This window comes from Hetaerina americana, unplaced genomic scaffold (assembly GCF_022747635.1).
Source record: "Hetaerina americana unplaced genomic scaffold, ioHetAmer1.1.p SCAF_5, whole genome shotgun sequence".
In the NCBI taxonomy this organism is placed as follows: Eukaryota; Metazoa; Arthropoda; class Insecta; order Odonata; family Calopterygidae; genus Hetaerina; species Hetaerina americana.
In genome coordinates, this window is record NW_027287095.1 from 71,495,692 (window position 1) to 71,567,780 (window position 72,089).

At 40.8% G+C, this 72,089-nt stretch overlaps 1 protein-coding gene across 2 annotated transcripts; it reads left to right on the forward strand.

Moving 5' to 3' along the window:
• Window positions 1-2,385: 2,385 nt before the first annotated feature.
• On the forward strand, window positions 2,386-46,509 carry LOC139693743 (uncharacterized). Of its 2 annotated transcripts, none has more exons than XM_071592011.1 (7): window positions 2,386-2,551; window positions 16,016-16,131; window positions 25,222-25,555; window positions 31,066-31,263; window positions 33,107-33,245; window positions 37,416-37,739; window positions 44,845-46,509. In XM_071592011.1, exons 2-7 carry the CDS (start codon window positions 16,020-16,022, stop codon window positions 45,877-45,879), a joined length of 2,142 nt encoding a protein of 713 aa, XP_071448112.1. In that variant the 5' UTR covers window positions 2,386-2,551; window positions 16,016-16,019; the 3' UTR covers window positions 45,880-46,509. The 2 variants fall into 2 exon arrangements, with proteins under 2 accessions (XP_071448112.1, XP_071448111.1); XM_071592010.1 differs by lacking the exon at window positions 2,386-2,551 and adding an exon at window positions 3,291-3,384.
• The last annotated feature ends 25,580 nt before the right edge of the window (window positions 46,510-72,089 follow it).

Sequence of the window (72,089 nt, forward strand, 5' to 3'; positions counted from 1 at the left end):
AGAATATTAAGAACTGCTGTTTCAATAAAATTTTTTATTAGTATCAGTTTAGGATTGTTTTTCATGGATCCTGACATAATACACTACGGTGCTCGCAAGCACTAACATGGCAAATAATCATTGAACCCCACAATAAATATTACAATGACTCATTCTTTAGCTCTGAACATTTTCTATCTCCCTTAATTCCACCAATATACCTATTCATTTTCCTCCATCTACCACGCTTTCCCAACATTCTCCCCTCCACTACTCCATTCAACATCCATCCCATTGACTCTCAGTATCTCCTGCTTCCAATTGCCCTGACTTCTTGGAATAATTTATCCCTGCAAAATTCTTTTCTCCAACCGTGCCTTTCATGCCGTCCCTGGTTTTCGTTTTCCTCCATTGTATTTCTCCATTATTCTTCACATCCACATGCTGATGGCCTCCAAATCTATGCTTATCCTCTTGATCCAACGACTAAGTTTACGAGCCATACAAAATACTGCGTTCTAAATTTAAACACACATTAGTCTCATCTTTGAATCTTTACTTAAGGTACCGGGAATCAAATCCCACCTCTTTGCAAACCCTCCCTTACCTAATGCAATTCGTACCTTAATGTTCTTATTAATATTAACCTCCCTCTACCAAAACACTTCCTAAATAACTGAACTTTTCCTGTTTATGGTCCCTGTATTCCACATCTACATAATAACCCATAAGCCGCCACAAGGGCGTGCGGCAGGCAAACGTGGTTAGGTCATCACCCAAAAGATGTCAACGAAGCATTCCTACTTCATGATACTTGATATTTCAGTGCCCTGCAAGCCACCTCCAGGGTATATGGCTGGGGATGAATACACACGCACACCAGACTAATTTTGACTCGAATTTGACCCTAACACAGTCGGAAAATGTTATTCCGATCCCTTATCGTTCGATATATCGTTGATAAATGAATTCTCTATTTTCTTATGAATAATTCGCATCCCACACCATTCAAAAAGCTGCAAAAAATACAATCATACTGGATGAATATTAAATGTTCATTTTTCTTGAGAAGTGGTACAAATACCACATTTTCTTTGTTAATAACAAAACACCTCGGGGCGAAATAGTTTGAGAATAAGACAGACAAATGCGTGAAATTGTGGGGAGGAAAATTAGAAATCACGATTTCCATTCAAAAACAGGAACAGGAATGTATGATATCTTTCTCCTCTCCGTAAACATTATCTCGTATTGAGATCTGGTCATCGCTTGACAGATGACCGCTCGACTCTGGAGCATGAAGATATGGATTGGTACACAACAGGTTATCATAGTTTGATGCGATGTGAAGCATTGAGCAAAGGTTTCACTAAAATGACCAATGGTCCCAGATACTCGCCAAAAACTCGCTGCACCCACAGAATCGGTGGCCGCCGAATAGCGATAGAGTAATGGGTTTGAATATCGGTTTATGCATTTTGTGACCAAAATAAATCGTTAGCCGAGTTTACAGTGAGGTAGGTCCCTCCTGTATGCAACCCTTTCTCCAATACCACTTTAGCATCAGCTCAAGTTACCGGGGAACCCTTGAAACAACATTCCGAGAGAGTACACGTCTGCCATGATGGGCTCGATTCAACGCCAAAGTTTTTACCTCCCCTGACAGCAGGAAGTCTTCTCGCCGGATAGAAGCGGCTATCAACTGCCCCCGCGAAGGTGTACGAGTACGTCCACCCGGCGAAGAAGGCTTAGACATATCCCTTAAAAGATTTAAGTCGCGAATTCCATTCAAATGGACAGCCTGTTCTAGACCATGTAATTTTCAAAATTCTATAGAGAATTGAGGAGAGGGAGCAGATGTGAAAACTTTTGTTATGTTGGTATTCATCGGCTGCGATAATTTCACGTCGCTCCGAGAGAGCGGAGTGCCGGCCGGCCATCGATTGCCAACATGACAAATACTTTTCGCCTCTCCCCAGTTCTCGAAGCGTCCGTGGCTGCCTGCAAACTTTTGGAAGAATAGTACATAAACACAAAATTGGGATCCGCCCTCCAACGTATCCCCACACAACCCTGCCCCGGGGACGAGCAGAAGCAGGCGATTCCGATTACCACTATCTCCAATGGCGATACCACCGCTGACCACCAACTGAGATCGGGCTCCGGTTTTCCTCGTGCTGGGCTCTTACGTTCTTCCCCGATTGCGGTCTGCCCTTTCTTATCTCCTTCCCCCCAACCCCCCACAAATGCCCCTCCGGCCGCCTCTCCCGCCCCTATTTCGTCCCCCTTCTCACACGCTCCAGCACTCCCTCCCCATCTCACGCTCCTCCCCGCTGCCCGGCATCCCTTGCGGCCAAATGACCCCCGGAGATATTTCGAAGCGAAAGAGCCGGAGCGATTCCTCTTCCTCGCACCGCCCTCCCGCCGCATGACAGACGCCAGAGGGAGATCGGGGACAGACACATACAACTGTCCAGTCTCGCCCCGCGACGGCGGCCGCGGACTACGCGGGAATCGCCCACGAGGACCCCCGAGGAGACGGCGAGGTCTCGGCTGGAGGCGGCGGAGCAAGGTACCCCACACGATGAGGAATGAGAAATCGGGGTGGGTGGATGGCGGAAGGGAGGGAGAGGAGGACGTGTGGGTGGGAGGGGGGAGTTAGGATTGCACCTTCGTGGGACGCAAGGTTAATTAATCGTCACTGGCGAGGTGGGTCATCCGAAGTTCTGTAATTCTTCGATCGATTGGAATGGAGACGCCATTGCCGTCGTATTCTTCCGGAGCACATCCTTCTGGGTCCCGTTTGTCAAGAGCCAAAAGCCGACTCACGAGTCTGCAACCAAAAAGTGCTGCACCAGTTATTTACCATCAACGGACTACCTTTGTGCAAATTCAATTAATTGTAAACTTGCTCGCAGCTTCGAGAAACGCTCTTCCTAGTTTTACGGGATTTTAAGATTAAAATCTGTCAGGTTTTGACGACAGGGTCGTGTATTTTTTTTTTCGGCCGAGCAGGCCAAAACTTTACAAAATCCTGTTGGCTATGTTCCGAAATCTATTAGTGACATCTCCCGTAGACATCGGTCTAGTAGATTGAAGTGTGTGACAGTATCTTTTCACGACAAAGATCCGAGTTCAAATCCTACTTGATTGCGGGGAGAATTTAATGTTGCAGAACTCTCAATCTTTTCTTTAAATAGCTAGCGAGTGAAATCCCTCCCGTCGCTATCAATTCATTTGTGGGTAAAGACTAATTTTCTCATTCTGTCAACATCCTTGAGTGGCGAAATTTTACAATGGACGCCTTTTCACTTCCAAGTATTCAGATAGAAAAGTTTTTCGTCTTTTATTTATTGTTCCCCCAAGCTACAAGCTGATGAACAAGTCATCTGAACACATTTTAAGGTAATATTAAGCTTTCAAATTTGTATACTATGTAAATTAGTTAGGTTAAAACTTTTCTTCTATTCAATACCATCAGAATGCTTCATGTGTACAAATTAAATGCACTTGCAAACTGACATGTAGCTCTGAGACCCCTACCGAGAGTCGTTCCCTCAAAGCGAGCCTTGAATAAGGCACATGCGAGAGCGAAGGAAGGGTTTCTGTACCGGAGTCGTAAGGCTCTCTTTTTCCAAGGGAGTCTACACTCAAGAAAGCAAAGGTAAACATAGGTTGGCCCAGGGTTCCATTCGTGTTGGAAGCTTAAACAAAGGAAGTATTCTAATGCGAAGGGGCTTTTTTTCCACTCTCGGTACGAAGCAGGCGCGATCACAGCATATTCTTGCGAAAGCAACTTTATATAGGCGACTCTCGATACGGACTCTATATATATATATATATATATATATATATATATATATATATATATATATATATAATATATATATACATACATATTTACATATATATATATATATATATATATATAATATATATATACATACATATTTACATATATATATATAAAGTCTCCCATATCCCGCTCGAACGCATCGTCCACATATGAGGTACCAACTTGACTAAATCTTACAGTGTTTAAATACGCAAAGTTTCCTTCTTTTACGGCGTGGCATGTACACGCAATCAAAACCATCGCGAACGTCCATGAGATCGCGGGGAAGTAACTGTCCTGAAAAACGGAATTTGAACCCGCGGCCTTGAGCTTAGTCGCCTGACTCTTCAAGTGCGTGTCGAAAAAAAACCCCGGCTTATGCCTTGCCGTGAAAGACCATTCGCTGATGCAATATCTACAATATAAATTAATTTTGCATTTTTGGAGTAATTTCGTGCCACTCAAGTGAGAGGAATTAATAAACATTTTTCCTTCAATATTTTCCGGGCCCTCGGTCAACCTGGTAAACCACAGGTGGCGTAGGGAAAGGAAGTGGCTCGCCTAGGCTGATATGTGGTTTTCACACGCCCGAGAAGAGCATAGTAGAAGGTATGAGCTCTACCCTCACCTATCAAACCACCCTCCCCCCGAGTTGATTGATTACTGAGGCTATCTTGGATGTTGCACAATTGCAATTGGGGGAGGGGGATCATAGGCGATATACGATCGAGGGTGACTGAGTGTACAGAACGAGAGGTGAGGTAAACTCACGAGGCAACATTAAAAGTAGCAATGGGACGATATGATTGAGAAAGAATTGTTCATTGAATTCCATGCGGTCACGATCAATATTTTTTTAAAGGATTTAAAATTTTCGCCAGCGAAATGCCATATCTAATTCATTTCTTTTTATAGCATTAGATTCCATGGGTAAATTTGACTCTCCGATTGTTTACGATGAGGTGGTCGTTTGAGAAGCGAGAGGAGGGATAGGAGTCGGATAAGAAAGCTTTTTCGTATTCTTTCTAAGTGATCTGCAAAGTGCGACTTGTTTGTAGTTCATACGAGTATTTCATTTCGGCCTTGATATTTGAGATGCTAAATCCTGTATAAAACATAATACTGGTTTGTTCTCTGCCAATCTGGTGTTAAGTGTGGTTGTATCACAAAAGGATGACCGAATAAGAATTCGGGAAGCTGATTAACTACTAGGATAACTCTTATCTTAATGAGTTCAACCGTGAGAACCGAAAGAGGCCTGGCAAGAGCTTGGTGAATCATCGGTTTGTGAATTGGAGCAGATTGAAACATTGAACGTACCATTTTCCTTTCCTTTTCATTAACCTAGGTATTTTCTCACTACGTGGAGAATCCTTTTTTTTTGAGACTGAGACTTTTCTCTTTTAACTCCGGACGAGTACTCTTTTAATAATATGCGATAAAAATTATTGCAAAAAACTTAATATTTTACATCATTTCATGTAATGTAATTACATGCCGCGGAGTTCTTGTCTCCACAAATTTGCTAAGGGTGACGAACTTTTGTGAAGGGGTTTTGGTGGATTTTAAACTGAACTCGTCTCAATAAAACTGACTTCAATAAACTCTACTTATAGAAAGTGCCAAGTTCAATCCAAGTGATGAAAAAAATGAGTATATTTTTATGTAAAAATTTGTATTTAGTATAAACGGAATCGATAATTTCAATAAGCGTTGAAATATTATACGTTCTTATTACTCTTATTCAATATTTGAAATTTACTCCGCGTTCCATAAGCTTATAGGTCTCCTATCATCTCGAACAACACGGCAATATATGTTATTTCATCACACTCCATCATCCTTTCGATAAAAGTCTTAATGTGGCGAGTAACGCTCAACGGATTAGTTCTTCATGCAACGTCAGTCCTGAACAGTAAATGCACAGTTATTGCGAAATGTTTAATACTTTTTGCCCGTGGCCCTGAAAGAAAAAACTTTTCTTTTTTTTACTTAGTGTAATTTTAAAATTTCCGCCATAAAAATGTAAGCGATCTCTACGAAATTTAAAGTCTGTTTTGAAAGGTTCGGGAGATTAACATGCTAATAATGTTAATATTCCGACCCCGTCTCATTCCATCACACTATCCTTTCCAGTTTAAAAGTCTCTAGTTTCTAGTTTGAAGTCCATTCTGCAATGACCATCCACAAGGTACGAGGACTCCATGGACATGGATATAAAGAATTTCTTTCTCTACTGTAGCCTATTTCAGAGTGAGCTTCCCTGATAGGTGCCCTGCCACACACCCTAGCGGTGGCTTGCAGGATATTAAAAAACATAGATTTGCTGTCCTGCAGGCCAAAGGACGAACGGACTTTGAAGGGAAAATTTCCTTCACTTAAAAATTACGACGCTCCACACATTCGTATTTTTGTCGGCTTGTTGTTAGTCTCCCTAGCTTTTGCAAATATTTCTTCAATATTTACTATTATCGTTTTTCAATTTCTTTGGAACTGACCCTTCGTGAGAGCTCGGAGTCGGTCGGACGTCTCCGTCGCTTGGAAGTGGTGGCGCGCTTCCGTGACTGACAGATCAAAATCAGAGTTGCCATGCGTACTTTGCTTCTTTTTTTATGAGAGGCGCCATTAGGGATGGATGGGAAGGGAAGGGTGGAGAGAAACCCGGCGTCGGCATCAGCCTACTCTTGTCGGAAGCCACCAAGGGGTCCGCAGGTTTAACGTCCCACCCGACGGACGTTGTACTCACTCGAAGTGCCCTCCACAGAGCACCTCAAGTAGAGATCGGGATAGGTGCATCGGGAATATGCATATTACCACTCCATTATATACCAGGTACATTTCAAGGAAAACCGTGGCCATATGAAGTCAGTCACCTGCCTACGATCGCTGGACCCTGACGCTGGGGTCGCAAAGTGATATGAAACGCTAAAGACCAAGTGATTTTTTTTACAAGGAGGAGGCTTATCTTCGCAAACAACAAGGGCAACTGTAGTCACGGGGTTGTCGGAAAACTATTTCCCTTGTAGACAAATCAAGCAAACTACGGAAACGGATGCTTTGCACCTTGCATGAAGATTCGCGAAGGGAACTAAGTGGAGAGCTGGAAGCACCATTTAATGCATAATTGGACCCTGCAAAATAATGTGCAAAGTATTTCATTTCCCCATAGAATTTGAGCCAGCCCCTCAGTCCTAAATATTTCTGATAACGGTAATAAATAAGGACCACACAGTCGCCGAAAGCTGAGATATTTTCTTAGCTAATTGCGAAGTGCCACTTTTGGAATTTGGCGTAATATTAGCCTGCCGCGGAGCTCTTGCCTCCACAAATTTGGAAATGGTGACGAACTTTTGTGAAGGGGTTTTAGGTGGATTTTAAACTGAACTCGTCTCAATAAAACTCACTTCAATAAACTCTACTTATAGAAAGTGCCAAGTTCAATCGAGTGTGATAAGATTGAAAAACAGTTGAAAAACAAAAAAAGAGTGCATTTAAAAAATAAAGGAATAGGGAAAATATTCCTGACCCAATTGGTACTGGTTATTTAATTTTTGTATTTGTTGTCCTGTCGATAATTGTAATTCGGTGCTTCGGATGGGTGATTCAACTTCAAGTCATAAATATACCCTTAATTGGGGTTTTCCATTAATTTAGTTTCGCCGTTAATTTCTTTCCCAATTGATCCTCGATCCAGGTATGAGGGCTTTGTCTTGAAATGTTTGCATAAATTAAATAACAGTTTTTTTTAGCAAATCGGGCTCCTCCTCTACGTTAACGATCGCGATTTTCCCAGTTACACTTACTCGGTCGAATCCTTCTCTACCAGCATACGAGGGATCGCCGGACCCTGGCGATTAGTACTTGCTCACCATCTTTAAAGAGGGAAATTTCCCCAATCCTCCTACTTTCCTCCTTCACGTTCGTCCCCCAAAGGAGCGCCAGTTACTCGTTATTGCCAGTTGGAGCTATTTTGATTAATTTCCCATCCAGGAGGAGAGGAAAATTGGCAACATCGTAACCTTGCTCCATAGTGGGGTTGGAGGGTTGGGACTTTGATGAATTTCAATCGTTTATTAGATTGTCCCTATATTTTACGCTTACGGATTTTCCAGGGTAAGGTGTTAGTATCTAATAAATAATATTCTAAGGTGATGTAAGACAGGCTTTATGGATTGACTCGGAAGATAATGTCGCGCCGACAACCAGCCGGCTTTGCCAACACTTTTATCTCGGAATGAGGGGGGTTGAGAGAGAGAGAGACAAGGGCCAGGGCCGGCGGGGAGGGTTATTGCCGTTATAATATTAACGAGCGCAGCAAGGAAATGTTTATGAACCGAAATTAGGAAGAGAATTCATTATGGCGCGCGGAGTGCCTCGTGATTTTTAATGACTCGAGATGGTGTAGACATCTGGTACACCGCACCGACGTCTTTCCCCTCACCACCCCCATACCCCCCTCACCTTCGCCCAGGGAGAAGACGGGATGAACCAGTGTGGTGAATGGATCGGGAATGTATTCCCTCCCTCCCTCCCATGCCTCCGCACGCCATCCGTAAACGGGGTGTGCGTGTTAATGCCATCTACGCTCGGTTAGCGCTCCGCGAGCAACTCTCTCCTCGCCGTCGAAACCGTCAAAATCCCGCCCTTTACGTCTTCCCCCCCCACCCCCGACCACGACCACTGCCTCATCTCCCACCCCCACACATTTAATAATTCCTACACCGGCTAATGCGTTTTGCGTCCCGTCTCCCTCCTTTACTCTCCCGCGAAGCAACGCTCTCATTTCCGCAGGGAAACGGCACGCTCGCCCCCGTTTGCTCCTCCCGGTAAACTCCTATACGGATGAACCTGGAAGAAATTTTACGGTGAACGAATTTGTAATATTTTCCAATATAATTCTAAAGCACGAGTTCTGCACTGCTCCCGGGGACAAAAAATACAAGGAAGAAAGTATGGTGAGTGTATAGAGGACAGCTACGGAAAACATATGAGAAGCAACACTAAAAATTTCGATACAAAATCGAATTTTTTTATCCTCAGAATTTATTTGAATTCCGTTTGTGTTGCATATAATTTACACGCCAATTTTTTATTTAACTCGAATGAATTTCCATTAACTAAAACTCGTACCAAGTCAAGAAATGTGAGTAACAAAAAATAATGCTCCACTCTTTAAAAGGTTAAATCTTGAAATGTTTAATTTATATCTCATTTTTTCGATGGCATATTATTTTGTTATCAAATGTTATTTCCGTTTCTTCATACGGACGTATTTTTTAAGCTTCCAGTTGCAACCATCTTTCCGCAAAAACCTTTGATAGACTCTTGAAAAATATATTAGCTTCATTATGCCAAATAATTTTGGAGATCTGTATTAATGTTTCCCATTTGTAATGATCCGATCGAAATACACGTGACCGAGCTGAAATTTTCCCCGACTCTAATCGTGTTCCTCTTTTCTTGGGACTTCGAATCGTCAAAGATGAACCGTCACTGGATATGCGAAATAGGCTGATCAAAAAATACGTGCCTTTGCGGGTGGGACATAGCTCGCAAAAACGTCCGAATATGACGGTTAAGTTTGTCCTAAACATTTAGATATATTACCCAGACTAAACATGGAAACATTTTTTTCAGGGAAATGCTTAATGAATCAACATTTTGGCTTTAAATTTCGCCACACCAAATCACGTGACGGTCCGCTGTAATAAAGAGTTCCCTAATCTCGATTTCCTTCCGTGTCCTTGCAAAGATTCAGGTATGGTAGGGAACTACTGCTCAACTAGTTTAGCGTCACTCCACGTCCTTTGAAGGTGTTATCTCTTAACCTAATCCCCACGCGGTTAGGAGCGTATCGGGGGACTCGGAATAGAGCTCTGAACCCGCTCGCTGCTAGAGGAAAGATTTTAAAGTTTAACCGCCCGAACGTGAAAGATTCATTCACACGCGCAGGTGCGATATAATGAAATTATTTTACCCATGGGCGTTTGAGGATGAAGCCAATTAAAATACAAAAAATATCATGACCATATTCGATATACATCTCAGTAATAACAACGTCAATAATTCGGACTTTATCCATAAAATAACAAAATGAGCATTTTCGAGGCTGCGTACAGATGATAGACAAAATCTCTTCAGACGAGCCATAAATAAAGTTTCACGAATAAATTCTTACTAACGTCCGATAGTCGAAACTCTCAGAGCACGGGAAATGAAATTAAGTTTCACAGCTGGTGTGAACTTTTTTTATTCATAGGGAAAATGTAAAAGAGCATAGCAACGATGACTCTTGAGGATGATAGATGTGGGATGACTAAATTCAAAAAATTTCGAATCAATAACTTCTTTCGGAATGATATCCTATTGGCAACGAGAAGCCATTACCCATGTTCTCTCGTAGCGAAATCAGTTCTTCATTATCTTTGATAGGAAATTCATCGCACACAACAGTTACGAAGTACGGACTCGTGATTGGTGCTTTGCACCCCCCCCCCCAGTCCTCTCTCCTTGGAGTCAAGTGTGCTTTTTATTAAAATTTTGGTGAAGAATGTTCCATATCAAATATGTAGGAAATAAGTCGGCATATCGGTATATTTAAAAAATGTTTGATATACCTTCTACATAAACAGATCAATGTCGTCATTTCGATATTGATTAAAGTCCAATATCGCTGCTTTGGTAAATTATGGATAACGCCATCAAAATTTGGACCCTTATAACCCCCTATCACCACGATTATTGCATGTATGCCCGGCTTGACTAAAGATGCCTCGGACAGTCTCTGACAACTAAAGCACATCGACCAGATGTCTCTTAGCCTGAACTCTTATTTGCCCGACATAATTTTCTTCATAATCAATCGGCCCAACACTTTATATCTCTAATTTGATTTACATGATAGTTCTTGTTTGTGATTTATTTGATACCCTCCAAGTCATTACTAGGGTGTGTGGCAGGAGGTGATTTCGTACCCGACTATCCTTGACCCAAAACACATATTACTCTGAGCGCGGTCGAACAAAAGTTATTTTATTCTGACCCCATATCGTTCGTGGGAAAAATTACATATTGAATCTCCTCCTTATTCCAATTTATGCAAGAGATTTAATCTGTAATTTAGCCTTCTCTCTATGAGTGATTCCCAAACTAGATGCTTTAATAATTTTGATACGCCAATAAGTTTATCATAACAACGTTTTACAAATCTAATTCCTGTACGCTGCGCGCGTTCCAATTCGACAATCAATCCAAGCCCATGAGGATCCCATAAAACGACAGTATATTCTACATGAGGTCTAACAAGCGAGAGATAACATTTCTACTTGACTTTTTCATCACATTTCCCCACGACCCTTCTCATAAATTATAATTTTTTTGCTAGTTTGTCCACGCACTCCCCGTGCATGTTTTACTCAGGAGAGGTTGTGAGTGAGAGTAACGCCTAAGCATTTAATCGAGTCCGCACTCTCTCTATTTCGGTATTCCTGATGCAGTGGGCGTTTGGGAAGGAACCACTCCTATTTCAAAAATTCATCTCTACGCACTTTTTTAAGTTTAATTCTAACTACCAACGTGCTTTTGTTTGGGCATGCTCATTCCTATAGTGAAAAATTGTTTTTATTACACGATGATATGTAGTTTTATGAGGTATTACTCAAAACGCACAGGTAATCCCAAAGCTATAAACATGTGCAAGGACTGTGAACTACTTGTTGGCGTAGTTATTGATTTATCATAGGTAAACTCAATATAAGTCATAAAACATTAACAGATAAGCGAAATTGTGGCAGACTTTTATGGTGATCCATTCTTTTATTGGCAAACTAAAACTGATATAGGAGTTTGATTTATTTAATTTTTTTCTGTTTGATTTTTATGCGGCAAAAGTCTGTTCGACAAATAGATCATAATTGTTAGCTGCAATTGATGGTGGTGCACCTGAGACGCTAATTATCAGTCGCAGATATCGCTGAGAAGGAACATTTATTTTGGTTTATTTGCAATGAAATGGACGTTTTTACGTAAACAAGCCTAAAACGGTCTTCCGCTGACAGTTGGGGGGAAGGAAAATTGCTGTGTTCCACTCGTAACAAGGGGAAAGGACGATTTGAAAAATAGGAATGGAAATGAATATTTCGAGGGGCTGGAAACACTGCCAATGTTCCAAAACCTTCGTCACCTCGGTGCCCGACGTTTATTTCTCCAAAAGTAATTTGATGTGCTCTTAACCTTTCAATGTGTTGTAAATTTTCGTAAAACGACTGATTTTCAAGCCTAAATCCTTAAAAAGCACGAATACAATTATCGTACTTCATGTTCACGTTCATTGGCGGCAGTATTTGCTCCAACGGAAACTGAATCACTTATTCCCAACAATCCAGAATTCCTCGGCGCAGAAAAAGTATTATAAAAATCATGATCAAACTCTTTTTCAAACTATAAATATTTTTGTAACATAATATTTATAAATAAAATATTAAGTATTTCCAGTTTTGATCCATCCATCATGACGCGTTACTCTGCAAGATGCGAAAGTGATATTTTGAAAGGGGATGTAAGCAATCAAGGTGTTGAGGAATAAGTGACATTTACTCGAGCAACTTCGAAAAATAAAATATATTAGTTTAGTTTTTCAGTAGTTTGAAGAGTTCGGTCGAATATTCTATCCTACTGTGATCGCGGATTTTGTTAAGAAAAAGGGATTCTGGTGCTCATTCTGCCAGCTGCTCTTTAACTTATCATGAGTCCTCGCGACTAAATGTGATGTGGTGTGAATATTATTACTTCAGGAACGGCATCGATTGCTTAAAATTGGAAAATTTGTGCTAACTGGCTACCATCCTCTGATTTTAAAAATAAATTTGAGAATATTTATGACTTTATACAGTAATTTTGAACGAATTTTGAAGATTTTATTTCGTAATTTCATTTAATTCAAAGAAAGAACTTTGCGGCAACAGCGAGTACGCATTCACAAGTCTCATCCCACGTGCCATGTATCAAGCATCAAATGACACATCTCCTTGACTTTTTCATGGTTCTTGTTTGAATGGCTCTTATGGAGCATGGACTACTATATGGATCAGAGACCTAGAAAATTGAAAAAGTGAACCAGCGAAGAATAAAAGCCTTTGAAACATGGTGCTGGAGGAGGATTCCGTAGATTAAATACACAGGCAAAGTAAGGAAGGAAGAAGTATATAGAAGAGGAAAAGGGACCGTATAAACGACTGATTTGCGGTGGGTTGATAGATAGATAAACATCTTTATTTTATAATCGCCTAAATGGATATAGCGTAGTGGGCGTAGAAAGATAGAGTAATTAATTATGGCTCAGGAGTAAAGAAAAAACAATGGAAAGACGGAAAGAAAATATTGGAGTTTTGCAGAATAAATGGTTTCATCATTACCGACAACTTGTTTATCCGCCCCATCAACGTACGTACATGAGAAAAATTCCGGAAGACTCGAGGAGAAATTAGTCTTTATCTCACGATATTGCATATATTTATGAATGGCGTCATCAATTTTCCAGCTCGTGGGAACGGATGCTGAGCCCTATCATAATCTAGCACTCAAGAAGCAAAGTCAAATTCAAGGGGATCAAATGGAAAGGTGGATAAGTAAATGGAATATAGAATCATGGACGGTCTTGCCGTCGAAACATCAAAACAACATATGTGAGAGTCCTTTCTTTGTGTTTCTATGGTTTAAAAATCTACATCTGTGTTTTTATACATTTCTGCGTCGCCGAAGAGCGTTCCATTTCGAAGATATTTGTACATATATATATATATATATATATATATATATATATATATATATATATATATATATATACTCATTTATATAGAAACAGATATAAGGAAAAGGGATAGGAACACACATAAAGGACGAACACAATAAAGGTGGTCCTTTCCTGCATGATGTTGTATGAATTCTAACCAACCCACTGTCCTTTCCTCTTGTGTCGTGTGTATTTCTACTTTGGTGGGTGAAACAGCCCCCTGACGCCATTTCTTGGCTAAAGAATCGGGGCGCTTGGCGACATATTAGACCCACGGATCTCAGGGTAAAGTATGTTTCCTCGATAGCTTAAGTGGTTAAGAGCATCCGCCCGGCAAGTGGAAAGATCCGGTGTTCGAATCCCGGTCAAGGAAATATTTTTACTCTTGTGATCCGTTCGATTCCGCCTTCCCCACCTTTATTGTGTTCGTCCTTTATGTGTGTTCCTATCCCTTTTCCTTATATCTGTTTCTATATAAATGAGTATATATGTATGTGTATATATATATATATGTATATATATATATATATGTATATGTATGTATATATATACATATATATATATACATATATATATATATATACATATATATATATATATATATATATATATATATATATATATATATACACATACATATATATGTATACATATATACACGAAGTGTTTACATATGTATACATATATGCATATACATGCACACATACAGTACATAAGGTAATATATCATATATATCAATCAATTGTCCCCTGAGCCTTGAGGTATGCAGCACTGTTTGCCTGCGGCTACATGAGATGCCTTCACCGCTTAAATGGCCTTACAGCATAAATGCACTCTCGCGTATCAATAATATTGATGTCTCTCACTTTTGAAAAGCAAAAAAAAAAATACTCACAGAAAAAGATACTCTATTCCAGACCTTCATATTTTTTATCAGAAAATTTAAGTTGTATAAATTCTCATCTAATAGTAACAGATCGTTCTAAAAAAAATAAATAACCATTTAGAACAATAAAGAATACATTTGTATGCATTAGAAATGAGACCAACAGTCTATCACAAGATAAATATAAAGTGAGAGTGTCCGAGAAAGTGAGTTGTAATTAATTGTAAATAAATAAAGATTTCAGTCCCATACTCGCAGCAATCAGGCCTACGCTCCAATTTGCTGGCCTCGTGACCCATATTGGTTACCGTTCGCCTTTTTCTCTCACCAGAGCACACGCTGACTTATTTTCAACAAAACGGTTGTCAAGGATTGTTGATATTATGTTGATTTCGCTCTAGATTGTGCACCTTTGAGCTGCCGTTCGATATAATGTTTGTCTGAGTAATTTCTGAGTAGTTCTAATTTTGTAGTAATACAACTATTGAGGTAACAAAAGCGAAATAATATTTTTTGAAAGCATTAATTGGTTAATAATTTTGTAAATGGATAATGAGTATCGTGGTAGAGTTTTGTGAATTGAGGAACATACTAAATGAAGTTCTTCTATGGAGACCCAAGCAAGATCCATTGAAGCTCGTTTTTGATTGACTGCAGATGGGTGTTTGATGATGAGAGCCTTCGAGAATGCATGTGTTTATTTACTGAATCCTCATAGATTTTCAGAGTGACAATTTAAATAAAATAATTATGAGCATTTTATTTTTACGCCCGAAGAATCATCAGGATCGACGAGGAACAAAAGTATGTTTTGCTCAAATTATACCATAACATATAACTTTTTGAGTAATGCATCAGCCATTTTCACTTTAGTTATGATGTTTAAAATGTATTATTAGCCAAGTTGTACATCGAAAGGAGAGATCTTGGCCAAAATATTAGAGGGGTAACGAGTAGAATCGAAAGATTTAAATATGTCATTTTTCTCACATTAGACAAGGGATCAGAATAACTGTAAGCGACCGTGCTAGGGGGAAAAAGATTTTCTTTTTTCAATCTACGCAGGCCATTGTACGAATTACTAGCGTATCTTATTACCTTAGTTTATTGACCTCTTTGTTAGTAGAAGCTCGTCTAGCATGAGTAGTGAGGAAGTTTTTCAACCCTGGCTAACTTTGTGCATTTACCTGCAATTATATTCACCTACACAATTTGAGTTACTGATCTATTGGCAACAACTAGCAATTGAGAAAAACTTAACTTTTGATGCAGCATTTCTAATTTTTAACCACACTCTGCCACATACCTTAGAATTGGCTTGCAGGGTACCATCTAAATTCAGAATAGTCTAAATCGTGTAGGACGACCTGGAGAAATGTTGTATGGTCAGTGTGCACTGCTTTTATGCAGTGTGCTCGTTGTTTTGGAGTCAAAATGACTTCCTGCTGTCTCAGTAAGGAAAAACTTTCACTCTATTTAAGCCTTGATTTTGAAGCATCTAAAGGAAATTATTGATTGTTTCCAGGACGATGCAGCATATACGACTGACGAGGAAGGTATGGCTCGTGGTGGCAGCGCTGTTACTAACTTGGGGTCTCTACTTTGCCAATATGAGGATACAGAAAATTCGCGTCATGAAAGGTGAGTGCTCAAGGCTCAGATATTGAACAATTAAATTATAATTTAGCTCACTGATCCGAGCGAATAGATCTCGGCGATTCCTGGGAAATGTTTGGATAAAAAAATATTGAAATCGGTAATATTGACTATCTGGAATAAAATGGGAAAACTGAAGGGAATTTCGTGTGTGGCGTTTAAAGCGCCAATCTATAATCTCTTCACCTTCCCGAGAACATTAATAAAAACCACCGTTGGTGTAATGTGGGTGTGCTGTAGGATGTGAAAACATTTTCCAGCGATAGATTTGTATGAAATAGTAAATGAGCCAAACGTAAGAGGTAGATAAGGGAGCTTGTATGAGGGACGCCATTTGTCCCTTCTATCGCTGTCTATTTCCGCAAGTTCGCTTATCTGTGAACCGTTGACGTGGTACGTACTACATAAGTTTCTACCATTTATCAGTGTGTGCGGCAAATTCGCACATTTAGAATTTGCTCAAACTAACCTCAAATCTCGACTTGGTATCTTAGGTTCTAATTGCCTAACTTGATTTGTAATTATAAACTTCAATATTTTTATTTACCTCAATTCATTCTCGATTTTCCGTATTCAGTATGAGCTCTTCGAATAAGGAGTGAATGTATTAATATAACCATGTAGATTAATAGTTACTTCCATGCGCAAACTGTGCGTCCAGGATTGAATATTATAATGAGATTCCACGGTGTAACAGTAATAACAATCCACGCTGACATTGCATTATTTTGTTTCTACTTGTGACCCTACTAATTATTTAAGTAGAAGATTCTCGAGGAGGAGAGACGGTATTTCCTTTTATGCCTTTCCCCTTGACGATCAATACGTGGTTGGACTGATGCCATTTGGCTGACACACGGCTGAGAAAAAATACCGTCCGTGTAATATATATATGAAAATGACATGTCGGGTACACCTACCTTTTAAAAATTAATACTGGGTTTGAAATCATGATTTTAGGAAAAAGGGATGCCTTATGGTGACCGAGTTGAATACTCGGGCACATAGATAGAAAAAACAAGGCTGAATGCAGAGAGAGGAAGGGAAAGAGAGAAACACTTTGGCCAAATGAAATGAGTCTGTTGGGGGAAATACGATGAAGGTACAGAGGGTGTAACGGAGGAGGAACTGACAGAGGGCGGGGTAATTGAAGGTTTTTGCGGAAGGTGGAATTGCGTGTAATCATTGAAAGGAGGAGGAATAATACAAGAATGTCGGCATGATGACGCCAGTCAGTTGGGAGATATAAAAGAGGCGAAAAAGACAGGTGAGCCATTATAATAGTCTTCAGAAATATTTTGGAAGTCACGTGAAAAGCGTACAACTTTTCAAATGTGGACCAAAATATACCTCCAGTAATAATTATGATGTTCTGGCGATGAAAACGCACTATACGAGTGCATCTCAGTTGCATCCATTTACCCAATGGCTCTGCTCCCGCTCGTGGGGAAGAGTAATCGGATAGAGTCGGTAAATATTCCGCTCAAATCACTACGCTGGTTTTGTCACGTACCGCTATGAGCATACATAAAATGAATACCAATAAGGATGTCACTCGGATGGGTGCTACTCAAAAGGATCGAAACGGCTAATTGGACCGCTGAGGGACATTTGGCTTTGAATGTTAGGTCACCCAGCCAATTATGAATAAATATGCACTTATGCACAAATATGAATCGGAATACATTTAAGCGTATGTCAAAACACACGTATGCTTGCACGCAAACACGCTCATCTACATAACGCAATAATAGAGGATGTGTTTGATTTAAGTCTTTCAACTTTCTAGTGAATTAATGGGCAAAAGAAAGCATTCTATGTTCGAAGTCGTGAAAAATCGTCTCGTTTAATACGTGTCTTTAACTTTACCTAACGGTTATTTTAGAATTTTTGAATCAAAAAAGTGTAAAGCACACGGAAATGTTATCAATAAATACCCTTACGAGGGAATCGAGGGCCCTTCTTCGTTCGAGAGGCGACACTGACCGCAGGAATTCGTATCGTACAGTCCCTATGGTTCGCCGCCCTTAAAGAGATCCATGTGTAGCAGGGAGAGGGAAAAAGGGGTCGCCGCAGTGCTGCAGGGAGAGATAAGTTGGTAGTAATCATTGAAACTACAGGAAAAGTGACACTCAATTTTTGACATAAAATACATTCAGAGCAATGAGGGAATGCAGTATCTTCTTGGCATTCGCCCTAGATATATTTTAATCTTATAATCATTTGCTATAATTATTTTATTTTACAATTATTCAATTGTGCCAATCAAAAATTTATATTTGTTTCTTTAACTCGTAATTTTCTCCTCTTTATAACTTTGTACAAGCGAATTTGATAATATTTTATTATCGTATACAGAGTACATATCGTTCCATTAAATATTGTAAACTTATTGTTCCTCTATGAGCTACAGGCTTCTTGTACCATGCATTACAAAACAAATAAAAAAATATAGGATTCGGCTTCGGTTTCTTGCTTGAATATTTCCTAAAATATTTTAGGATAGTTCAGGCATGTATGGTCCAATTCAATCTCCCTAATTAAGTAACACTGAGCTTTCTTGGTTTTACCTGAATACCTTAAACTCATCATTTTATTAGCTTAGTATGACATTAGCAGTCATAATCATGCTAAAAGAATATTACATCCCTCTTTCTCCTTCTTTTTAAGTTCCGTTACAAAAATATTCAATCAACTATTAATTAACAACAAATTAATTTATTTTTTAATTGAATGGAGACAATTTTTTATGTAAATCGTGAATCATGAAAATCGAAATGGTTCGTAGATATAATTATGTAATACCAGAAAACAAATACATTTTTTTCATCAACGTTTCCAAATCTCGGAAAGGATTGATTTTCCATAGCATGAAGTGGAAAACTGGGTTTCGAGATACGATCCGCGGACAAGAAATAATTATGTTCGCTCATCGGTCTAGCACTATACATGTATTACCTTCAAGGTTTACGCGATTCATGTGAATCAATAAGAAAAAAAAAGACCAGCACTTTTGAATAACGACGTGTTTGTTTTTGCCCCACGATAACGCGCCGGCACTCACACTTCAAATTCGAAAGCGTGAATCACAGCAAAATCCAACACCGTCGCGATGCCGCAGTCACCTTAATCAACTTTGCGACTGTTTTTTATTGCTCCCAAAGGCGGAAAGGGCATTGAAAAGCCGACGTTTTTGCTATCCTAGAGGAGATAAATGCAAATGCGCGGAGTAAGCTGATAGGCACACACAAAAAGCGTGTTCCACAAATGTTAAAGGATTGGAGAAAAAAAGTTGGCATAAATGTTTCATTTTTAATGATGATGTGAAGGGGATGATATAAATATTGATGAATAAATAAAAGCGTTTTGATAAAAATTGAATCCAAATTATTTATTCATCAAACCACGTATGCAAGCACAATTTGTGTCCGATGGGGGATGGGTAAGCCGAAACGCCTCGTGTGACGAAGTTTAACTTTTAAGTGGAGAAATGCGCTCGTTGAGTTGTGTAGTTTAATTTATTTCGTCCGGTAAATCAGGGAATGGGAAGCCCTCTCGACACTGCGTGCGTCCTCCCGATGCAAGGAAATATTCGACCAATTTACCACGCGAATCCCACCAGCACCCATTTCAGAATCCTCGTCCCATCTCGTCGTAATGCACCCAAGGCGCTCGGCTTTGGCATCCAAATCCCCAATCGGCGAAGCACCGCACAGCAGAATGGAAGGCAGGGGGATGACACCTATAGGGAATCGCGGCCCTAATCGTCCGTCGGAGGAAGCTCATAAAGCGCCCGGGTTGAAAGGGTTTTGCTGGGAGGAAGGGAAGTCAAGAAGGAGAGAGAGAGAGGGAGCGATTATCACCCACTTTGACGGTCTATTAATCGACCCGAGAGCACACTTAAAAGGCCTCGCCGCGGGACAAGATCCAAAGGCGGAGTATCGAACTCGCCACGCGCATTCCCCGGCATCAAAACCCAGAGGGAAATCGAAGAGGATTAAGGCTCGGAAGAATTCCATGGTCGTGCCACGCCTTTAAAGTTATCCCTGCACCTTCGTGACAGTTTTATCACTTCGGTTCTTAGCGCGCGTTTGTTAGTCTGCGAGATGGTTTGGCGCCCATGCAAGCGAAGACGCAAACCCGCACCAATCGCTGCGTTATTAATTATATCAACGATGGAATTCCTTCAAGATCACACTTTCATTTTTGGTCATATTCAACCCACTCTCCGAGAGGCGACCACGGTATCATGACGGAGGAGTTAGGATCAGGACGGCTCCAAGCTACCTCGAGACTCTCTTGATTGAGACGAGAGGGGCAAGTTATCTTTTCGAGTTTAAGCAGTGGAGATAGGAAAACATTAGCGATATTGTCGGAACTCGCTGGTCGCAGAATGAGCAATATACTGAATGTAGAAATCAATTCGCAAATATGATTCAATAATTTGATTCATACGTTTACGTTTGTAGTTTTACATGATTTTAGGGACATTTATTAAATTTTAGAAGAAAAATTAAAATTAAAATGTGAAAGTTTAAATAGCGCACAATTAAAAACAAATCACTGGCATGCCTCGTAATTAACAGTGAACCTAAGAGCCGAAGGCTGTGCAACAGTGAATTAAAGGGGAAGAGAAGTGGTTTAGGTCGAATATCATTTCTTGAATCTGATTTTAATCTTAAAATGGACTTTTAAATAGGTACTCTTATAATGAACATCAATTCGTTCCGTTTATATGTTTATTGCAGATAAATGGCATCAAATGCATACGCATATATATTACGTGCGTGAGGTAACCTTACGATTTAACTAATGGAATCAACATTTAACTCATTGTTTTAAAAGTTAAATTAATTTTTGTATGTACGTGGTTAATCAACTAAGATATCATATCGTTTCGTGAAAAAAGTGAAGCGAACAATCGAATTATCGAACGACTCTCGTGGTTGGGATAACTGCTATACATCACAGCTGTTAGTTTAACGTCTTCGTTGGTGTCTGCAACATTATTTTTGCCATAATCAAGACAATATTATTATTTGTGGTATTCGAACGTTTAAATTAGGTTTTCAATGTACACAGACTCAACAGGGATACACTTGCGTGCCTTTCCAAATGAAACGCCTCCTGCCATCCGACACTGCAATAACCCCTCCTGCAATTCCGCATGCTGGCCGCGAAATATATGAGAAACAAACAATCCCCGTATTTTTATCCTAATATCCAAACATTTCCCAAATGGAACGTTCTGGCGTTGAAACTTTAAATTATGTCGGAAAACTGAGACCGTTTTCTTTCAACTAGAAATTACTTGTGTTTGAGAGGATTCCGGCCAAGATATTTCGTTTTCATCCTTCAGATTTCTCTTATTAAACCATGGCTCAATTCAACTTCTAAGCTTTTTAAACTAAAAATACGTGTGGGTGGGATTCTAGAGAAACTGGTTCGTTTCGTTTCAAAAAATGAGATGCGGTCACTAAAGAAAATAAGAGATGAACGCTCTGTTTCCTCCAACTCAAATAGAAAATTCATTCCTGTTCTTCTCCAAAAAAAATTGTGGGCATTCCAAACAGTATTAATTTGAAGTAGAGTCCGGGCGTTCACCACCCTCCATTCCGGGGCTTTACATTCTCAGTAGTTATGGGCAGTCGTGCGAAACATACAAGCCGGGAGATTATGAAGTTTATTTAAACTGACCTACGCTAGATTTATTCATTACGAACAAACTCCCCCGAGGCATTCCTTGAGGGTTTTTTTTTGAACGAGCCAGACCAAAACGAAAAGCAAAAAGTGTCGAAAATTTATCAAATACGATTTTCCCAATCGTTCTCATGCTTGCATTCAAAACACACGCCGACGTTAAAAAAAAAGGATGAGCTCCAAAATTCTTGTTGCCTCCGACAACTTCAAGTGGACTTCCCAGTTACGATCTTTGGAGAGTAAGTAATGTGGCATTAAGTGTTTTCTGCTGAGACCGGCACCAATTTCTTCAGGAATGTTGATGGCCTATGTGGATTTCACTTCGACACGACCACATTGCTCATCACGACTAGCCTACCGTATAGGATCAGGTTAAGGATGTACACGAAGAGTATTCCTCTATTCGGTTCCTCAATGACTTCAGGCCTCCCTTCATTCCCCAATAAAAGCCTATTAGTTTTCTCCCTCTTGTCCGCAATTTTTCCTTTATATCTCAGCCTTCCGCAGCCCGCTACCTCTCAATATCCTTTCCATCCACTTTTTCCATCTCCTTCGAAATCCTCCCACCAACTTTTCCTCTTCCCCTCTTGATCCCATCCAAACTTCATCGTACGCCTTCCTCTCTTCCCAGCACCGGCTCGGACGCACACTTTTTTATGGCCGAGGGGATCCATATCCCCTCGGCCATACCCTCCCCCCCACTTACCCCGGCTGATCGTAACCGAGATGAAGTAGAGGACCGGGGAAAAGTTTCACTTTCACTGTGCGAACATAGGGCAAGAGGAGCAAGAGTCTTCCTCCTGAGAAATTATCTTCTATGTGACCTGAAATTTAAAATTGGAATGATCGAAGTATCTTTTAGATCTCCTCCTTCATCCACATTCGATCGGAACTGTGACGACAAAAAATTATCCCTCGAACCTCACTTGAACTTCCCGTGCATGAAAAAAATGTTTCGCAATTATTCCGTCGTTAACTCAACCAAAATGGGTCACACATTGCCTGGAGATTTTGCCAACCATTGCCGATTTGCGAAATTTTAAAATACTCACGTTAAGGGTAGCACACTAAAAGTTTAAATTTTTCTTGATGAATAAATAATATCATGCACACGTATGTGTCCGTATATGCGTGTGTATACGTATGCATATACTATATGTATATAGTATGTACATATTAGCAAAATTTACACATCTCTGAATATACTCGTGTGTAGTGTAAATCACGATTTTGTGATGCTTAAATGCTCATCACAGATTCGTAATTGTCCTTTTCTTATGGTTTCTGTTGTTTTATACCCTCGTTACGCCTTTGACTATATTTTAACTTACATTCTATTTATTTATTCATGCATGTGTGAAGAATTTAAATCTAAATTTCCCGTCTCATTTATTGATTTTATTTCAATTGCATTTCATAGTATACCTCCTCTTATAAGAAAATAACATGCAGTATTCCTTTTTATCAGGGATTTTTGAACTCAAAATATAAGAAGAAATTATTAAATCCTTACTTCAACCGTAGTAATTGCACCAAAGACTGCTAAGCTATGTTAATGTTCACACTTTCCCTCTGAAACAATGAGATTTCCGTAGAAGTGCTCTAGTGCCCAGAAAATCTCACCGCATGGCTTTCAAATGGGTTTTGGCACCACAGGGAATTTGAACCCCAGCCGAACGCTGTAACCACTGACTGGGCTACCACGTCCAAGAAGCGGATAAAATATTGCCGGAGCATTCCACTTCCTCCGGCTCCGTTCTACCCCCCCCTCCCACTTGAGCGTGGCTGACGGCGCAGCCAATTATCAAACTGATAATGCCCTCCGACGCGTGCCTCGGCGATGCATAATTGCTTTCTTGACTCTTGGAAGTTACCAAGCACCAAGTAGAGACAAGAGTAAATTTTTAAGCAAGTAGTGTACATCAAATATATCATATCATCAACAACTATGGTTTTTTCAATAATTTATTGCAAAAAACAGCTCTATTGTATTCTATAGGAAAACAGCAGAGGCATCTTTGTCGTCGTCGAAAATTTTTTCTTGATTTGTCTGTGAGTTTCAGTTGCTAAGGTTTAGGTTTGTACCTATATGAGGTTGCGCCCAAGTGAACTGTCCGCACGAACGCGTCTTTTTCACTCCACACTTATATTTCAACACGAACTCTCGATATATATATTTTTAAGTTGCCGGCCGGAGAATGCTTATCGAACTTAGAATCACTTAAGTATGGATGCCTTCAATTGCTAGCGATATTACATTAATTGAATTATATTGAGTTAGTGGGAGAAAAAAATAATTTTAAATTAAAAGATAAGGTGTTCTAAATTCACGGTCGAAGTTTTCACTTAATAATTCAATGGATAAACACACAGCCATTTACAGATTATATTTTTTATACTTTAATTTTTATTTATCGAGCTGACGTTGCATGGAAATTTTAATACTTATATTCTTAAATTAGCTGAAAAATTGAGTGTTATCGTCAGCATATTCTGGTTTGTTTCATTTGTTTTTGGTGTATTTGTTTATATGAAATCAAAAGACTACTTTTCGTTAACTAAGGGCAAAGAAGCAAAATAATAAGAGATTGGGAAGATATTTACTGCCCTTCCCTGGTTTTGTAGTTCTCTACACAGGAGACCTGTGCTTCGAGCACTTGGAGTTGTCCTGATATTTCCTGTTGTGGTGGCCGCAGATATGGCGACGGTGTGAGGAATATCATTGTATCGTCCCTTCCGCTTGCAATTTCCTCTTAAATTTTCGTGGTGTTCTGGCCAACCTATTTAATTCCTTGTGTTTCAGCATTAAACTCAAATGATTTACATAAATCTATTGGTTTAAGGTGTTCATGTGATACTTGTTCTTCCAGTGTCTCCCAATCAAGAAAATCTAGCAATAATATAAATATTTCTGTTCGTTTAAAACGATCTTTCACCAAACGGCAGCTTTCCTCTCTACCTTGTTAATCCCTAAATTGAAAAATTCTGCTTAACGCACGATGGGTATTCAATGCCACGAATCGTGCGAAGGAAAAGGGGATTTCTTTCCCAGATCCGCAGATTTTGCAGCCGATTTTTCTTTAATTCTCCTCGTGCGGGCACGTGGAGCTTAAGTTATTGTTTCCCTCCGAACTAGCTCTTATTAAGCTCAAATTATTTGTGTTTTTATGACAGTTCGATTTGTGCTCGCATTCCTTGTGTTTCTAGTGCCTCCCAATCAAGGTTATCCATTTATATGTGCCTTTTTTCCTTGTTTGGTTTGCAAAGATCTTTCGCAAAACTGGCCGGGCCGGGATGAGCCAGGTGAGCCCCCAAGACAGCCTTTCCCTCGCACTTCCACAGTTTCTCTTTCCATGATGCCGGTGCGTACACTAGGCGTCTCGCGGGAGAGAATGCCCTTGGATGGTGGTGACGTCCCCTCGGCACTGGACATCCACGGCGCCTTCGTCATCCACAACCCAGGGTGCAGCATCCCACGTTACCCCACGTTCTCGGACGCCGTCCTCCCGTACCTGGACACGGGGAAGCCGCCGGTGGACTGCCTCGACAAGTTCCGCTCCAAGAATGGCCCAAAGCTGGATGGTCCGCCCATCGTGTCCAACGCCACGCATGTCTTCGTGGCCAAACCGTACGAGGGACATTCGTGCTGCTACAGCGCCATCACCAGACACGTCGTCGAGGACTCCAAGTGGGCGGACAACACATACAAGTAAGGCCGCCCAATCAACACCGGGGCACCGCGCTTGCTTTGGGAATATTTCGAATTATGACGTTCCTTAAACTAATGGTGTACATTCAACTTGTGGTATGGTTCGAGAAGCATATCAGTATGAATACGGTAACAGTGGAGACCATTTCGGTAGAGATACCTTTTGACTGAAGATTTATCAATAATGACATTAAAATCAAGAGTCGTGGTAGTCCAGGAGATAGAGCGCTGGGCTACTAACCACAAAGGTTAATTCCGTCAGTCGCCAATAGGTAGGGCTTCAACTTTCTTCGGCTCAACTTACTCAACCCGTGCGTTTTTATTGGGTAGGAGATCTTCCTAGGAAACTGAAGGTGGCCAAGGAAAAGGAACTAACCCCCCTCCCACCCTTCCTCCCTACCCTGACAGTTTAACAATATCAGCCGCCGTTGGACTTCAAATGAGTTGAGCACCATCTTCACTTTATTAGACCAACATTCGAATTGATTAACGTGGTTCGGTTTGGTTGGGCACTGAATCACGTGGCACAATAGGAATTATTCGAAATTTGGATGAAATTCTTCAAAAGCACCAAGAATCCTCCTGTCTGATCTCGTGATTCTCAGGGATAGGAGTATAAATTATCTTGAAATGCAGAATTAAAAATATCGCATTCTTCCACAAATGGAGATATTTGGCGGAAAATCCCACAATTTTTTAAATATCCAGCATGGCTTCCCTCCAGCACCTCAAGATCGAAGCCGTCTTCGTTATCCGAAAGATAAAACCCGCATTCCCTCAGGGCAGCAAGGTGTCTCCAAGGTTGGAGACAACTCTTTCATGGCAATCTTATCCGGAAAAATTTTTCCAATGCTTGGCTTTCGCAAGACAAATCTCCCTCTCACATTTGTAGACACAGAAACTAGATCAACCTGAAGCGATGGATTCAGATAGCTGTGCATCACGGTATACTCCAGGTTTCCCGTGTTAATCGCATCGCATTGCACACTGAAGTTGTGCAATAGGATTGTAGGAGTCGATTTTCAAAGTCACCCTTATCAAAGTCACGCGTATCACATCTGTGCATACGGGCAAACTGTCGACTTCGACTGGGTTGGATTCCTGAATCGAGGATGCCCTACCCTATTCGCCGTGCTAGAGGATTTGATTGTTTGGATCGGATCGTTCGAGTCGGGATATTAAAATGAATTAACAAATCGCTGAATTAGTAATAATCCATTTCAGAAGACATTACTACTGATAATGAATACTGAGTAAATCAAGTGGGTGTGGGGTACTACCCTAGTGTAGAGATTGTAAATATAAGAGAGATGAAGAGGGTGAAGATTGAGTGGGTCAAGAAATAACGTGGTTTAGATACGCGGGAAATAGACATGTATAGCAGAATCGTTCCACGCTTTTTAATACTCGGATGGATGACAGACGAATCATTAAACTGATACACATACGAGAGTGAAAGGGTTGAACTGCCTGGGTTGCCTCCGATTGAGTCACTATGGTCTTGGAGGTTCTCGAGGAAAGTAATGTCTACTTAAAGTATCAACAATAACAGAATATCTCTGAAATGATGTATGGAAACGAAAAGGGGAAATTGGCATACAAGGGCAGGGAATTATGGAGGAAATTAGTAAAAGAGGGTGGGTTTCCTTACGTAACTAAAACCTGGATTTTCTTTATTTTTCTTATTCCATAATGGAGTGGAAGAATGTCCCCAAAAATATTCTGTGACAGATTTCCTAAGGCCCTTAAAGCTCTAAGTCAGCTTACAAGCCCTCATCCTTAGTATTAGTAGTCTCATACCGAGACTACTAATACAAATAAATGCATCATTTTACTTATAACAATTGAAATTTTTTTAGTTGCGATTTAGATGTTTTCATATCACGTCATGGCTATCTTGGTAGGCCTAGAAAGTGACTTGTTTCTTTGGAAAATTCTCGCAGGGGAAAAATCACAATTACTCTACAGCCACCTTCATCAAGAGGCAGGAAACGCAAAAAGTGGAATGCATGCCTACGATATTGATGGTGAAAATCTGAAGGAAACTAGAACATAACCAGATAATTGTTCTGACAAAAATTTCATGGGATGAAAATGAATATGGACCAATGAATATTCAGTAATTTCTTATTGCTCGAGAATTTTAATGATATTATTTAAAGTGATGTTTACCCAAAAAAATCATTTTTTGCCAAAAACCATAACTAAAAATTGGAAATGAAGATGTGGTGGGACTTAAATTAGCGGTAATATTCATTCTTAATTTTTCACTCTGTTTTCACATTTCCGCACTGATTATAATTTAGAAAAAATATTTGTATGCCATAAAAAACAAACTAAAGTGAAACTGACTATAAAAGATACTTACAAGTGTATGGATAAATAACTTAATAATAATATTAATAGTAATAAAAAGTATTATTATATATTTTGCTGCTATATCTAGGTGTTAGATTAAGAACTCTTTCGTAGTGAATAGATACTATTTGTTTTAAACAAAGGTCACCTTTAAGATCGATTTGCCCTGTGCTTTCCTGAATCTGAGATCAAGGAATTTCTTTTTGGTATGAGATGTTGTGACAGAGCCGGTGATTAACAAAATTAATATTATTACATCTAGTGCTCATGGTAAAAAAGTTTGGTTTGGTTTAGACAATTTATCAAATCCATGTGGTACAATATCTAGTATCACGGTTTAAGATAGATTAAGGTAGGTTATTTATACTCTGGACATAATTTATTCACCACTGTCTAAATTTCAAAAGTACTGTCATCAATCAATATGTCCCAAGGATAAATCTAATCCAAAACATGTTTAAAACCATCATTACCGAAGACCGATTGGTTCCATTTTTCGAGTAATTTACAAATTTGACGAAAAATAACGAAATACGAAAAAAACTCTGGAGTGAAGCAAAACTATTTTCCATTGCTTTATTTCACAGGAGACACCTACATACCTATGAGTGCTTTCAAGGAAATCCAACAACTTTATACAAATATTTCGTCAATGAGAGAAAAATTTCGGCTCTGAAGAACAATTAAATATTCTTCAGTTTGACATGGAATTACAAGTGCACCAACCCTTTAATTTCTTCACAATTATTGTCCTTCGTCTAATCTAGCTCGAGTACCTTGGTAGACACTTTCATCCAACCATTTTTGAATGAAGGATTCTCTGAAAACGCCCAAAATATGATTTTCGGGATATTAACCCAATAAAAAATATTTTTTGTGGCTGTTACCTTTTTCGTTACGAAAGAAACTTTAAGAAAAGAAACTTTACCAAAAGAGACTTTACCAAAAGAGACTTAACGAAAAGAAACTTGATGAAAAAAACTTTTCGATAAAAGGGATTCCACGATATATCGTCGAAAAAAGGAAAATGTGCCCTTTCAAATACACACGCACATGCGAACACAACACTATTTTTGCGACTCAGGTGCACCGGCCGATGAAGGCGTGGTCACCTCCGTCGGCGGCGTTTGACTCAATATCTAACCGCGTGACGGCCAAGTCCACGGCGGCGCAGTTGGCATGAGCAGAGTGGGGAGCTATGGAACGCGTGATGGGATGAGGTAATGCCCCAGCGTAAACACAAATAATTATCTACTCAACAAAATGAAAAATACCAGCAAAACCCATTTCCTAAACAGGATATGTCACTGAATAAATAAACTTAATATTTTTTCACATTAAAAAACTTTATTTTTGTGGGAAAAAATACCAAGTTTATTTATTCAGTGATCATGGAATCACGCAAAATAGAGACTCGAACAATCAAATTCATCAAATTTGTCACCACTGGAATCAATAATTCTTCGTCAGATTGAGCACTGACCGATATTCGGTCTTTTTTTAACGTTTAGTGGAAACTTTATAGATCTGCTGGTGCGCGCGGATTACGTAAACAAAGCTAAATGTTGTATTTCCTTCTGCTAACATGAAACCATTCAAATATTTTCCACCCCTCACCCGAGAAGACATTTTTCCCGGTTTTTGACTTATAAACTCAATTAAGTGATACTGAATTCCGTAAAAACCCTGTGCTTTAGCTTGAACCATTAAACTTCATTACACATTAAACATGGCTCCAACTACATAGGTAGATCAGACCACAAAGATAAAATAAGGGGGATAGATTCCAGTACAGATAGTAACAATTACTCATTCTTTCCCCGAGCAATCAGAAATCATAATAGTAAGAAACCGAAGTCACTTTAGAAATATTAAAAACATTAAATTTACAAGTCGGAACAAAATTAGACATTGCGAGGATATTAGGTGTATTTGTAGGTGCATGTGTATGTTAGTTGGTGGTTTGAGTGCTTGCATGTGTGTGGGGTGTAAGTGTTCTTGCATGAATGTATGCCATGTTTTTTTGTGAATGTATGAATTTGTGGTTCTTGCATGCGGTTTTTTTTCTTTCTTAATTACGGGTGGTTTCCCAACACCCCCCGCCACACGCCCCTGAGGCGGCTTCCGGGGTATTAAGTAGATGTAGATTAAAATGTGAAAATATTATTTTTGAAAACTGCGGTACGGCACATATAATAATGATTTGCCAGGATTATCTTCTACGGGGAATATAGTGCGTAGCTGCACGTACGGTTAATTCAATCGTAAATTTAGTGGGATCGAACCAATTGGAGTAGGTGATGAGACGCTTTGCCGCGAAACCAGTCTCAGTGCTCTCCAAGCTGTGGAAGCGGCATGAAGCGGAGGATAAACGTAGTTTGGTGGCTTTTGAGATGCGGGTATGGAGAAGAACGGAGAAAATAAAATGGAATGAAAGGAAAACAAAGGAAGTTCTAGGGAAGGTAGAGAAAAAGAGATAATTGTTTGGAGAAATACGAGGAAGGAAGCAGGATAAGAGAATTCAGAAGAGGGTTAGAAGTACTGAGGGTAAAGGGGTTCTGAAAGCGGTAGTAGAGGGAATAGTTAGGTGTTAAGGGTGAAAAGAATAGGCACTTTGGATGGAGTAAAGGGACACAGAAAGTATGCAGAACTCAAAAACGGTTTATTGTAATGGAGTATAAGGATTTTTGGTGTCAGGTTAGTCAGGGCTTAGGAGTACTGCGGTGTGTAGTGCTAGGATCCATCCGGTAGACTAATGCGAGTAATGATGATAATTTTATTCTGGAAGTGAATGGTCCAGCTGCACACCCGGTGGTAAAAATGTAAAGATAATTTTAAAAATATTTACGTAAATATTACACTGAGTTCATATTTGTTCCGGAAGCTTTGGTGATGAGTGAAGCCTTCCCGGGTATTCCAACAGGAGAATGCTGCCGACGTCTCGCAGGCGAAGAGCGCCTTCAGAACGTCGGCATCCGAATACCCGACCTAGTGCAACACCCGCGAAGAGGTGATTCCGAATGTTTGAACCGGTGCTCCTTCAAAATAATGCGTTGTTCCCCGGTTCAGGCAGAGGTTCGGGAACACCCGTGTTGTCGTTTCGCTCTCCAAAGGAATTCTCTCATCCCTCTCCCCCTTACTCTCGACCGCAGGTTGGATAATCACTGCCATAGTTTCCCCTCCGGGTCCTCCGCGCTGCACGTCACGGAAGAGCGACAGGAGATGACGCAGGTGCGATGCAAAGTGATGAGGGACGGCAAGATTGCCGAGTTCGAAGACATGCACGCGGTGCCCGTGGTCAAGAAGGCCGTCGAGGAGCGGTGCGCCAACAGGAGCGCCCGGCTTAGCACGTAAGTGTGGACGGAAACTGTCGCTCCTCTCCTGTTTCAATAACCCTCTCCCTTGCATTTGTCGATTAACATAATGAGGGTAAAAAAATAACAGAAACTTTGCACTTCCACACACTTTTAATGTCCTACGACCATGGTTTCGATGCTGCGCATCATCATCATGGTCGTAGGACATTAAAAGTGTTTGGAAGTGCCAAGTTTCTGTTATTTTTCTACCCTCATCATGAAGGAATACCACAAAGTTAAGCCTGAAACTGTTAACTTTAGTTTTAACATATTCTATTTTCATTAGAAATCGTCACATTTATGAGATTTATTGTCAGCTTTTGACGATAAAGGAAACCGAAAGTGCTTCCTTTTCCTCTAAGCTGTTAAGAGAACGCTTTGGTGAACTTAATTAGAACATAAAATATACTGTTTAAACATAGTAACTAAAACCAATATTAAGACAAGCAATTTCTATGTAGTGGTATTCATTTAAATTCTGATTTAAGATAACCGCCTCGCATTTTTTTTCTAAAATTCACGAGAAGAAATTGAATCGTACCGACATTATTTTGCTGGAGGGACTAGCAGAAGGGAGGTGATTACTAGTGTATTAAAAATTCTGACTAGTCAAGTTTGTAGAAGTTGAAGACCGTCGAATCAAAAGAAGCGTAAGTACGCTTCCCATTGAATTTCAATGGGGAATACATGAAAAGTATTTTTTTAATTTTTGGAAATTACATTCCTCAAGTAAACTGTGGCTACTTGCGCGGGTGCAATTCTGGTTATGTTAACATTGGATAAAACTTTTTACCTTTATTCCGTTTGCTCTTACTCCTCTAAATTTTCTACTGTATTTCACAAATTTGAAAGCTAATGTGGAAGAAAAATGAAAATTTGTAAAACACCAAGAAAATGAAAGTATGAAACTAAATGAATATATTATTTTCTACACTTCTTACTTAAATAATTCTTTATTTAAAAAGGATTTTTTAAATATTTAACTGGACATTTTTCGCAATATGGGCGATTATTTTGAAAATAACCCTAAACAATAAAAGATACAACTTCTATTGCATGTTGGATGTGCGAAAAATTGAACTCTTCATGTTTCTCTTTTGTAGCGTCCAATTGAAAGGACAACTGTTTATTTCTTTGATGCACCCCAATATTTGATTGCGAAGGCCAAAAATTTGGGGAAATTTGTGCGGATATAAGTTAAAATTATATATATATATATATATATATATATATATATATATATATATATATATATAATCAATCATATAAATTTAATTTATCACTTATCCAGTGATACTGCAGCGCGTTTAAAATGGTCGAAATAAATTAATCTTATCTGTGGGTCGCAAAAACATACAACCTATTAAATTTTTATCAATTTTTCAAAATGTTAAATGCATTGCCAAATTGTAAGAAGTGCCGTTCAGAATGTCCTTTTATCAATTGTATTCATTTGTTTTGAATGAGTAAAGTATGATTTATGAGCGCCAAAATATGCGTCAACGTGAAAGTATAATTAAAATAACTGCAGTTGATTTAAAAAAAATCCATTCAAGCACGAGCTTGAAAGATTAAATTATAAAGTTAAACCACATCAAAAACAGACATTTCTTTCACAATGAATTTGATTTGGAAATGATAAATGCTTGGGTCAAATAATAAAACCTGTCAATGCAGAGGACTGGGCATTCGTGAAATACACGACCCGTCATGGTTTATTTTTTTTACCGATTTAATCCATTCGCGTAGGTCCTCTACAGAGTGCAATCCTTGGGTTAAGCGAAAATGGAAGCGGCCTGGCGAACTAATCATGAATCATTCATTTCCATGCCGGCAGCGAGGAACGAGATAACCGCTTGAACCTGCTCATCATCGGACTGGACGCCTCGTCGAGAATGAACTTCCACCGGCAGATGCCCCGGACGAGAGAATTCCTCGAGGAATTGGGCGCAATTGAACTTGTCGGCTACAACAAGGTGACTATAAATTACTTTTCTCCTATGATTAAATCAGAGTGTCTCAGTTTCAACAAAGAAGACACTCTAAATACTTGAAACTCTAAATACTCTAAATACTTGAGGTTGCACGCGAAGAATGAGTTAGGTTCTATATGTGATTAGCTTTGATTCCAAACATGAGCCCACCCGATATACTTCACATCAGTCATCAAAAGTGATCGAAGTTATTTTTTCTCTCCATCTCCTGAAAACTTTAAAATAAATGACTCTCTGTCTTATTAATTGTGATAAATTCCTGTTATTTGTGTTGTTATTCTGTATTTATTTCTTTTTATTACGAGCATATAAGTACACCTAGAGGGAGGACGGGAAATATGTTTGGTGAGGAAACAGTGGATTGTGAAAAATTCATTTACACCAAATTTTTCGCTCCTTTGTGTATTTCGAGTTACTTAACCGCAAAGCAAACAGTAATGCACATTGCATGAGAAGAGTCTATCGCCCATCCTCTTCAAAATGCTCTCCTTGAGGAAGGCAACGAATTTGTGGGATTCGATCCATTTCTCATGGCGCCATCGGTGCAAGAGGCTTGGAGCGATTCCTCTTAGTAGCACCATTCTCTTACTCGTTAAGAAACGTTAATTAAATTTTTCGGTTCGCTCTCTTTCTTATCGACTTAAACGACGCTCGCTCACAATAAAAACTTCTTTAATGCCGAATATAAAGACTTTTAATCGCGGCAACAATTACCTTCCCTGTGCCACCTGGGGTATCCCATTAAGCTCCGGTATCCGAAAAATCACATAGCTTTGATGAGGATTTGAGATGGAAGAGTCCAAACAACGTTAGTCGAACCCGGGCCTTATCGATCTGCAGCCAAACGCTCAGCCTACTGGGATACGGAGCCCATAGAAGGCTACGGAAGATTAAAATTTTCATTCCAATGAGGGAAGGAAAAAAATAGCGCAGGAATATTCGTATTCAAAGGGAAATAAGCGTCCTTTGAGGATAAAATAGTAAAATTAGTTCCGAAATAAATATGACCACACCCCACATTATGTCATCACAATGCACACGGAATTAAAATTTAGTGGACATCATGCAATTTTCTCCGCTCAAAAAATATCCAACATTCAAAAAAATAATACGACATGGCGACTTAAGAAGCGTTTTAATCTCCATCTTTCACTTTGTAGAAAGCAATTGGAAAAGTTTACCGAGTCAATCCCACGAAATTAAGATCCTCGCGTCCGCCAGATAGGCTCGGCGCAAATGGCCCGATTATGAATAAAAAGCCCCCATCGCCTCGGTCAATTAAGCAAGGGAGAGTGAGAGAGAGAGAGAGAACCTTATCCCCGGCTATCGCTAAAAGTCCCGGGGAAATTCCCACCCCCCCTTCCTTTCCTCCTTCCTTCCTTCCTTTCCCTCGGGGCGTTTTGGGATTGAGAATGTCATGGCGTAGAAAAAGACCGGGCTAACGAGCTTTCCCCCGATAAACACTCCTCTGCATATCCTAACATTGAGCGTCGCTCGCACGCTCTTTCCAGAGCTCCCCTATCTCACCCGTTATGAGTTTTCGGCTCCCAGCGACGTGTTTAAGTGATTGCTTCGGTGAATGAACGACGGATATCTCTGCGCTCGCGCCGGGAGCATTGTTTCTCCCTGTTTTTTATCTCGAGGTAAATAGATTATAGAATGATTGAATACCCATATAGAATGAATTCGTCATTGAATACAGAATTTTTCGATGTTTGTTTCGAGTAGGCGATGGTTGTTCTCCTCGGTGCTTCCTCAAAAAAATTACTAGACGAGAGTTTGAGGGAACAAAATTTTTATATTAACGGGCGTTGAGGGATATAAACTAGTCATAAAATTAAAGTTGCAGGCAGTGTCGGAGGATGGTCTCCAAATATTACATTCCCAGACCTTTTTCCCACTTTTCCCCGACGACTGACCATCCGATTGGGTACTTTTATTTGTGGCTCATCTCTAATTGGTTCGCGTGCCACTGGCATCGATGAAATCCTTCCTACTAAAGATTCGGTTTTCGGCAGATCGCAATCGGCAACAGCAAACGTGACCTGATCTCAAAATTAAAAGGAACACTATTCTAATCACGAATTCAAAATCTCCATGTGAACTTCTGCATTCAAACTTGCAATTCTTAACATTTTAAAAATATTTTGCCCTTTTTGCGAATATCTGAAATACGAAATTTAGAGAAATCCCAACCTTTTACCCAATTTATCGACTATCCCAACTGAGTGAACACATTTGTTTAATGAACACGGGTACGTTTCCGGTGGTCCTTAAAAAAATACTACGTTCTTGTTTTCCAAAATCTCTTGGGCACAAAATAAATCTTTTTTCCGACAATATTTCTTCTTTTCGCTTTTAATATATGCTTTTCAAACATTTAATGCAGTCCAAATTACCTTTTCCCAGTCCAATTTTCATCCTCTTCCCAGATGCTACCCGGGTCTTAGACATCAGACTACCTATCAATATTTTCTTCATGCATTTATTCTGTCCTCAAATAATATATTTCTTTGCCGGCCCCGGTGGTGGCGGGGTACGCCTACCAACCCTGAGGTCGCGGGTTTGATTCCCACCTCGGTGAGTTAACTCCACCTAGGGCTTGGCTGTTTGTAATTGTCTTTGATATAATTTTTAGAGATGAGGCGGAAGAAGGGACTATGAGGTATCAATCTCGCCCTAATGAAGTTGTTAAATAAATTAAACTATGTACAATACTTACACACGTCTTCTTTCATCTTATTTTCCCTATCATTCTCTATACCTCCAATATGATTCCATACCCCTCTCTCAAAAACCAGGTTTTAAAACCATGATACGATAAAGATATAATATTATAAGGTATTTACTAATGTTTCTTTGGCCATTCCACTTCACACATACTTAGTATCATATTAATTTAATTTTTTCAACATGCAGTAATAAAATAGCTTTATAAACCGTATAATACTTTTAGGAATTCATTAAAAACAGAAAGGAATGATTTTTGAAAAAAAATGAATACATTAAAAATGCTCTCTCTATACAATATAGTTAGGCTGTAGCTACTACATCCAGTAAATTCCCAAATTCGATAAGACCAGAGAAGGATATATTTTATCATAATCTCTCTCAATCGGGGTTTGTAAACTCAAAGCTTGATACACTTTCAACTACGAATGATTTCAGTACATAAAAGATTTGTTGAAGTATTTGAAATTAGATAACTTTGGATTGTTCCACGGAGTATGATGAATGAACGTAGTCCAACTCAAATTCTTGAAACGTAGAGCTATTCGTCATTTAAAAAAATCCCGAAAAAGAAAGGCTTTTTGATTACTTTTCTCAGGTACTACTGTTAAACGCACGAAACGGAATTCCGTTGGGAAATGTATGTCAAACGACATTTCAGGAACGTAAGAATACCTCTTCTTTTTTATTCCCTTCCTACGCAGCAATAGACCCCTTCTAATCCCACCTAATCCTTTCTCCAGATGTCCTTACCCATTGTTCTCATGCAGTGGCCAAAGAGGGTTGCTAAACAAACGAGCATATTGAAAAACGCATCGTCAGCATACATGGATTAATCCATCCATATCCATTTCCTCCTAATCTTATTAAATCCTCACAGTTTCGCCGAACGAATGGATTTATCCATTAAAATGAGGAAAATTTGAGATTCCCAACGTCCTTTCGAACCCGCTTTACACTCAACGGACGTCTTCTCTCCGTATACTGCTCACTTAATGAATTATGCCCGCATTAATATTTATCTCCTAGCTCTAGGGGATTCGGAGGTGTTTTCATGATTGAATAATATTCATTGTGATTTTTATCATGAATATGTAGGGTCCTTGTGTATTCCCTGATCTAGAATATCGCATTGGAATAATTGGCGGAGACCCCTTACAGTACCCAGAGCCTGGAGATGGCTGTGAATTCGGATAGTCAATAGTTTCCGAATGTTCAAGGGCCGTTCGCTTCGAGGTTCGGTTGAAGAAACATTAGTTTTCGTTACATTTTTTACGACTTTGCGCTTTCCGACTTTTCACTAAAAAATAACAACTTTTTTGTCGTAACCCCGATGAATTGGGGGGGGGGGGGAGGGTGGTGGTAAACCAATAAGAAAGGACAAACCAAAACCAATGGCTCAAACTATATCGCTGACGACAGGTGGCGGACAACACGTTCCCGAACATCGTGCCGCTGATGACGGGTCTGAAGGAGAGCGAGCTGAAGAAGCGGTGCTGGCCCCGGGCGTACGATAAGCTGGACGACTGCCCGTGGCTGTGGTACCGGTACGAGGATCGAGGTTACCGGACGGTCCTCGTCGAGGACTCCCCTTACATCGGCATCTTCAACTTCGAGCGGATGGGCTTCCGGAAGCAGCCGTCAGACTACTACCTGAGGCCGTACATCCTCGCGGCCGAAGGCCAGATGAGCCACTTCAACTACCCGAGCGGCCGCCTCTGCCTCGGGCCAAGGCTCGAATTGGAGGTACGCACTCACTCCCGAACCTTCTTCCCAGGTCTCTTCTGAGCGCCATACGAGTCATCCCACACTTGCAACCAAATTTAGCTGGTATATTAATTTGACTCTCTAACGCAATTTTTACTATTTCATTATCCTCAGTTTTCTACCTAGGAGGATAGGTCTCTGATGGACCCTGGCATTACTCATGGTGTACTCCGAAGTCCTGGCTATCATGGTACAAATTATCCAAACTATACCATGCTACATATTAAAATAGCTCTTTCAGCTCCGCATTCTTCCTATCTTCCTTATTTCCATCCAGAATCCCTATTCAAAACCTCTACCCCTCACGCTTTTTTACCCCTATTCAGAATCCCGCAACCTATCTATCTCCTATACTCACTTGTCCTGCCTTCTTCTAATTTCTCCCAACAAAATTCTCAAAACTCCTCCCTTGCCTAGAACTACATCCATCTCGTCCAATTTATTCTCTCCATTTCTCTCCACGCCCGCGTCTCAGATGCCTCCAATGTACTCTTATCCTATTACCTCAGTGACCAAGTTTCCGTACCATACCATAATAGATTTTTCACAAGTGATGTCTTTTCATTTTCAAGTACTTAAAGGTACCTCCATCAACTCCCGCTTCTTTGTAAAAGAGAGCAACATTCAAAAATTTAAAATTTATTTGATTAATTTGTAGATGCTGTTTCCCTTAGTGGTATCCCGGTCTGTTAGAGAGTTCAACTCCCGACGGGAGAGTGTTCTGGGCTCAAACCCGTGACGCAACACTACTCTCCACATACCCAAGCGGTACGATTTCCCGTCCAGTAAAAGTTTGTGGGTGACCGATTAAATGGCACGGAGAAAGGATCTCCTAAGTCATGAATTTGAAAGCTTTTAAGGCTGTGATTTACCACATTTGCTGTCCAGCAAGTTGCACAGGAACTATTTTCCGAACTCGCCGGTTGCAACAGAAAAATTTTAGTGAATCTAGAAATTACTTCGTGCAATTGAATTATTTTACCGTATTAACAGGTAAATGAAGGAGCTAAGGAACAGGGAATTTTAATTATATTTAGCAACGAATTTGTTAAAGTTAAAGGATATTCATGAAATTTTTATGTGAAACTACTAGTATTCTTTGCTTGAAACCATAAAATCAACATAAGTGATAATTATTGATTAAAATTGGCTGTTCAACAACTGCCTAAAAGAGGAGTCTGTCTCTGTGGGGGGGGGGGGGGGCGTCTCCGCTGCCTGCAGCGGACTATCACATACCCTCTCTGTGTCTTTGAGGGCGGAGGCTATGAGTTGCATGTCCATGTAATGGTGGAATTTCCCCTTCTTACTTATCAATTCTGCATTAACTGTCTTCTTTTGTAGGAGGCCCGTCGTATAAATGGTTTTGTATCATTATTATTCCCTTTTTTGCATAAAAATAACGTATGTATTACGTGAATTAACCCTTATTTTGAATTAAGTCTTCCTCCAACATTCATACAAATTGACACGTAAATTGATAGTTTTTTTACTGAATATTTTTCTCTTTTCCTTTCTTCTTCCAAGTCCTCCCTTATCACTTCCTTCCCATCATTTCCACCTGGTGCTTACACCTCCTGCCACACACATTTTTGGTGGATCACGGGGTATTTATGTCGTTGTCGAAAGAAAAAATTCGAATTGAGATCTTTTTCTCTTAAAATCCGTGGGTTGATTTTCTGAAATGGTAGACTTTTTTGCGCGATAAAATTCATGCCCGACAAATCAGAACCTTCGGAAGCCTACTTCTAATATCCCGCTTGTTATTTGAGGATAAGATTCATCATTACCAAACCTGTATCAGCGTAAAATTCGAACCCCTAGGAATCGGATGCTTTCTCTGCGATTGGAAAGAACCGATTTCTTCCCCTGAACCTCCTGAGGATTTTTAGAAAATTATGTATTATTCATGCAATATGGGTTAATCCGGAGACATCCTGAGTCATCACCCAAATTTGAATCTAGGACTCTGCGGAGATAAGTGAAATACCAAATACATTGGGTTACGATGACGTAAAGGACAGTTATTATCTATTAAGGGACTCACTATGGTTCCGTAACTATGAATGTTGACGTGCATAAGAGTCATTTTTTAAGTTTCGTAAGCACCATGACAACCTTTATTGCCGGAGGATTGGTGAGCCAAAAATATTTTCTAGAATTGAAATTTTTGAGAGATCATCCTCCCATGTTATCATATTTATATTTATGAGCACACAATAATGTACTACGTTTAGTGTTAAATATATATACACAAAATAAACTTTTACGACGAAATCAGAAACAGTGATATTACGAGACCAAGCCTAACTAATGTTTAACGCTCTGAAGGTAAAATCGCCACATTTACCTGAAATTCATGCCTAATCTTTATTATTGACTTATCTCGGAATTTGTGAACAGTGGAAGCAAGCACGTACAGGCATTCGCTGCCCGTAATTTCATTTTTTATTTCAATAGGACTCATTTTCTGCCAAAGTATCCGACAGCTGTCAAACCCAAGCACCCATTCATTGAACTGCTTTGGGCTATGAGTAATTTGTCAACTACAGCCTGTCAAGTTTTTCTCTGATGCGTCAACTGCTGTGAATCCATCGACTAAATTTCTGTGGATACACATGAACATGCATTTAATAATTTAACGAAGGTAATCGAAGGGGACAATGCCAACCTTAAATACAATCCACGCAATCAGGATTAGAATCATTATAGCATTTTTTATATGCAAGTAGTTATTACTTGAGGTTTTAAGCGTCACATCCGAAAGTTTAAACTTCTTTATTTAAATAAAACTCGCCAAATGCCACACAGAATTACAAAGCAAATTTTTCGTTATGAGCGTGAAGTATAAGACATTTGCATTCACCAGAGAAATGATTTAAATTAGCATAGCTGAATATTAAGGTATAGGAGAGCCTAAAATATGTGCTGATTTTTGTTTGCGAAACAATCTTCGAATCGATCGATGAATTAATCTTCTGATGCGCAGATCTCGCTGAGAGACAAGTGAAATTTGGCAGATAGTTACCCTTCCACTCGTAAATACGCGAAATGTCCTTCGGAAATGTTTATATTCATCGTTTTAAGTGCTGATGCCGTGAGGAAATACTTATTTCGCGGGGAGCTTGGTGCATTGGACAGAGAAATTAAAAGTGATTCGCGACCTCAATATCGAGCCGGGCGAAAGAGAAAAGAAGGATTACGCGCCCGCGGCTGCGGGAGAGATTCGCTAATTCACGAAACGCGGTGCAGCAGAGCGGATAAATTCCGCCGTGGAGGGCCTTGAGAGTGTGCCGCAGTGCTCACTCGCTCCCTCCCGTCTGCCCCAATTAACTCCGGAACGACGTACGCTCGGTCACCGGTTCGTCGATCGGTCCCGGGCAGCCAGCCGGTCTCGCCCTCGAAGAGAGCGAAAAAAGCAGTCGCCAATCCACGGACAACCACGGCGATTAAGAACATGGAGACCTGGTGACGGGAACCAATCTCAGTTTTGGTCAAACTTCTATCGAATATTTTCTGTTCGGGGGGAAGAGGACGGAATTAAGAGGTGGGAGCATTCGCGGACAATAGCCTTGGCCTCGAAAAGCATCGAACTAGTCGATATCGACCGGATTGGACCAGAAGTGGGTGGGCATCGATTCCTGCAGAGGGGAAGACAAAAGCTATCGCCTTCTCGTCGACGGGACTTCTTTTGTCCGTCGCGGAGGAGACGGAAGAAAGAAATGGTCCACTAAGTGAGTGAGGATGCCCGATCGGATCGTTATCCGATGATATACTCCTTCGCCGTGTTTCCTATTGTGTCCGGCATACTACATACTAGTGCTTACATGGGAATTACGGTTTAAACTCCAAATAAATGTACAAGCGAGGGCGTGAGAAGATTTAGTTACTCTCCATCCTTTCAAGTTTCTTCAAGTGGTAATGGCTCTTTGATATTGCCACCTTCCGGGCTATTTCTAGTTAGGTACAGCATTTATTAGTGCGCTAATCTTAAATTTATAATAAAGGAAGTTTCATTCTCATCTGAATTGAATTGTGTCAAGTGGAGGAGGCGAATCCTCAGTGTGGGGACAACGATAAATAATACCCTATCCATTAGGACCAAGTATTCCTCATTCGCCATTGTAGTAGACCCCGGCATTCATTAATGGCACAGACGGACAATTAAGGTAGCTACGAGAGGATAAAGAACTAATAGGTTCACTCATTATTTCGCTGACAAAGGTTCCACCTTCGGGTTTCTAAAAATCCGTAAATTTCTCTTCCCCTTCTTTATCATCTGCGCAACACTACGTATTGTTACCACAAGATAACAAGGAGCCTAGCAGTCAGAAGACCAGCTCACAATTCCCAAATTAGGCGATCCAAGGAGTTTCCCCGAAAGGTAGGGTGATCTCCCCCATCGCTCAGACCTCCCACTCGACCCCCCCCCCCCACATCACAAACCCTGAAGAAATGGGGTTTGGGCAACCCTCGTTTAGCCGACGTTATTAAAAGCCAAATCGATTTTTGTCACCGAAGCACGGCTGTCAAACACGCCCACCATGCCAACCTCGGCCTGCTTCCAATTAATGACGTCCATAATTGCGATATGGATCAAGAGCAACTTTGTTCCCAGCGAGTAGTTAATAATTGAAAGTTTATCATCTCAAATTTAGTATTTTTAATATGGCTTAACGACTTATGAAACAATTAAAAAATCATTAGCATTCGGTCGTGCTCAATCATCTCTCTCTAATACTGTTACCCAAATCCTAGGGTAAGAGGAGGATAGCCACACTCTTTACCGCTCCCGTTAAAAACAACGATTCGGATACGCACGGTAAATTTTCCGCCGGTATAGAACTAATTACCACGCGTATACAGTACTCACTATTATAATACCACCGTATTAATATTCTTTAAATTTTTCTGTAATATCCTTCTTGTGGTTTTGTGATGAATTTTTGACATTAAACAACACAATTTTAAAGTGCTGAAAAATAATGCCTATACTTGTATGTCATAAAAAGTAGTACCTGAACTACGATTAACCGTACTTTGGTCCTAAATTAAACAGAGATTTCTTCGTAACTCCTTCCAATTCCTTTGAATTGTGAAGAAAAATATATTTACCAATATTGTAAATATGAGATTAAAACGTATAGTTACGACAATCATCTCCTAACCATTCAGATAGATAAAGATATTTTTATAACTAAGATTCTTTTTAGTATTTCATTTAAAGATGAGCTATTAAGTGTATAAGGAGTGAAATAATATATCAATCCACCGAATTCCATCCTCATCTAAATATTTGGCAAAAAAATCAAAACTGAAATTCATTCCAGACAAGGACCTTATTATCATAAAATATACGGAAAACAGAGGGAAAACCCAACTAAAAGCAACTCGATTCTGATGAGGTGATATTATTCATTATTGCGCTGAAGTGATTCTCGAGATAATGGTCGCTGATCTTCTTTAATGCAGGACAATATAAAAGCAAAAAAATTAGGGTTTTAAATAGTGAAAACGATTCATAAAATGGTGCTTAGCCTAGCGTTTAATTCTCATCAATATGTTGGAAAGAATCTGTGATTCAGCTTTCGTTTTCCCATCATGATTTTGAAGGCCCAATTCCAATTAATTCCGAATCAACTGCCTTCATTATATCGCATTCCAAATGAATAACGAAGTTACCAAAAGCATGAAAAAATAAAGTAGCCGGCACCCAATTACCATATTACCTACTATATGTACCGGAACAATACGTGAATTGTGAATACGTTCTTTGGGAGAGAAATCACGCAATCGAGACCCACGAGTTAGAACGAAGCTTACGGTGATTTGGTGGGAGTAAATATTTTAATTTGGAAAAGTTTTCTCCATAAATTTAATGAATATGGAGACCTCGTTTTAAGTACCTATATAGAAAGGTTCTGCGCGGAACCTGGCTCAAGTAAGAGTAATTCAGTTTTATGCCCTCAGATTAGGAAATTGCAAATCTTTCAGGTGAATAAAGATTATTTTTTCGCGATTTATTTTAATATTTCAAATTCGAAAAAATCAATCATATTGTGAATGTCAAATTGATTCAAACGGAGTTACGAGTTTTGGCAGGCAACTGAAATGTAACTCTTTTTGATGACATGCCAATCTCATTCCATCTAGGGACTGAATGCTATGCTGTCTAGACATTTGCATTACTGCATGACGTGTGCCATGGAAATACATGTAATTCAGCATTTGATATGCAGTTAGGAATGTCAACTGCTAAAAGTAAAAAAAAATTCGGCATATTTAATACCGCAGCGTACTAAAATCTGTAGTATATAAAATAATATGAATTTAATGAAATCTTTTTTAGCAGGGAAATGATGAAATCACAAACGGACTGCGAATTTTACTGCCATAAGCACGGTTCAAATTTGGAATATAATTTTGGAAGTCTTCATTTTTATCAGTCTTTGAATTCTATGCTGGAATTATCCGATTGATATTTTTGCTACGATGGGAAGAGAAATGAAATTGCACAGCCTTGATGATTAATTCATGCTTTACGACATGGGAGACGAAACCAAAATTCATTATTTTTTCATTCGAGTGGCCGTTTTCAATGATGCAAATCAATTCCACATCATTGCAAGTTTACCTCCCTTCAAATGTAGCTGGTCTAAGAAATTGGCAAGACTGTAATTTTCAAAGTCGAGTTTAGAGTTCACTTAAAAACAATCCTGCATTTGTATGATTCAAAAATGGTAATTAATAACATTGATGTAGTGTAGAAGTTTAATGAAATTTGTCACCCCTTGCTAAGCCCAACGGCATATGAAATCCACACATAGGTGTAGAAATTCATACATTGGTTGACAAAAAATCACTCAGCTTGGGCGAAACTTAAAAAGAATGCTCAAAGGCATCAGCTGGAATTGAATCCGGGCCCTCCAGACTGTTATCCAGCGTTCTAGCTTTAGGACTAACACGTTCCCAATTTCTGAGCATGTAATAAGATTTTTAAAAATCATAGATTACAACTTTTAGCATATTTTCATTCTCTCCGCGGATATTTGTCTTTCCCGTGACCCAAAAAAATTCATCTCCGCAGGCTGTCTTCAGCTACACCACCAAGTTCACCGAGGCTTTTCTCAAACGATCCGAGCACCCATCACTCGTGTTCGCTTGGAGCACCACCATGACCCACGACGGACTGGCGCTGGCTCGAGAGGCCGATCCCATCGTGGCCCGGGAGCTGAAACGGAGCATCCCCCCGGAGGTCAGGGACCGCACCGCCCTACTGTTCATCAGCGACCACGGCGTCCGCACTGGGGACTACCGCCAGACACCGCAAGGGAGCCAGGAAGAGAGGCTGCCATTCGCCTTCCTCGCACTCCCTCCCTCATTTCGACGTAAATTCCCTCGGGCATTCGAGAATCTTAGGACCAACGGCGGTGGGCGGCTGACGACTCCTTACGACCTGCACTTCACCCTCGTCGACCTCCTTGACCCCAAGAGCTCCCTTTCCCCCAAGATCCTGGAGAGGAGGACCCGAGAGCTTAACTCGTCATCTCCCTTGCCCCGAGGTATCAGCCTGTTCCTGCCCGTCCCGGAAACCCGACGGTGTCAAGACGCTGGGATATCCGACCACTGGTGCACCTGCCTCACGGGGAAAGCCGCGGAGGAGTGGTACGAGGGAGGCACCGGGACAACGCTCCGGGGGGAGGTAGCGGATTATGCCGGGAAGACCCTGGTGAACATGATCAACGGAATCCTCGAGCGAAGCCCGGAGGCAGCCAAGTCTTGCGCCCCGCTGAGCCTGGATGAGGTCCTGGAGGCGAAGTCCAACGGGGACGAAGGGGGCGGGGTAATGGTGAGGATGAGGACTTCTCCGGGGGGTGCCATCTTTGAGGGTACTCTGGCCCGGAGGACCAAGGGGATCGACAATAGCCTATCTTCGTCAAAGGGATCGAGCAATTCTGGGGAGGAGAACGTGGGAATAAGTCGGCTAAACCGATACGGGAACCAGAGTGCCTGCATCGATGACTACCACCTCAAGATATTCTGCTACTGCAAGGATAAGTTGGGGATTGACCTGACTGGGGACGAGGCTGTTTCGGGTTCAACAAGCACCGCGACCGACTGATTTAGACACGAACCGAATCCTTACTTTTGGGTTTTGATTTAGATCGATCGTCAATGGGATTTTTCAGTGCCGTCGACGTATATTTGATGATGCTGAGGCCGTGCGTGGGATAGGGGCATCCGGGTCTTGGGTTTCTTCGTTTTCCCAGTGCTTTCCCAGATGAGAATTCCCACATACCTTTTAGTTTGACTGTGATTTACAAGACAGCGACCGTAGTGCCTGATTAAGATGATGGTAAGGTGAAGATAATGGCAACCATACTATTTGACTTCCAGTTTCAAAGTATGGAAATTGTACACCCTCGGTCAGAAAGAACGGTCGACTGAGTGGTGTTGACTTTCAAGAAAACAGAGTCTTTGCGTGTTGCTGTGGCATGAAGTGCCGTAAACTGAAGATGCGCTCAATTGTGATTATCGTCAATTGTTTTTCTTTGACAGATGAGCAAAAGGAAGTGGAGTGGTGTCACTTCCTGTAGATGGATTTCGCCAACAAGACATTGCCTTATAAGACATTGGCCGACGAATCCGTGAGAGAGCCCGAATGATTTTACTGTTATTAAAAATTATATTTTTTTACAAAAACTGAGAAATAACGTAAAAATAATTGTATTAAAGTGATATGGACGGTTCTCTCTCCACCCCTACATTGAATGTTTATTTTTATCATTATTCCCTGAAACCAACAGCTACGGGTATTAGTAAGCCGATCCAATAGAGTATTTCACCCTACCCTATAATTTATTAAATCTGAGTGGAAGACTTTTTTACAGTTGCGAGAACACCGGAAGCCTGACTGGGATCCTCAAGGCATGTCTATGGTCTGATCCATAAGCGACTGGAAGGATATGATGCAGGCTTGAAATATTGCTTTCCAGTAAGTAACCTAAAGCCACATCGACAACCACGCAATTCCCCGCAAACCACCATCAAGGGCATGCGTCGGCGGGTGTTAGGGCACCGCCCACGAATGGAAAAATATTATCTCATAGAGTAATTTGTATATAATTTAGCTTATATAAAAAAACTCAAGCACACAAACACGCACATTCACACTCTTAATATCGTACATCGTTCATACATAGTTATTTGACAAATTCATTAAATTTTGGTCAATATTTGCATATTTGAGCCCTTGACCTCGATTTTCTTAAGATTACCCAATTTCTGAAAGAAGAAGGAACACATGAATCTGTCAGTCATGGTGTCAATTTCTGTTATTGTATGCCAGCAATCGAATCGACCAATATAATGTGGTGTCAAAGCAATTTTCTGCACATTGTAAGGAGACTCCACGACCCTTCTAAAAAGCCTACCTTGCCTGCTCTCTTCGCTAATCAAGAGGCTCCCAGCTTAAATCCTTCATCATACCCGTCACGCTTACGTCCTACTCTCTTCTAATGGCAACTATTAACATACCTATCGTATTTTCTCAGAACCTTTTACAATTCCAATTGACGTATTCTTACATAATTCCTCGATCCTAACCACGTATTCTAAATGTGACTTAAATAAAGCGTAGTAAAACAACTCTCTTATTCTTTGGTCACATGCGAGTATTTCTAAAACTCGTGAATGAAATGTAAATTAACTTCTTTAAGGCTGACCCGTATATTCTTCTTATGTGTGTAACCCCATGAAATGTTTGGTGTCAGTGTGGCACCAAAGTATTAGAACTGTTCGAAAATAATAATTTACTCGATCCAATTTTATAATTTTATTAATATTTGTGTTTTAAACAACCATTCCTGCCAACACCACCACCAACGCCGAAACCAAACTTTCTCTTTCTTTTTCTAATGCTAGAAAATTCTTACACAGTCTTAATGAAAATATTTCTTTCATTAGCTAGCTTTCCATTATATTGATTCAAGAGTCGGGGAGAAGTCCGGGAGCCGAAAAGAGTGGCAGAGGTAGCAAGGGCATAGAGGTGGGCGGGCTATGGTCATCGCCAGAGTTATCTCGCCTGCTCTGACTTCTCTCCCTCCGGCTTCGCCATCGATCAGCTCCAGTTTAAGGACGGGATATACAACCGTCCATCGCAAGGGCAACTTTGGGAGTGTATGGGGAAGATAACACAGGGGGGAGAGGAAACTTCATTCAGAGGTGGACTCAGGATCACGTGAAAGGGAGAGCACGAGTGTGTATCTTGATTTTCAGAATCCCCTCTCGGTGATCTGGGTGCTTTTGGGCAATCTCTCTTCTCTCTCTCTCTCTCAAGACCTCTTCGATTTCCTTTGCCCACCGTTCTTTTTCCCTCCCTCACCTCAGGAAAACATTAGAAGTGGTTGAAGATAAGAAAGAACGAGGTGGAGAGAGAGAGCGAGATAAAGGGACTGCCCGTGTAGAATATTAACCTTTCTCGATGACGCGATTTCCTTTTCTCCTGGTTGAAGACAAGGACTTCTGACGTAATCGTGCTTGAAATAAATGAAAGTTCCTAAAGGAGACAACATTTCCAGAAACGGCAAGGTATCCACATTAAACACAGCTTTAAGCTAGTCTTTTTCTATAATAGACAGGATGGATTTACGATTCGAGACCAAAGACAAGGAAAATACTGAAATTTGACGTGTGAGCTGTTTAGTCATTTCCTAAAACCGTAGGAATTCCATATCTTCGCATGTATTCCTGCACTTCGTGTATCTAGTTGTCTTATAGCTGTAGCTATCGTTGACTAAGTCTTAAGTTTTTTTTATAAGGATATTAAGTGGCGAATGGTTACGATGTACAGGTATATAGCTCCAGTCATGAATGAGATGATATTACTAGGTTCCGGAGAATGGTTAAGTGTTGCAAAAAACCCTTAAATAAAGGTGGATGGATTGATTGAACCTGTAGGCGTTCTATCCGACAGAGTGCATGTCTCGATTCATGGTCTGTTCGCAACCGGAGCAGAAAGAACGGCAGTAAGATGGCGCCCACGGACTAGATAGCACACATAATGAAATTTCGCAGGGACTGCTTCTTAAAAACCCAGGCTTAAAATTAAAGCTGACTGATGACCGTTTTCCGTTTAATGAACCAAACTCAACCACCTCGGCTGCGAAACCACTATGACTGTTACCACTGGTAAAGATTAGATTAGGGTCTTACTTACCACACAGCAGGGATCAGTGAGAGGCGCTCGTTGGAGTATGAATACGGAAAAATATTCTACCACGAAAGTATCTTACCTGAGACTTTTTAAAATTGAGCTCTCCCTTGCAAAACCTATGACCTGTTGATTTAATCCGGTCCGCGAAGTGATTAAATGAGCCCCAGAGGATGTTGGACGAGAAAACTTCCGATTTCAGGTGGAAATGCCTGTGAAAGACTAATTTATGGGGTAACGACATGGCCTTTCCTCGCTTCGAATCCTGGCAGTTCGTGTCTCTACAGTAAAGGTTTTTCGACTTCTCTTTTTGTTTACAAAACGTTTAATGTTCGGCTTCGCAGAAGAAAAATCGTACAGAAAGACACTTCGGTGTACCCTTTCAGATGTTCTAAAATATTAAAATACCTTTCAGTTCTTTCAGGAATTACCTTTTCCTACTACTGTTACTTTCATTTCACTATTATAATGTATTTTATGGACCGTATTTCGATGGAATTGCTACATTTGCTTCGGGATGAGAGGAGTATCTGAGTTTTTATGTACAAGGAAATTGACGATGCACACAACAAGAGCGTATGCTAAAATTTACCCAATGACGTCACTCCCAAAAGGGTGTCATTAATTGATTTTTTCGAAAAAAATCGTCCGGAAAATCCGCATTCTGGATAAGCGGCTACATCATCGTTAAGCTAAAGGGAAAGTTTCCCTCCTCCACCCTCCGTAACCTTTATTAGCGCATAGATATTGAAAATCCAGCTAACATTTTGACGGGGATGAAATCAATAATCATAAATTCAGGAATTAACAAAAATTTGGGCTTTTACTTTCTGTGCTCGATAAGTCTTGTTTTAAACAAAATTGGTAATTGACAGAAAAGAAAATATTGATCGCATAGGTAGCACGAACTTCGCGGCAACCCGAGTTACGATTTAAACTCGCTGACGGCATTAGTCTGAGGATTGAGAACTCCCTCTACAGCTCCGGTATAATTAAGAGCGCGTGGAATTCAACCTCTCCACATAGGTTAATTTGTAAGACTCGCAGTTAATTAAAGAGGTGCGTTTTGGAGATAGCTCGACCACGTAGAATTGAGAGAAAAGATTTTCATTAGCGACAAGGGCTTGCCGCCGATTAGGTTCAAGTTGCTCCGCTTATGGAATACTTAATGAATTGAGCATAAATATTTGCTTCATTAATATTATCTTTACCGTGCACATCTTTTAATTCTCCAAGATCAAGGATATGGGGAAATTCCGTCATTTCCGCAATTCATCAATTCTTTTGGAAAATGTTCCCGAGTGTGAACGCCTATTTTGTGACGATAAAATTGATTCATAAGATTTCATTAAACCGCATTTCTTCAGAATGAAATTTTGATACGAGTTTTGCTTCAAATTTATTTCTACAGTTCTTTCATGATCTCAGCTAATGTATACATTTTTTGCACAAGTAGCTAAGAGGGAGAGGAGATTATGTTATATTTTTCAGTTTCCGGAGTTTACAGCATACATAAATCATCTATGCTGAGCTGATTTATGTGAAGCTCGGAACCAATCTTCGGCATTGGCTAAACATTTTTTCGCAAACATGCTCATTTATTACCTGGAATCATCTCTTGTTATGAACCCGAAATATTAAGCGGGCTTTAAAAAATTCAAGGTAATTTCCCATGTCACTATCATCCTCGTTATACTTCCGATTATGTATCCTTAAAAATTTAGGAACCATTGTCTCCAACTACCTGTTTCCTCAGCAAATTTCAGCAGTACGAAACAGACCTCTGACACCCATCTAACTTAATAAATATCTAAAATGGTTTCTTCCTCTTTCTTCTCTCTCAATTAACTTTAATATCTCCGCTGAACTGTCACTCAGATATAACATTTTGATCTAATTTATTTAGTTTTCTGACATATATCGGTTCTCTTATGCAACTAATTCTGCTAATTAAATTTCCAAGCCTAAACTACTTCCCCTTATTAATGACTAATAATTAAAATTTAGTAATATTCCATATTTTTGATGAGTCCCAAGCATTTTCTATGCTTTCGCATCACCCTAAAAATGTGAAATAATGAGGGTGGCCTCTATGACATCTTATTAAAATTTCGTGCGCTATCACAGGAAATATATCCTCATCAATAGTCTAACGATATCGTGTAACCATGTGTCTCCTCGAATCTGTGGGTTCGTTAGGGCGATAAGAGAGGGATGGTAGATTATCTACGGGTGAGGAGGTAGCGGAGATTAAAGGAAGGGGATGGTGATCCTTCACGTGGGTAAGAATATTATTAAAGGGAAAGCAGAGACCAAAAGGTAAACGGCAGGGTCAAGTTGGGTCATGAGGAAAGATTCTCAGAAACGGTGCCATTAACAATTTTCTATAAAATCTTGTTAAAAGACAATTTCAAATAGTTTTAAATGGAGAGTTTACTATTTTAGTCACGCAATGGTCAAGTAGATTGCATGCAATCAAGATGAATTTGAGTTACCCAGCAATTTCATAGCAAAGACGGAGTTTTTTTATGAAGAGAACATTAAAATGCTCGGATATTATTAAGATCTGAAATTCTCTGCCAGTCAGACCGATTGCGTTTTTCCTGAAAATTCATATGATCCAAAACATGTGGAAACATATTGCAATTGTTAATTGAAGGACATATTTCCAGGTCTTCGAATGAAACTGATATTCCAATAATCAGACGACCACTGTGCTCAAGGAAAGAAAATTGAAATATCACATGCTGATGGCTACTTTTGTCTACAAAAATTAGTTAATAGTTTTTATTTTAAGTTTTTCAAGTCACATTTGTGATGGCAAGGTACCAGTAACTGATTTGATATAATTTGTAAATATGAAATTATGGAGTGGATATTATTGGCATTTAAATTTATATTTTAATCCCTTTCCATTTAATGCATTTACGAAATTATGGGTGAACAATTAAATGCCACCTAGGCAGTTGATTTAAACAGCATGACGCAACTGATGTCTGGAAGGTCGCCTTTTATGCCGTGCTCATTTTCTCCCACCGCGTCATTCACGTTAATTAGGATATTTATGCTATTTCCTTCTCTCCGGCAATATTTTAGACTTTTAATTTTTTATCACCAATATCACCAACCTATTCTTCTAAGTCTACGGACGTTAAACTCTCAAGAGACGTTGGTGAATTTGTAGAAGGACCAGTCTCATTCGTGGCATGATTGCTGATAAAAGGAACCCATCGAGTGTAATCCGATTATTCATTACATTTAACCGTTGGTCATGCTTAACTTAATATTACGTCTCTCTCCCACGCCTATTGTTGGATAGTAATCCCTTCATTCTTGGAAGTCGTGAAAAAAAATTGGATGGGAAAAAATCCTGGTAAAAATCTGGAAAATCCTTGAAAAGGCCGGAAGCAACTGAGATTAGGCGGAAGCACCTGGGCTCAGGGAGGGTTAATATTTTTCAATTGGCAAAAGAGGGTTCCGCTACTCAAAGAGGGAAAATCGATATTCGCGGGCTTAATTTTTCTCAGGCGTTCCTCCCGGGGTATTTCCTCCCATAAAAGTGTACTTCCTTCTTACATTGTGCTAACTGCTCTCTGTTTCCCGTTTTACTGCCCACATTCCATCACGGAAAAGGACCACACTTAAGGATCAGAGGACTTAAGGATCTTTTGTAGAGAATTGCGAATCCGTTTTCGTTGTCGAATAATTTTTTTTCCTTGCTATTCAAATCCGCAGTCCGATAATTGTACATATGACAAAACATTCATGTTAATTTTATTTTTCATCTTTTCGGGGCACTCTTCCAGTCGGCCCCGCTAAGTTTATTTCGGTCGAGCAATAACATTTACCCGGGCGTTTGCCACACACGTCTGTCGTCGATAAACGCTAAGCCCCGCGCGAGTCGCTTCGTCAACCCATCTGCCACGCCCCCCTTCTGAGTCCCCCACCTCCCTCGTTTCCCACCCCGCATTACCTTCGCGCCACCCCACAACTTCCACTCCGCCACGCAACTCATCCTCTCCCCCCCCCCCCCTTCTCGGTCACCCCTCCTCTTCCTCCGCGTCTTCCTTCCCTCGTTAAACACGTCCTCTCCGCCATTCAACCCCTCCATCCAATCCTCTCACCAGGCCCCCCTCATCCTCCTCCCCCACCCTCACGGGTCCCATCCCCGCTTTTCTGTTTTAATCAATCAGCGCCCGCTCGCATGTTACTCCTCAATCCCTGCTCAAAACCCTCTCTCGCACCCTCCCCTCCTCCCTCCCCGCACGTCCTCCCGCTGCATCCCTCGCGTGTCTACTCCTTCATCCCTCTCAACCACCACACCCCCATCTCCCCAAACCCCCCGGTCTCGTCTCCGTTCGCACACCTTCTTCGCCTCCATCTCCCCCCTGCTCACCAGCCCTCGTCGCTCAACTGTTGTTAATCGCCTCTCTCTCTCTTTTATTCTCCTCTCCACCCCTGCCACTCCCCCATAGGTCGTCGTGTGGAGTCCCTGCTCGGATTTTGACTGCTCGCGTCCCACGCCTCCTCCATCCCCCGCCAACCACTCGCCTCGTTCCCCGAGACGATCGAACGACGAGCGCCCCCTTTTGTGTTGGCAATACACTTCTCACAAGATCGCGCCCCATGTCGGGAGAAAAAAAGGTGACAAATCGACATTGTTCGAACGATTGCCGTGCCATTAGGAAGATGTCAGACGGTCCTGGTGGTTTTTCGCCGGGTTTATTTCGCCAGATTTTTGCGAATTTTTCATTTCATATGCGTTCCATTCCCACTCGAAATACTCGTGCCGTCCATTTATATCCACAGCTTTTGTTATCTAAGTATTATGCCAGACAAGGTAGGTTTTTGATGTGACTAAGCACTGATGCACATCTAAATCTGCACAAAACCACGTAAGCTACGCCAAGTGCTTGTGGCGGAATGTTTTACGGCACAATGCACATATGCAAAAAAACATTACATGTTTGTTTATATTTTTGGTATCAAACACGAAAACCTGCCGTATGGCGAACAAATATTCATTCGCATGGCTATAAATATACGGAAAATGGGTAGGAGCACATATGAAAGACAAACGCAGGAGAGGTGGGAAAGGTAGAATCGAGCAGATCACAAGTGCAAAAATATAGTATATCCTTGACCGCGACTTGAACCACGGATCTTTCGAGCTGCCGGACCGATGCTCTAACCTTGTACATAAGTTTTTGTACATGCATATGTTTATGTATGTACATACATACATATATATATGTATATATATACACACACACACACACAACAACTTTCGTGAACATACACACATGCACGCCTATATTCGTCATACAATAACTGATGTAATTGACTAAATCATTGAATTTTAGTCTTAAAGTTAATATATTCGAGCGCCTAAGTTTGATTTGGTAATGGCTTCATGTCGTTTGAGTTTAGGCGGACATCTAAAGCTATTCCCAACACAAAACTGAACACTATAAAACCAAACAAAAGCCATGTTTTGTATGCCAACATAAATTTTTATTCGGTTTAATTACTTTAATTGGCTTGATCTTTATCTCACGCATATACCTTCAAGTTTCCAAGTGCTTTTAACCCTCATTTTTCTTACTAGAGTTATGGTATGATCACATTTCCTCAGTTTCTCCATATCTCATTCATTTTATTAATCGCATGTTCAATGTAAGTGATACATTTTTATCCACATGCAAGCTGCCAAGCGCGCTGAAGCGGACACTTTTTTCACTGCCTAAAAAGCACAACTCGCATAAAATTTGAGACGTTTCGATAAATATTAAAAAGGTCACGCATAGCACGTTTGACCAATGGATTTTCCGAGTATTAGTATTGATATCCATCCAAGATTATTCTGAACCAATACAAGCCAAGAAATACTCAAATATTTCCATAAAGGTTACAGGGTGACCACCTTCTCAAAGAGAAAGTGGACGAAGCAAAAAGGCGTTAGCCCAAAAAACTACGTTAGGCTCGAATTTGACAAAGCATTGTGTTGCTCCAGGGCCTGAAGAGGGAATGCTGACGGGAACCCTCCGAGATGAAATCTTCGTTTTAAACCGTTTTCCCTTTGGTCTGGAATATTTATTTCGTCCCCGATATAACAGGAATTTATTTGCGTCGCTTGACATTTGACTCCCAATCGCTGAATTTTGCATGCGTGGACTTTGATTGGCAACGCCGCATATCGAAGAGGCAGAAATTCGATAATTCAATTGCTATTGTGAATTGCAATGCCAAAGACACCTCGTTATGGGATCATCAGTATTTCAAACCTAGGATTGGTTTACTGCAGCACATATCTTTCCATTCTACTGTATTTGAATGCAAGACGAGGCAGGGAAATTAATGCGGTGGTTTCCCGTTGCCTTCCACATCGCAGTACTGCGGCCGATACCGCGAACTTCACTCTAGCCCGCAGCTGTGGCAGCTGATCCCAGGCCCACCCACTTGGTCTGTGCTATCAGTGCCTGAAACTGATGCCTTTCACCATGGGTTCAGAGTAGATTTTTCGTAGGAGTTTATTTTTCTCGTTGTCGCGTTCCGATGTACCATGGTTGTGGTTTTTCTGTTAATACGTGGTTGCTTCGTTTTCTTAGATGAGCCGGTCACGGGACTCGAACCAGTGTCCTTCGACTCCACAGGCAGACACGCTACCTCTGGCATGGCATATAAATCTATTTTTACAATGAATCAGGATAAAAACCAGTTCATCCTCGAAGTTACTGGAGAGTGAATCCGGAAAGCGTAAAAAAATCTCAGCTCTAGAAAATTAAATAGTTTCCTGCCAATGTCGTCTGACTGTTGAGCCTATAGTTATCCAATTCGCTTGATATATTTTAATAAATTTAATTTATTCCGAAGATAGATGATGAGCTTTCGTTTGATTCGACAGCATTCCCTCTCAAATCCCTGCCAACGTGACCACCGGCGCAATTGGTGACTTATTGATTTCGCCTATATTTGTCAAATTTCATGTGAGATTTTTTTCACGAATAGAAACAAATTCCTCACTCAACGCTTGTAGTAACTCACCACTCTGCATATTTTTTTCAATTAATAAAAACCATGTGGAACTTATTAAATATTCATTAGATTTGCTCTCAATTTGTTATTAGATATATCGCACAATATCAATGAAAAAAAAATAATTGTTTGTCCCCGCGTAGAATGGAGAAATATTTGTACCCAGAGTTGTTCTCTTAATAAACACCATGAAAAATTCGTTCCGATTGAATTCAGCTCAGTTTCTATTTATGTGCCTCGAGAGACACGTTTCCTCACGCCCCCAGGACACCGTCTCGTGCCACCCCCACCCCCTTTCCTTGTCACACCCCACCATGTTCGCTGCCCGCCTACCGCGACCCGCATCCACAACTAACTCGTGTCCGCTCCTCAACGTGTCCGCTCTCATCGTGTTTCCCATCCTCCCAATCCTCCACCCCACTCCATTTTGCCCCGAATGGAAGATGGATGGGCCAACGCGGCCAGCCTTCACCCCTTCGGACCGCCTGGAATGAAACTTTAAAGCGTTGTCGCTCGCCGCTCCGGGTCGGCAAAAGCACTCTCTGTCACGTATTCCACGCGGATTCTAAATCTACGGTAATTTTATTCGCTAGCAGAGGGGCCGCCGTGTGGTTTGTTCGCCGCCCCCGCCCCCCCACACGCTTCGAGTGAAAGGGCGTCGTCCATGGTCGCTGACGAGTCCCGCGCCCCGTGACCTCTTGCTAGTCGGGCCCTAGATCAGTGATCACGGAACATAATCGACAGTATTGATTTAATTACACTCACTCTCACTTTACTTCTGCACGAAGCCACCACACCTGTCCCTATCAATTTTTTCCTACTGCGCACTAAAGCTAAATATGCAAAGCAGACGCTCATGATCTGTTTTCAGCCTAAACGAAAAATTTGTCTATACCTGATGCGAAATAAATAAAATGTCCCTACAATTGATTCCCATAAAGAGTAATCCACGGTTCATTTTAACTCGTGATACTAGCGTGTGTTGTGAATCATTGTGAATAGCGTGTGGATCAGGCTTATCTATGCGTTATTCATTCATTTACGATGAAACTAAGAAACAATTTTACGATGGTATTTTAAATACCTTAATGGTGCCTATTTTTGTTTGAAAAAGAGATACCTGACTCTTTAATGGTATATCAAATAGGTGTGTGGATACATTATGATTTTCTTCCGGATTTGAAATCAGCTGAGAGTAGGTATTAGTGCTTGAAGTGTTAAATTTAACACGATCGAGAGGAGCTGAACATTCATTTTTATCACAGTAGCTTAACCAAAAACTATATAGTATTCACCTATTCCCGTTAAATCTGAGAAGTAATAATTTAAATTGGGAGAGAAATTTATTTCATTAATAATTTTGAGCGTTTTTTGCAAATGTGGTCGATTTGTTTTAAGTCCATTAAACTGTAAGATAAGATAGCCATTAAAATAATTAAAGTATACTTTTACCGCACCTACTTAATAAATTGTTAACTGCATTAAAATATTTCAATTAACCATATATATACATATACATATATATATATATTAATAGTTCATTTAATTATATATATATATATATATATATATATATATATATATATATATATATATATATATATATATATATATATATATATATATATATATATATATATACATACATACATATTCCAGAATTACTCTTGGGTACTAAAATCGTTTTATCTCAAAGAGCGAACAAATTACTGCAGCGTTCTGCGAATTTACTAGTTTCCCTAAAGACTTTCTTTAGCTTGTTTCAGGTTGATTAGAATCGTATTCGTGGAAGGCGCGCTTGACTGCTGAATTTGCAGATTCTGGCATTTCGGCAGGGGTGACAGAAGAAGAAAAAGAGGAAGGAATGGAGAGGAATGAGTCCAGATATCCAACGTAGTCTACATTACAAACTACTCGAACGTAGACCCTCCTCGTCTCGGTGCTAGCGAGCGTGTGATGTGGATTGTCGTGAGCTCAATCACCTCAGAACTACATGGAACGAAATCCTCGTACCTGCATGGTCGCATGACCTCTGCATCGTTGGCAGACACGGATAAACTAAACTAAGGACAACTAATTCGTGCAACCAGCCAACCGACCCAAGGTTTCACCGCGTGCACTCAAAAAGGTTTTCGTCACGTTAAACCCTAAGCAAACCAGAAAATTGACGGAAATAAGACGGAACCTAACCTGCATAAGAAAAAACTGAATGTGAGAGTGCGAAATCATTAGAGTGCTATTGAATCAAAGTGGTGTCTAATAAATCGTACGAAATTAAGTGTAATGGGACGAAGAAATTCAACCAAAACTACTTGATTCCTCATTTTCCAGACTTCCTGGTTAATGCACTCGTATTTTTAGTTCGATATTCTAGCGTTTCATTGAGAGTCAAAGACTTAATAAAAACCATCAAATATTCTGCTTTAAAATGTATATAACTATAGATAAATAAAGAAATATACAAACATGTACTCGTTTATATATTTTTACTGCATTTCTTATACATATATAATTTATATATATACATATTTTTTTTTTTAAGGTTATCTACCGGTTAAGGTAGGTTTTTCGATGGACACAACTACCAAACAAATATTTTGTGACTACTAACAAAACACAACCCTAAATTCTACTCTACACCAGGTCCCTCTTCATCTCTGAGTACTTTCTTCCTCCCTTCATCCCGACAAACATCCCTATCCTGTTCCTTCCCTTTCCTCTTTTGCCCAACATTCTACCCTCTATCACAGTCTTCAACATCCCACTGCCGGTCAACACCCCCTTCATCCACTTTTCCTGCCTCCATAGGATTGCTCCCAACAAACCCCTCTCTTCGCCCACCATACCAAGTACTTCCTCATTTGTTTTCTTCTCTGTCCATTTCACCTTCTCCATTCTCCTCCACACCCACATTTCAAAAGCCTCCAATCTGCGTCTATCCTCCTGCATCAATTACCACGTTTCCGCGCCGCACATGGCTACTACGCTCCATATCAAAGTTTTTACGAGTCTTTTCTTAACATCCTTACTCAACGTCCCCGCCATCAACTCCCTCCTTGTGGAAGCCTCTTTGCCTAGCGCAATTCTTCTCCTTACGTCCTAACTACTTTGACCGTGTTGGTACAAAACACGACCGAGATACGTAAACCGTTCTACCTGCTCTAGTTTTTGCCCTCCTATTTTAATGTTAAGCTTGGCCTTTTTCTTTCTAGAAAATCGCATAACCTTTGTTTTATTAATATTGATTCTCATCTCATACCTGTCGCACTGAATTTCCGATTCACTCAGCAATGCTTGCAACCCCTTGGCTGACTGACAAACTAAAGCTTGGTCATCAGCAAACCTAACTGATTTTACGAATTCCGCGCCCACTTTCATTCCTACCTCCAGATCTTCCCATGCCTCTTTGATCATTTCCTCTGCATAAGGGTTGAACAGCAACGGTTATAATGGGCAACCCTGCCTTACACCTCTTCCTAACACTGCCCAACCGGACTCCCCGTTCCCCACTCGCACCTGAGCAGTCTGAGACATGTACAGGTTGCGAATTAGCCTCCTTTCCCTCCAATCTATTCCTATTTTCTGCAGAATACTCATTAGTTTTTCCCAATTCACTCTATCAAACGCTTTTTCGAAATCTACGAAACAGGCAAATACCTCCTGATTGTGTTCTATATTCCTCTCGATTAATAATCTCATTACTGCAATGGCATCACGCGTACCTCTCCCCTTCCTAAACCCAAACTGATCATCCCCTAAGTAATCATTTGCCCTACTCTCTATCCTTTTGTTTATGATCCTGAGAACAACTTTAGCTGCGTGGGATATCAAACTACTTGTCCTATAGTCCTCACATGACGTGGCCTTTACCTTTTTCGGAATCGGAACTAAAACTGCTCTCACAAAGTCTTCCGGCCAGATTCCCTCCTCATAAATGCTACGGATCAGCGCATACAGCCTCTTCCTCCCACATTTTCCTAAGCATTTTAAAAGTTCCACGGGAATGTTATCTACCCCCACGGCCTTATTTAGTTTCATCTCCCTTAATGCCCTTTTGATTTCATTGTCTAGTATGCCTGGACCTAAGCTGTCTTCCTCTACGTCATTTTCTTTTTCAATGTCTAACTGTGTTGGTCTGAGTTCTTTACTATACAGTTCTTCTATATACTCCTTCCATCTCTCTTGGATCTTTCCTGCGTCAACTATTACCTTACCCGCCTTATCTCTAACTATTAGCATAGCTCTTCCTTTCTTACTTCCCGATAACGATTTAACTTTGCTGTACAGCGCACCGATTTCGCCCTTCCTCTGGAGACTTTCCATATCCTCGCACTGCGTCTTCCACCATGCGTCTTTTGCCTTATTTGTTGCCCGCCTCAATTTATTGTTCAATTCTTTGTACTTCATTTTGCCTAATTCTGTATTTATATTCTTCCATTTTCGCCGCTCATCCATCTTTGTAATCATCTCATCCGTGATCCATGGTTTCCTAGTCCTTTTAGCGTTAACGGTTCCAATAGTGTCTTTTGCGGCTTTATACAACCCTTTTATGATCATTTCCCATTCTTCTTCGATAGTAATAAGCCCTTTACCATCCTCCATTATTTTCTCTACCGCCTGTTTGTATTCCTTCCTTTTCAACCCATTTAATGCTTCTACATTCCATTTTCTAACTCGCCGCCCCTGCCTTATCTTTTTGAAACGTACGCTACATTTCATAACAACTAAATTGTGGTCTGAGTCCGCATCCGCTCCCGGAAAGCTGTGGGAATTTATTACACTATTCCTAAACCTGTGTCTAACCAGGATATAATCTAGCTGATATCTTCCTGTGTCACCTGGCATTTTCCATGTATACCTGCGTCTTTTGTGGTGTCTAAACCAAGTGTTGGTGATGAGTAACCCCTGTCTCCTGCAGAACTCAACTGCTTTCTCCCCGCGGTCATTCCTCGTGCCTAAACCGTAGTCGCCCACCTCATCACCATCTCTTCCTTCGCCTACCGTCGCATTCATATCCCCCATCACTATCAAATGTTTCCCTGCTGGAACACACGCGATCATGTCCTCCAACTGATCGTATATCTTATCGACCTCTTCTTCCTTATGCTCGGTGGCATGTATACCTGAATAATAACTAATTTATATATACATATATATATATATATATATATATATATATATATATATATATATATATATACATACACACACACTCATTCACATGGAAATAGAATTTAGAATTAGTTGTTTAGCTTAGAATTAGTAGTTTAGTGTCAGTGGTTAGAGCATACAGGTAGGTCGGGCAAGTCGAAAGATCCTTGGTTCAAGTTCCGGTCAAGAAAAAATTTGTGCAGTCGTGATCTGCTCCATTCCGCCTTCTCCACGTTCTTGAGTTCGTCCTTTATTAGTAGTGTTCCTATCCCTTTTCATTATATCTATTTCCATTTGAATGAGTATATGTTCGCCGTATTGCGGGTATTCGTGCTTATATATATATATATATATATATATATATATATATATATATATATATATATATATATATATATATATATATATATATGTTTATGTGTTTGACATTTTATTCATTCACATGGAAATAGATACAAGGAAAAGGAATATGAACATATATCGCACTCCTATATGCATTTATACCCACGAGGCAGTGAGATTTATACATAAGCATCAAATATGGAATTTTATGCATGGACTCTTTTCATCATCCTAAATTCGGTAATACATGATCAAAAACTCGATTTAACCTCCAATATAAATTGTGGCGCCCACTGGAAGCAAAGCGATTCCTCGAATGAAAGCGAACGTGGGTGAATGAATCCTTCATTGCTCGTCGCGTGAAAATTCATTAAAACGAAAAATGAATTTTGAGAATTAAATAAGCTCTTGGATCTTGAGAACATTTAAACAAGACTTACCCTGGTCAAGGATAATAAAAAGGTAACTTGTTAATTACGGTAAATCATACTATGTCGCACGAAGTATTCCTAAACCTGCGTACTCAACGCCGAACATGCACGCATTACATTGCAGTTTAAGTAGTAAAGATCAAATATAATGTTTGGCAAGTGTTTCATATCCCTAGCGCTATCTTCTTGCCCCACTAGAATCTGCGCTAACCAGAAACCCAACGTGTGGTGAGATTTTCTGCATGCTAAAAACTAATTGGGAAGCCGCAGTTGGCGAAGGGTACGGAACCGCCTCCTCATCCTGAATGTTTCTTATGCCGTAGGACTTACTACAGAGGCGGATTCAGATTGAGCGGGAGGGGCGAAGGGACCACGCCCGCCATGAAGATGTGAAGGAAACCATTTTCTCGTAAAATTTGAGGGGAACAAATTTTCCCCTTGATGTCATAAAATATACCCTCCTTTCCTCGCTACCTAACATAAATATTTTGTTTAAAATTTAGCATTATTGAATTAATGATATTAACTAATGAAATAAGAAGAAAACAGTTGGTAACAATTTTTTATGCAAAATTTTTATCGACCACAAATACCTATTGCATCACACTCTTCGGTCTTGCGCTCGTCTTTTTGCAAAAATGTTGTACCCAGCCCCGGCTTAGCATTAGGTGAATTTTTCCTTCACCTATATAAAAACCTTCCTTCTGGCTGAGCATTGCCTGGACACCTTTCTCAAGTAATTTTTGTTTCAAAACCTATTATAAACTTGTGGGGTGACTGTACCGCATAAGATGACACCAATTGATCGCAGGAAGACTATGAGCTTGGAAAGACATTAAAACTTTGGAAAATAATTTCACATTGTCTATTGAGCAGTAGGACACGCGTTTCAACGTTTGTTCATCATCAACCGTGGAGTTATGCTTTTGCACTTGCAGATGACGTCCAAACGTTGAAATGCGTAACTCGACGTTCACTTAAGAAACGCTGTGAAATTTCCCAAAGTTGCCATACGTTTCAATCCTTCAGATGAAATTTCACAATCAATGTTAACGCTTCCAATGTTAGGAGAGTCGACCGACAGCTAAATTCAATTATGGCATTAGGTTGTAGGTGGGTAATTTGGATGAGGTAGGCCATTCTTAGGAAGGAGGAAGAGTTGGGAGAATCATGGTGTCGTCAATAGCCTACTCTAAACGAAAGTCACCAATTGGTATACGATTTAACGTTCCTTCCGATGGACCGCGAGTAATCCGCGCAGTACCCCGAGAAATCCTGCCGCCTCCGGTAATTGAACCCGGTCATTGAGGTGAGAAGGGAGTGCATTAGCCACCGCACCATCCCAATCTCCAGGTGCTAAGAAATATTAAATAATAAAAAGAGAAAAGTGAGCTCAGCTTGTCCGATAGAAAATAAATGAACGCGGGCAAAAAAGCCTTCGTCCAAACGACTGAATAAGCGACTGAGGATAAAATGGTTAATCTATTTACAATTTCTTTCAACTTTAAAGTCAATGATTCCGTAGAATGACTCGAGTCGAAGCAGTTAAGCACACCGCGAAAGCTCGCACGTCTCGGACTTGCCAAAGGTATCGACACATCATCACTGAGCTGGCCGGAGCTCGGCCCTGCGTAGTACCAGAGCCCCGACGTCTCCCGCGCACATTGGGGAGAGAGACCTCCTCGATTTCGCCTACGCCGTGATGAACGACTCCGGCGAATGACACGACATCGACCGTCGGGAACGGAGAATGGCAGCGGGACAAGATCGTCGGGAGAAATGCGTTTGCACGCTGCGGGAAATAATACCTACGCATCGCATCAATGTTCTCGCGTATCGACGTAAACATCGTGTCGTCGCCCATCCCCAGAAATCCCTCCCTGCTTCGTTCTCCCTCATCACCGTATCCCATTCATCTCACACCCTCCCTCCCTTTCCCCCTCCCTCCAAACTCCAACCGACCCCCTCCACTATCCCTACGCCCCCCACACCCATTTCCAAAGCTTCCCCTCGCCTCACATCCCAACCCCTACCTTTTTACCCTCCCTCCCGGATCCATACGGCACTCCCTAAGAGCAGCGCACCCTTATCTTCGTCAGTTTCCGACTCTCCCCCTCTTCAATATACTATATAAGACCTCCTTCACTCGCTCTCTCTCTCCATAAGAGTGGTCAAACACTCTCTCTCCCTTCTGCCAGAGGTCATGCTCATTCTTTCTCTTCCACGATCCCTCGGTCCCGCTCCGGTCTAAGGTCACTTGCAGTCAACCCTCGTCCCGGCACTCCACGCCGCCAACACGTCACTTTCCCAGTCGAAGAATGACATCGTCGCCAATGTACTGGGCACGCATTCGTAGAAAACCAGCAAAGAAATGTTGAAATCTTAGAGAAGCTCGGAATGAGAGCAGTGTGTGAATGAATACAGTCAATATAGGAGACGAAAGACCCTATGCTGCTCTAAGAGCTTTACCTCTGCTAAAAAATCAATATTTTTTATGTCTTTAACTTAGTTTCTTTCCATGATGGAATTGCCGGTCAGCGCTTAAAGATTTAATCAAAAAAAGATATGCTTGAATTTCGTACATTTTTGCTGAAAAATTGATTTAGCGTCGTGATTTGAGGTTGAATTTTATGATTTTAACCACCATTATGAGCGTCATTGGTATTGCACCCAAGAAAAGACAATGTATTTTCGATTCCATCCTGCTACTTCTGTTCGCCCCGTCCTCCAGACGTCAAAATCACAAGTTCAAACCTCCTTTGATATTATACGAGTATATCACCAATAGATATCGTGAATAGAATGAGAAAGTTGCGGAGAGAATGGATATATTTTCAAATGAAGCCTGAAACGCCGTCGGAGGAATCAGTGTATTGAGATGCTAATATGAAAGAGTGATGAAATAATGGCCAACGTGATGCCTCACAGTGCCTGACTCACATCCGTTCATTTACTAAGTAATTTTTTGTTTAAATACATTTTTATACCGAGGAATAACTCAGAATCGTAGGAAGTTGAGATATCAAAGGAGTGTGATAGCGTTTGCATTCTCCACGGAGTTTTAAATCCCTCTGTATGTGCAAAATTAGTTCGCGGGCGTAGTACGTTTTGCCTCTAGAACTAACAAGGTTTATTTAGAGCGCCAGAGTTAAAGCGGGGATGTTATATTCCTTGACGAGAGGGAAAAGACAAGCAAAAACAATTACTTCGACGGAAGCGGACTTTCAACTGAATGGAGCGTATTAGGGTGATTGTCCGTGATTGAAGAAGAAATCAAGTTGGAGAATTTTCCGCTCCAAAAACGAACAATTCATCGGGTAAAGTTTCCTTCTCGCAACTTTGCCTTTCAAGCGAATCATCCGGGGATTTTAATCTTCAAGAGACAAACTCGGCCAATAATAAACACGGGTCCAAATGTATAACTTTCAGACGGTAGAAAATACGGGCGATGATGATTTGAGAATCTTCCCCTCCCATTCATTCTAAGCCACCACGACTTGGACTTATATTCAAGAGGGAGAGATTCAAACAGACGGAAAATTGGTAACATTTTTCTCGAAGAAGATCACAAAAGACTTCTTTGATTAGTTTCTATTTCCGTGTTTTTATTATGGCCGAGAAAGACTGCATAAAACGAAACAAACACACTCAACTGATGCGAAGTTGATGGAGATATTCCAGAATGGTTGGGAGATTCACACTATTTTTTCATCGAGGATTGGATGATAATTCTGAATTTGGGAATGCTTCGAGAAGGAGAGGTAGAGCTAAAAATAACGGGGTTTAGGAAACTAAAAATTCCTAATTATCTCACCAAAGATCGACCAACTAAACAAGTAATAATCAACCTAAATGCTGGTTCAATAGACTTTAACAAAGAAGGTTGGTTGGGTTGAATAGAAGGAATTCCACGCCCCTCTTACGTCGTGTGCAATTCACAGATGATGGTCGAGTTGTATTATTCGTGCCGCCGGAGGTTTCCCATAAATATTTGCTTTTCGGAAAATCACAATGTTCCAATAAAACCGAGATCGCCCAAGATGGTTTGGATATGAACGCGGGTGTCGTCCCGGAATGTGAACAGTGATCGCATGCAATAAACGTATGGTAAAGACACTCCTTACTGAGAGATATACAAATATATTACTATAAATAAATTAAAAGACTAACTTTGTAGTTCCACACGAACTACAAAGTTAGTCTTCTCATTTATTTATAATGAATCGGTTCCATAAAGTTACGCCAGAAACCATCAAATATGCTACTTTTAAGGATCGAGATTACCCCTTACCTTTCCTTTTACTCCACCGCTTCTTCGCACAAGTTATACACGACAGTTACAATTGACTCATAAATTATGAGATATGAATTCATAAATATTTACACAATAAAAATTGTCACCCATGACTTTGTGTGCACATGTTTTGTTACGGGAAGTTAAAAGGAAAGCGAAAATTGGGACTTAAACTAAAACACGCGAAAATGGGAGTGAAAAGATCTATAATTTCAACCAAAGGTGTATTCGAACACGCTAAGTTTCGAGAAAAATTAAGCTCTAGGACCTTTCTCCTCACAGCAGGATAACGCCCTTTCGAGAAGTGTGCAGCGGTAATTCAGCGAGGCAGAAGCTTAAGATTAAATGAATGGATTTCTGGTATGCACACTACTGTGGGGTGAGAGGCAGATAGTTCATCGCTGAGCTATTCGAAGGACCCTTTGCTAGGTAACCGAATGAACGGAATGTGGACGTCCCGAACTCGGGGAACAGGCTGTCGCAACGTTACCGAATTCACGCGATTCTCACTCCTCTCCGTCCTTAGAGACACAAACCAAAGGTATTATTAGGACAGGGAAGGGAGGTGGTTGAAATTAAATTAGGCCATCCCCGTGTGTTTCCGTACCGCAGGCCTACTATACCCTCTTTGTCTACGAGGAAATGGAATTTGTCGCAGCACTGGCAGCGGGGCGGTGACATAAGTGCAAGGACATGGAATCAGGCTCTATGCCGCCCTGCTCAACCACTCGTATGTTTGTCACGGCGTGTGCCTATCTCGAATTCTATAAAAGCCCGAAATCGGAAAAAAGACGAAAATTAAAAAACTTATGTTTATGTTGATCGCGTTGCAGTGTTCAATCAAGTCGAGCTCTATTACTACATAAAAAAATAATCTTCAAAACGTCCCACAAGCGGCGTTCAATTTTTAACATTAAAAACGTCTAAAAAATATTTTGGGACCAAATCGAAAGAGAAATAGATCGCGACAAAATGAAATGCGATGTTTGCTCTGTGTACCTCCCCATCACTGGACGCGATGAGCCAATTTCAAACCTGAAAGGATCAAAAGTCAACGGCTGCAATTTCACCGGACTGGAGGTGAAACTCAATCCCTCGGTTGTTTCTCTCCGGAAGAGGAAAAGAGACATCGCCCGAAAATTTCTGAGCTTAAATCGAGTGTTTTTCTTTTTTTTTTGTGTTCGGTCGTGTTCTTTCCATCTCCCCACTTAAACGAACAAGCGGGGGTCCCCGGGGAGAGAGAGAGGGCGAGGGACGGAATATTTCCGACTACCGCGCGAGGGAGCCTCAGATATGCAGCTTCCGCACACCAATTATCGCCATTGTTACCTCTCCGGCTAAAATTAAAAAAAAATAATAATGAAAAATAATTTTAAAAAAATTAAAAGAACTGAGGAATGCGCTCGGGTACGGCGTGGACGAATCGACGCCGAGTGCATGCGCCATTCGTTCTAAAAAGGGCGTGAGAAAGTTAAGATGATAAATAAACGGATGAAACAGAGTAGGTGCGAGAGTGCGCGCTCTCTTACTCACACACACACAACGTGCACAGGGCCGTTATCCTCCCCAAGACCCCTCCTCAAGTCCACAGGAACTACTACTTCTAGCCCCATCCTTATCCCTCAGTCGCCCGCCCCCCAAACTCACAATCGCAACGCTCCTTCCCCCCCCCCCCTACGATGCGCATCCACGGTGGCACAACTGCCCCCCCCCCAATCCATCCAGAGTTCTCCCACTCTCAACCCCCGCGCCACCCTCCCACGTACTCTCTCGCAACCCTGCCCCTCTACGCCGCCGAGGGGGGGGGCGAAACCCTGGCTCCCCGCGTTAGACTCCAAAACCCTGACCCCTCTCTCTCCCTCACGGCCCCTCCGACAACCTCCTCCGTGTCCCCACCCCCTCTCTAGACGCCGGGCAACACAGTCGCCGGCAATCGATATGAGAGACCTCTCCCTCCCCTCCATCCCTCTCCCCCATCCCTCTCCCGCCCTTCCCCTGCGTGATCACGGTTCGAGACGGACCCGCGACTCTCTCTCTCCGCCGGCGCACGCCTCGCCCTCATCCTCAGCCACTTCTTGCGTCTTCCTCCCCACCCCACCCCACCCAGGGCACGCAAAGCCGCCTGCCACGCGCTCGTCGCAAAGCGTGCTCACACGCACGCGTGTCATGGTGCCGCCGTGGGGCGTTTCGCGGTGCTCCATCTATCCCCAGACGGCGCGAGAGGTGCACCACCACCGTGGGGGATGACGAAGCGGGTGCGTAGGGTGCGGTTCCGCCAACGCGGGGAAAGCGGATTGTTTATGACCGCGTAGGGAGAGAGAGAGTCTTAGGGTTCGGGGCGAACGTCATCCCATCGAGGGAGGGGGGGGGCTTGGATTCGAAGTAGGAAATTTCTCGTAAGCTGAAACAAGGTTGATGATACGCCGACTACTGGTAGAACTTGGTGAAATTTAGGCAGGCACATACACGCATAGGGAGGACCGTAAATTAAGTCTTTCCAACAGTCATCCGGATAAAAATTAATGGGGAGTTAAAGTTGGTTAATAAATAGCAGAGGAAAAAAATGAGCCGATGGAATTCAAAAGGATAAAGGTCGTCACCTTCGTCAGAGGTTATAAAATCAGTGTACTCATATGTATATCATTATACGTACATATATATATATAAATATATGTAAATATATATGTATGTATATATATATATATATATATATATATATATATATATATATATATATATATATATATATATATATACACACATATATATACATACACACACATATACACACACACACTGGTATTTGGGTCGCGGTAATCCAGGGGTAGAGCGTTGGACTGCTGACCGGAGGGAACCGGGTTCGATTCCCGGGCTCCACCCAAGCTATTTGATTTTTCGGGAACCAGACCTTCCTGGGAAGCCAAAACTGGAACAGGGAAAGGAACTGGCCCCCCTACCGGGCTTATTATTGGGTTGATTACTGTGTTTATTTTTTTATATCCTATATGTATACAGGTACCTGTATGCACACATACAGTTCTCTGAATGAGTAAACTGATTTTAAGCTCTGACAAAGGGGACGAACTTTTTTCTGAAAAAATCCTTCAAGACACACACAAACGTGTGTGTGCACGTGTATGCGTATGTGTTTATATTATTATTATTTGGTAATCTACCGGTTTGCCTAACATTCTCCCCTCTATTACAGTCTTCAACATCCAACTGCCGGCCAATACCCCCTTCATCCACTTTTCCTGCCTCCATAGGATTTCTCCCAAAAAACCCCTCTCTTCACCCACCATACCAAGTACTTCCTCATTTGTTTTCTTCTCTGTCCATTTCACCTTCTCCATTCTCCTCCACACCCACATTTCAAAAGCCTCCAATCTGCGTCTATCCTCCTGCATCAATTACCACGTTTCCGCGCCGCACATGGCTACTACGCTCCATATCAAAGTTTTTACGAGTCTTTTCTTAACATCCTTACTCAACGTCCCCGCCATCAACTCCCTCCTTGTGGAAGCCTCTTTGCCTAGCGCAATTCTTCTCCTTACGTCCTAACTACTTTGACCGTGTTGGTACAAAACACGACCGAGATACGTAAACTGTTCTACCTGCTCTAGTTTTTGCCCTCCTATTTTAATGTTAAGCTTGGCCTTTTTCTTTCTAGAAAATGGCATAACCTTTGTTTTATTAATATTGATTCTCATCCCATACCTGTCGCACTGAATTTCCGATTCACTCAGCAATGCTTGCAACCCCTTGGCTGACTGACAAACTAAAGCTTGGTCATCAGCAAACCTAACTGATTTTACGAATTCCGCGCCCACTTTCATTCCTACCTCCAGATCTTCCCATGCCTCTTTAATCATTTCCTCCGCATACAGGTAGGACAGTAACGGTGATAATGGGCAACCCTGCCTTACACCTCTTCCTAACACTGCCCAACCGGACTCTCCGTTCCCCACCCGCACCTGAGCAGTCTGAGACATGTACAGGTTGTGGATTAGCCTCCTGTCCCTCTAATCTATTCCTATTTTCTGCAGAATACTCATTAGTTTTTCCCAATTCACTCTATCAAACGCTTTTTCGAAATCTACGAAACAGGCAAATACCTCCTGGTGGTGTTCTATATTGCTCTCGATTAATAATCTTATTACTGCAATGGCATCACGCATACCTCTCCCCTTCCTAAACCCAAACTGATCATCCCCTAAGTAATCATTTGCCCTACTCTCTATCCTTTTGTTTATGATCCTGAGAACAACTTTAGCTGCGTGGGATATCAAACTTATTGTCCTATAGTCCTCACATAATGTAGCCACCTTTTTCGGAATAGGAACTAAAACTCATCTCTCAAAGTCTTCCGGCCAGATTCCTTCCTCATAGATACTACGAATCAGCGCATACAGCCCCTTCCTTCCTCATTTGCCTAAACATTTCAGTAGTTCCGCAGGAATGTTATCCATCCCCTCGGTCTTATTTAGTTTCATCTCCCTTAATGCCCTTTCTATCTCCTCGTCGAGTATGCCCGGACCTAAGCTATCGTTCTCTACTTAATGTTCCTTTTTTATGTCTAACTTTGTTGGTCTAAGTTCTTTACTATACAGTTCTTCTATATATTCCTTCCATTTCTCTTGGAACTTTCCTGTGTCAATTATTATCTTACCCGCCTTATCTCTAACTGTTAGCATAGATCATCCTTTCTTACTTCCCGATTCAAGATTTAACTTTGCTGTACAGCGCATCAATTACACCCTTCTTCTCCAAACTTTCCATATCCTCGCACAAGGCCGATTGGGCCGATCCCCGTAGTTGCCAGGACTCAAAATCTCGGTAGTGACCATCATATTTATCTTGGGAATGATAATTGAGGTGGTTTCCCGTTGCCTTCTTCAATAGTGTCTTTAACGTGACAGCATCACTTACTGGCCGCCCCACTGGGGTCAGACGCCATTGCAGCCACCTCACCGAGGAACAGACGCTGCGTGGACTACCTTTTGTCTGGCTCCTAACCTTCGACCTATCTGGCTGGCATTGGTGACCCAACCAGGAGTAATTATTATTACTCCTGCCAGCACAGCTCTAGGGGTCATCGGAACGCGCAAGCCCTTCCACCACGTCAAGGTGGTAGTCCAGGGGAGGGTGTATATTATATATAAGTATAATTGCACAAGAAAGTAATCATAGACCTAAGCATGATTAAAACACATAAAAGGACCCAAATTCGTATTTCGGAGGCACAACCACCCTTTGCAACGGAAGAAAGCACACACACACAAATATATATGTTGTTTAAATATATATATATATGTATTTATATATATGTATACATTTATGTTTATAAATATAAATAAATAAAGCTTAATCTCTAAGATCCTCTCCCACCCCTGGTTATTCACGCAGTCAGATGGCGCTTAGTGGAGTCACTAAAAGTAAAAATAATTTGTATCATTTTCCTATGGTTAAAATGTCCTTGTAACACACCTGTTATTAAACTCAAAGATAGCCATACATTCAATTCTACATATTTGTGTTTAGGAAACTCACATTCATAATACAGATATTCCATTTCCGCCACGAGTCCAGACATTCACAAGTTTTTGATTCGGGGTGGACAAAGACAAAAAATCTCAGCTTTAATTGGAGCCAATCTCTTCTTTCGTTTCATTTATAATTTTCACATTAATCTACCATTATCTAGCTCTTTTGTATCCGTCAAATACCTACATTTTTTCATGCATACTCATCTATTATTTAATATTGTCTGTTTGCGGTAGGGTCATGTTTAGGTAAAAATTAGTCTGGTGTGTATTCACCCCCTGCCACACGCCCTAGCGGTGGCTTCCGGGGTACATAAATAAAAC

Excerpts from the sequence above, each read along its gene's own strand:
- LOC139693743 (XM_071592010.1), top strand. The coding sequence starts at position 3,356 with ATGAACAAGTCATCTGAACACATTTTAAG. Across the intron at positions 16,132-25,221 it reads GAAAATTCGCGTCATGAAAG|GCGTCTCGCGGGAGAGAATG; the intron begins GTGAGTGCTCAA and ends TGCGTACACTAG. Across the intron at positions 37,740-44,844 it reads GGCCAAGGCTCGAATTGGAG|GCTGTCTTCAGCTACACCAC; the intron begins GTACGCACTCAC and ends TCATCTCCGCAG.